The 72,089-nt window shown below is 37.2% G+C and overlaps 2 protein-coding genes across 2 annotated transcripts; both read left to right on the forward strand.

The window, feature by feature from the left end:
* The first annotated feature begins 7,578 nt into the window (after nucleotides 1-7,578).
* On the forward strand, nucleotides 7,579-12,883 carry LOC102223110 (protocadherin-8-like). Its single transcript, XM_005799385.2, has 4 exons — nucleotides 7,579-9,990; nucleotides 10,113-10,183; nucleotides 10,420-10,553; nucleotides 11,936-12,883. Exons 1-4 carry the CDS (start codon nucleotides 7,621-7,623, stop codon nucleotides 12,265-12,267), a joined length of 2,907 nt encoding a protein of 968 aa, XP_005799442.1. The 5' UTR covers nucleotides 7,579-7,620; the 3' UTR covers nucleotides 12,268-12,883.
* A 29,915-nt stretch (nucleotides 12,884-42,798) lies between these two features.
* LOC102230003 (protocadherin-17-like) lies at nucleotides 42,799-61,143 on the forward strand. The gene is made up of 4 exons (XM_005799329.2): nucleotides 42,799-46,476; nucleotides 48,004-48,062; nucleotides 48,502-48,671; nucleotides 59,829-61,143. The coding sequence occupies exons 1-4, from the start codon at nucleotides 44,008-44,010 to the stop codon at nucleotides 60,404-60,406; spliced, it is 3,276 nt and encodes a 1,091-aa protein (XP_005799386.1). The 5' UTR covers nucleotides 42,799-44,007; the 3' UTR covers nucleotides 60,407-61,143.
* Nucleotides 61,144-72,089: the final 10,946 nt, after the last annotated feature.

A 72,089-nucleotide genomic window follows, 5' to 3' on the forward strand; every position in this document is an offset into this window, starting at 1 on the left:
ATTGCTGTCTGCCTACCTGTTGAGGAGAGGAGACATAGTTTCCAAATGGCTTTGGAGCTGACGTTAAAGGCCTGGACAAAACCTGGCTGATTTCTGAACACCGTATTGATTACTGTGATGCTGACGGCTGAGGCAAGATTAACAATATTCTTAACATTAATTAAAATCCCCACTGTGAGAGAACAGATGGCCAAGCCCATTAATCTGCTGTAAGGCTCTTACTGCCACCACACACGTCTTAATCAGGCCGTGATCTGCATTAATCACCTGACTTAAGTGGCAAACAAGTATCACTCGTGTGTTAGCCTTGCTTTTGTTTGTGGCTCGGCCTCTGCTGACCTTGTAGTGATGTATTGATTGGGAAAACATTTTAGACAAGACTGGATGCAGTTTATTATTAAAGCATATAACTCAGTTGCACATGCAAACCATTAATGAACACATCCACCTGTGTCCCTGCTCCTTTAACTGGCTGTGTCTGCTCCAGACAAATGTGTTTTACCACCAGCTGTTACTTTAAAACCTTTTTGCAACTCAAAGTGGGAAGTGTGAGACAGTTGATAAGATTTGAGTATAATCCTCTTACTGGCAAACAACTAATTTGGCTGATAATTCTGCATCACCTTCTGACTCCACATTGCAATACAATCTTGGATTTCAACTCACAGCCAGCATGGGACTATTGAGGGAAGGCTTTGTGTGTCTGCGAATAGTAAAAATGTGTCTGATGTTTGGTCCCCTGCTGGTCCCTGTTCAGCATGAGCCTGATTATAAAAAAATAAAAAAAAACATATGAAAAATGGAACAGAGGACAAATAAACATTTCCAAGAAAAACAGCAAAGTTGAGTTTCACCATTAATTTTAACCCCAAAAGATAAAGGCGACACTGTTAAATGGCACAAGAGGACGTCATCCAGCTGAGATTAAGGACTTAGCTTGGCTTTTGTCCCATATGCTGTTTGATGTGATATTTTTTGATATACAGAATCTTATAAAGTTATTTATTCCTAAAAAACAATGTCACATTTTGTCACATTACATTACCATTAGGTGTAATAGTAATTATTATAATTTTATGTGCACATCTATAATTGTGAAGTGGGGGAGAAATAGTACATGTTTTCTTATTTATTTTCCTGTTTTTGCAAAAGAATGTCCCTTTTACTCTGATATCTCTGAATAAGGCCCATGTCAAACAGATGCCTTCAGAAGTTGCATTATTAGAAAATAGAGTCAGCCAGAGTATAATATAATCTAATTGTAAACAAAGCTGCTCTGTTAAGTATTTTCTACACTGCAAATCACCTTGAACACATCATACTCTTTGTGAAACACAGTGATGGCAGCATCAGTCTCTGGTGCTCTACTTCTTCATAGGTAACGAGTTCAGAATTGATTAGAAGATGGATGAGCTAAATGCAGAAGAATTGTGGAAGAAATTCTTCCACAATTGCTGTTGTGATGCTGTTAGATGCTGCAAAAGACTCGAGACTGGGCCAAAAGTTCACTTTCCAGTAGGACAACAACCCTGAAGATACAGCCAGAAAGCAGATTGATGTGTTAGATTAGCCCAGTCAAAGTCCAGATATAAATCTTATTGAGAATCAATGAAAAGACAGTTGGAAAGGAATATTGGGAAACATTTCAGTCTCTTTGTGCAAATTATTAAAGTCATAAGCTTAAACAATTCAAGCAGAAATTGCAGGAAATGATGGTTCTACAAATAATTTTTAGGGGACTGGATACAAATGCACTTTTTGTTTATTGTATTTATCAGAATGTTTTAATTCTATGCATCATTTCCTTTTCATTTCAAAACTATGCACTTTGTTTTGATATGTCACAAAACAAATCCTAGTACAATATATTGATGTTTGACAATATATGAAAAAGCTCAAGGGTGTTGCAAGGCACTGTAATATGAGAAAATCACTTTTTTAATTGGTGCTCATAGACTTGAGAGCAAACTAAGTATCCACTTCTGCTGTTATGCCATCCCACTGAAGCTTGTTCCAAATTCAATATGGAAATGCCTTAGCTTTAAGCTCCAAATTGGCTTGCTCTGCTACATTGTTTGAGCATTTTGTTATTGTTTTTTTTTCTGTAATTCTGCCTCGTAGTCCTGCCAGTAACAACAGACGCTGGTATTTGAAATAGAAAATCAATTTTTTTGCATTTAGCACACAAGAAAATTTAGCTTTTCTAACATTTAAACATGACACTGAAGAGCTCCTTACCACCCCCAACGCTTAAGGGTGACTTTGGTTGCTTGGAGGTCTTCATTGTGTGCATTTTTACACCTTTCTGTATGCACCCACATGGGGGCTCAGACAGACTTAACCTAAACTTTTGTGAGGTGTCAAGAGCTTCTTTGAAGAGCCATAAAGGGCTTTTAATCAGCACAAGCTAATCAGCCATATGGTTGACAAAAGTCTGGTTGACTCGTGCTCTTTTGTTATCTCCAGGAAAGCTCTTTCTGATGTGTGTGTGTTTGTGAGAATGCAATCTACGTGGGAATCATTTAAGTCTTCGTTCTTTTAACTTCCAAGGCTGCTGTTACAAAACTATGCAGAAAGGAGTAAATTAAGTGCAACTGGGTTTTTATTACAACACAGATGATCTTGATTAGGCTGGCAGGTTTTCCAGCTAACTAAGAGCTACAATCATATCTTGTGTGCAATTAACATTGTGGGTGTCCGAAACACAACACTAATCAAATCACTTTTGTCTGCCTTCATGAATTTTTCTCACCTACACTGCACTGAAAATTCCTCCTCCACTGTTTGCTGAGATGAGACAGTGTCTGCAGCTGCTCATTAGGAAAAGAGACTCATGCTTATAATTTATGCATAATATAATTCATCCTTATGCATGGAATTTACAGGGGATGCTTAGACGAAATGAACATGATGTTGAGAAAAAAAAATACTGATTGGAAATAAATATTTATGTTGTTTATGGTAAATTTGTAATCCTCAAAACGAAAAATAGAAAGAGCTGGGATGATGTGCAAATGAACAACTTGTTTGGAAATATGTACAGAAACAGTTATGATAATATTTATCATTGTTAAAATGCAGTCTAAAAAAAGCAGTACAAAATAGTAGAAAACTCAAACCTTTGATTACAAATATCTAACAATCCTTTTAAAAATCCAAATTAGTAATGCAGGATTTTCTGTCTTCTGTGCTATGAATATGGCATGACATAAAGACCCATTTCTTTTAGGGCTATGTACTGGACATAGATCTCTTTACAGTTAATTAGAAGTTAAGAAGGGTACAAAAAAATCTCCAAAGCTCAATTGAAGAAAACTGTAGCAATGAGTGGCTTATTGTGGTCACTATGTCTCCATGACAACCAATATATGATATTTGAATATGACACTGTTGTTTGGGAGTCATGTTAGGCAAAAGATTTTTTACTGTACAACCATCAAAAACATGAACTCTTACAGTTTAATAGACTCTACTGGGATTTTAACTGGAACTGTGTGCTTTGTCCAGTTGAGTGTTTGGTAAAAAACTCAGTTGTGTCTGGCATGAAGCCAAGGATGAATATGTGGAAAAGAACCTCGTGTCCACTCAGCAAAAAAAAAAAAAAAATTGGAATGAAAATATATTTTTTAAAAATGTTTTTAAGTATTTTTGGTGCTTAAATTCTTTTTATTAGAAGTCAAAATGTGTATCATTTCCTATTGATCTATGTTTATGAAAAGAGAGTTTATGAAAATAGAGTGTCTTGAACTCGGGACATCTCTTGTTACCGTGACACTGCATCTCCTATTTGAATATTTTAAATTAATTTGTGTGTGTTTTTTCATTTTGCAATTATTACAAATATGTAAATATCTAGTCTTTCTTATTCTTTTCAACTGAATTTCTGGCTCTAAAATAAAGAACAATACTGTCTTTTTTTCCACACAGAAATATGAAAACTGAAAAAAAAGATGTAGAATTCATTCATATTGAATCAAATAAAACTGTCTTGGAGTTTTAGTTTATTCTTCTGGGCATTTGTGCATGATTCACAACTTTCTTGTCGTCCTTCTGAATGTTTAACTCTACCTCTTTCATAAACCAAGTTTAGATAAAGCAATATAGCTGTCTCTAAACTTAAAATAAATATATTATGTCCAAGTCAGGTCTATATCTAGACCTAACATTGCCACACTTGTGAATGAGATGTGCAGCCTCAATGTTGAATTCTGGTACGTTGCCCTGTAGGCTAAGTAAACGTGATGCTTCTGGGTCTGTTTCTCTTACAAATGCCTCGGGAACCTTGAAGGTCATTGAAAAACATTTTTACATAAATATATGGTGGAGCAGAAAATCCAAAGTTAGTCATCATTGAGTCTTTCAACAAGATAAAGCTTACAAAACACATCACTATAGAAATATAGAAAAAGTTAACCAACCACATTTTTTCCCATGGCCATCTTAGTCCCCAGATCAAAGTCTTATTGAAAATCTAATGAAAACATCTCTCTCTCTCTCTCTTTCTGTTTGCCCCAACCTCATGAGAGGCTATAGGAAAAGTGTTGTTGTCTTGGCACAATGAGCTGTGCGGTTCATTGACAGAAAGGGTAATAACATATTTTAGTGTGAGTTTATGCTACTGCAATTACAGATTAATTTACTTAAAAGCCTTTCACACATCTTCCCCATGGGTGCCATCAAATTTGTTGCTTCCTCTGTACATAAAATAGAGCTACTTCTAGCAGCAGGATTTGGTAAAGAGACAGACTCACAACTGAGCTCTATCACAGCACTTTCCTCAGTTTTATGTGGGTGCTCTTTTGTAGCATATCTAAATTTCATAACACACCATAGCCACTCTTTTGTGCATACTGCTTTACCACACAGTTATGCTCCTTAATACTGAATATGTTCTTCTAGGATCAAGTCAAAAACTTCGAATGTTGGGAATTACTGACACATTTTGGATGAAATGGTTAACTTTATAAGGAACATTAATTGGTGAAACTGCTCTTCTTTCTTTCATTTTCAGTACCACGTTATAGAAATAGGTTTTGAAATACCATCAGCCTTCAGACACTTAACTCACTTCACTCTATTCATACTTTTTAAGGGCCTTGTAAGAACTGCTCTTTTGGAAACTTCCACTGTTTTTTACAGTCAGTGGAATGTCTTTGCTTTAGATGGTGTGATTCTGCAAGTTCTTTCCCATATTTTAACATCTGTTTCATTCCATATTGTAATTTTACTCAAAATGTGCTCTTTCTTAATGCCTTTGAATTGAATCTTTTTATATAAGCCTGCTTTCCGTCTCTCTAGCATGATTCTCTGAAACGTTTATATGCTAGTTTGTCAAACTTCACTCACTGAAAAAAGAATTAAACAATAAAGATAATGCAGCCTAATATTAGCATTTCATGTGTTGGTTTTTGTGTTTCATGTCGATAACAAACCAACCATTCCCTGTTCGATTGAGGGCTCAAGAGATTATTTGAACTATATCCAAAAACGTTTATTTGTCCAGCATCCACATTTTTTATCCACTTCACATTGGAACATTTTTTAAATGATTCAGTCCTGAAAAAAGGGAGATATATTTTAGGATATTACACATGATATCTTTTTGACAACCAGAAGTGTTTCTGTGCAGAAACATGCCTGTTTGTGATGTTGTTCAGCCCGAGGGCCTGAGGATCACTGCCGTTCTGTATTGGTTTTCAGCCTTGTTCGCATTGTGGAGAGGATTCTCTAAATCTCTTAACAATATTATGTGCCACAGATCATAAAATCCCCTGATACTCTTGTCTTCGCTTTTTTTTTTCCTAAGCCTGTTATTGGTGTATAATAAAAACAATTCTTAGAGTAAACACCTGATATATTGTTGTAGTGTCAAATAAATAGGGCCAATTAAATTCACATACAATTCTAGTCTGTGTTAACTTACATTTTCTATAGCATATCTTTATGTTGTTAAATTAGAGAGAACCTCTAATTTATGAATACTGTCATATCGATATCTACAGCAACAATATGCTGTGCCATATTACAAAATGTAGATTACTAACATAGATTACTTAGAGTTTACAACATTCAGTTTATACATATGTCATTTTCTTGTTTACTATTTTAAGCTTCTTTTTAATGTTCCTCATTTTTAAGTTTCAAACTCAAAACTTTTAAAATAACAATGACAACTGGATTCTCCTTCATATTTGAGGCGCTGGTATTTAAAGTTTAATTCGGGGAAACAGAAACATTTTTGTAGATGATCCAATAATGTTAGACTTTTTTCTTTTTCTTTTTTTTAAATAATTTTCCTTCATCACTTTGAGTGTAGAATTTTGCTTCTGCAACAAACGTCTTGTACCACTGAAAATACTACTGTACAGTAACACCTTCCTGATGGCGCTGAAGTTGGTGTCTAACTTGGGTCTTATGGCTTTTTGTCGAATCAAAGATTTATTTTGATGTCTGTGAAGGAGTCTGGATTGCATTTAAATAGTTCAAAATCCCAATTATTAAAAATGGTCAGGAAATAACTGGATTGACTCTCTCTCTCTCTCTCTCTCTCTCTCTCTTTCTATCTATCTTTCAGACATTATTTTTGCTGGTGGAGTTGCTATTCCTTTGCTTGTGCATGGAGAGGCAGTAGAAACAACATGCCTGGAGTACTATATGATATATGCTTGAATTGCCAATGGTGACATATTTAAATTTTATGTCGCATTACACTTAGATTTCATGAAATTGTCTGTTTTATATTTATTGTCCCTATCGCACTGCTGTTGTCTGACAGTTTTGCACTTAAAATTGATATTTTACAAGCCATAAGTTTTCACAAGCCATTTTTCACCCACTCAAGAGCTACAAAAGTGCTGAAAAATTACCTAACAGTGCTGCTTATGAATACAAACTAAAAAAAAAAAAAAAGATTTCAGGAATGCAGTACTCAAAGGAAAATGATTCAGATGTATTCTTCCCAATCAAAACCTTACCTTTAGTTTAATTTTAACATTCTATCTGCATTCCATTGGTGGTACATGCATAGCATGACTTTCTTTGAATATCTCATTTTTTACTTTTTTCTTCTTCTTCTTTTTGCCTTCAGGACTTTTGAACTTCTGCGCACAGCGCCAATCATTCTCCTGATGCTTTCCACAGCCGTGTGCCCTTCTTAACTTTTGGAGCACTTCTAATAACGCTGCCATGTGTCTGCTTGCTTCTCTCTCTGGGTGAAACTCACCCAGTAAATCCTTTCTAAAGCTATTAACAGGTAGACCTGTACCCTCCTCCGGAGGCGTGTGTTCCTATTATCCTGTCCCCTCCAAGTAATTTAGTTAGTTAATTAATTGTCACGTGCAGATTAATTTAAGAAAGCTGGTGTCTGCCCGATTAAAAGCTCTACAATCAGTTTATCTAATGAGCCGTTTGCACCCAAAACAATAAGCTACAAATTGGTGCAGCGCCAAACCTTTCCTTTTGGTGCCCCACTGGAAGCTGGAAGGCCATTGGTCGACTGGGCGGGCAATTTGCATACAGTGGGGCTTAAAGTCGGTCTGGTAACTCGGAGTTGGACTCAGGCAGGAGAAGTAGCTCCCGACTTGCATCATCTGAATACTTTTTTTGGGGGGGACACTCAGCATGGCGTTTTGCAAAGCTGCATCTGTGGGGCTTGCCTTGACACTTTTCTCTGTGTATCTGTGCACTGTGCACTGCACAACTACTAGGTACTTTACCTATGAAGAGGACGCACCCGGGACGGAAATAGGGAATTTATCCCAAGATTTAAAGATTGATCCGTCTGATGCCCATGACACATCTTTCCGCTTCATGCAGGAGAGCAACACCTCAGTTATTCACATGCGGGAAAGTGACGGACTCCTGACGGTCGCAGATGTGATCGATCGGGAGCAGCTCTGCCCCAGATCCCCTCGCTGCTTCATCACCTTCAACATCGTGGCCCACTCCAGGGAGAAGTTTCAGCTCATCCACGTGGAGATCGAGGTGAAGGACATCAACGACCACTCTCCGTACTTCCCACTCAACGAAACGAAACTAGAGATAGTTGAAAACGTCCCCCTGGACTCCAGGTTCCCGCTCCAGATCGCTCTCGACGAGGATGTGGGTGATAACTACATCCAGAGCTACAACATCTCCCCCTGCAGACACTTTGCTGTGGAAGTGCGCGAATTGGAGGACGGAGTGAAGTTTGCCGAGCTGGTTCTGGTGAGTGAGCTGGACAGAGAAGTGGAGGACTCTTACACTGTACAGGTGACTGCGTCTGATGGAGGAGCGCCTCCAAAGTCGGGATCTATGACTGTGAACATCAAAGTGTTGGACTTTAATGACAACAGCCCGGCTTTTGCGCACAGCTCCCTGAAAGTTGAGTTGGAGGAAGACTCCCCGGTAGGTCACCGAGTACTGAAAGTGCACGCCTTCGATCCGGACCAGGGCATCAACGGGGAAGTCGTGTATGCGTTCCCGGATGAGCTGTCATCCGAAGCGGCTCAAACTTTCCACATCGACCCTTACTCCGGGGATGTGACCCTGAAGGCGCTGGTTGATTTCGAGAAAAGGAAGTCATACGAGCTGATCATCAGAGCCTCGGATCAGGGCGAGAACTCCGTCCCGTCCACCTGCACGGTCGTAATCGAGATAGTGGACGTGAACGATAACGCCCCGGAGATCATCATCAAGCCGATGACCTCCAGTAGCGACTCGGTGGCCTACATCACCGAGGCTGCGGCAGCGGAGAGCTTCGTTGCGCTGATCAGCACCTCGGACAGAGACTCGGGCTCCAACGGATACGTGCGCGTCAACCTGCTCGGGCACGAGCATTTCACCCTGCAGCAGGCTTACGGGGAGACGTTCATGATCGTTACCACCGGTACTCTGGACAGAGAGAAGATCCAAGAATACAACTTGACTGTAGTGGCAGAGGACCTGGGGACTGCCCCGTTTAAGACGGCCAGGCAGTACACAATCAGTGTAACAGATGAGAATGACAACCCCCCTCTTTTCAGTAAGTCTGTGTATGAAGTTTCAGTTTTGGAGAACAACATTCCTGGCTCATACATTACTACCGTTGTTGCTCGAGATCCTGACATGGGAAAGAACGCAAAAGTTTCCTACAAACTCTTAGATTCAGAAATACCGGGAGGATCTCCAGTGTCCACCTATGTTTCTGTAGACTCAATCTCAGGGTCCTTGTACACTTTGAGGTCTTTTGATTATGAGACGCTCCAACAGATTGAGGTGGTCATCCAAGCAGAGGACAGAGGCTCCCCCTCTCTGTCCAGCACCTCAATGATCCGGATCAGAGTCGTGGATCAGAATGACAACTATCCATATTTCACCTTCCCTGTCCTGCTGAATAACTCTGCTGATATCCCTCTTCCCTACAATGCCCCCGCAGGCTATCTTGCCCTTCAGGTAGTAGCAGAAGATGCGGATGAGGGGGTGAATGGCGAGCTCTCCCACCAAATTCTGGAAGGTGATCCAAAGCTGTTTACCATGAACAAAAACACTGGAGAGATTGCTTTGAAGCAGTGGCTCACAGCCGAAATAGGGGACGTGTTGGAAATTAAAATCACAGTCAGTGACAATGGAAGGGCCCCTCTGTCTAGCAGTGCCACTATTAGGTTTGTGGTTTCAGATACAGAACCCCCTGAAGACCAGGTTGTCATTGTCCTACAGTCAAGTGAGGAAGAAGGCTCCTCGTTCGATGGCTCACTAATCATCATCATTGTGCTCAGTGGGGGTTGTGCCTTCCTGCTAATTGCAATTGTGGCCGTCGCCCTCACGTGCAAACTGAGCCGTGGGGGAAGAAGAAGCCGTGGCAGAAAGAGAGAGGTGTGCCAGGGCCTGTTTGACGGCAGGCCCCATTCCATGCTCAGCTCTGCAGAACCAAACATTTACACGGGCCAGCAGGGGTTCTTCCATGAGAGGACGTCTTTGTCTCTGGATGATTCCTGCCTCTACGAGGAGAGGAGCAGAGACTCAGAATCGAAGGTGAGTCATCCAGTGTTTTATTTTTCAGCATTTTTCATCTTTTTAGCTTCGTGATGTTGCCTTGATCTATGTGCCAGAAATGGAAACTAAGCGCTCTACTGTCACTCTGTTTGCTCTCTTAGATCTTCCTGCCCTCCAAGCATTTTCAGCCAACGTCTGTGTGGCAAGGTGACAGATACTGCTTGCAAGTGAGGTAAGTTAACTGAAAAAATGAGAAATTTCCTTTCTCGTTTATTGCATAGCAGTAAAACTTGAATGAAAAGAAAGCATGCTTTGCCTTTCACCCATGCATGCACTTTATTGATTGTGGCATGTGTGCAGATTGAGGTTAGATGGGCAGCAAAGATCTAGTTTTTGCATATGAAAACACATCAATAGTCAAGCTAATGTGGTGTGGTTGTGGCTCATACTGTATTTTGTTGACTGCAGCGGCCTCAGCAACAATGACCAGCTGAGCGTGAAGGACAGCGGTAAAGGGGACAGTGACTTCAATGACAGCGACTCAGACGTCAGTGGAGATGGCGGCAAGAAGAACTTCAGCACCTTCCAACCCAGACTGAAAAGTAAGTTTTAAACATTCCAGGGAGCCTAATTATTCATAATCATTTCATTTCAAAATTTTTACACATCAAATTTAAAAATGTTTCAAAAGTTTCTTTGAAGTGTACCTTTCTAGTTCATGTAATAACAACTAAAATGATGATACATAATAATTATTTTTGTATTACATGCGTGGTTTACACAATGGCATCACAGATCAGACTTTCTACTATTATTTTGTCTTTTGCATGTTAAGTTTAAGAACCACAGGTTCTGCTTATTGCCTTGATTTAAAATGGCATTAACAGTCATTTACAGGCCTTGGGAAAATGTTCATATCTGTCGTACCTCTATTAGAATTTCCAACAATATTCAAGATTTTTATTGAGATTTTGTGTGAAACCAAGGCACAGTTGTGTGCATTAGTGCGAGACAAATGACACATGCTAAGAGTTTGATTTGCAAATCTTCAAAGAGTAGTGCGGATATTTGTTTAGTCTTTAATCTAATATCATCCATCCATCTAATGGCTATATCCTTGCAATGGGTGGCCGGTGCCTAACTCTAGCGATTCATGGGCGAAAGGCAGGGTACACTTAGAACAGGTTACCTGTCCATCGTAGGGCAACATAGAGAAATGCAGGACAATCAACCACTTACATATTTACAACTAATTAACATTTTCTGAGACCATTTAGCTTGATAGTCATGTTTTTCCACTGTGAGAGGAAGCAAGAGTACCTGGCAAGAACACCCTTGTGCACAGGGAGAACATGCAAACTCAATGCAGAAAGAACCCAAGACCTTCTTGCTGCAAGAAGGTCTTGCGGAATTCCAAAGCTAACTTTTCAGATATTTATTTACAAATTCTTTTTACAAACTTGAAAAATGAAATCATTATCTTCCACTTCCCAGTTACATGACAGTTTGCATTAACTTGTCACATAAAACCACAGTAAAATACATTAAGGTTTGTGATTGTAACCTTGATGTGTTTGAGGTTTTAAGAAAAGACTCAGAAGTATTGTTACCTGCATAATTGAAGTGTCTTGTACTTAAAAGCAAAATATTGAAGTCTACATTTTTGATGTAAAAAAACCAAGGTAAGAAGTATAATTTAAATATAAATCAATGAAATAACCTTATTTTTTGAACCAAAGGTTTATAACTTTTTGAAAATATGAATAGTTATTAATGGCAATAATTGTTAACATTCTGTCCACACTCAGTTTTCGTTTTACTTATTCAGACCTGGATAGTAACAAAAGCAGCTTTAAATATTTCCCAAACTTTGCAAGACTGCATTTAAATAAAAAATTTTAACAGATTAACATTAAAACTGGTTATATAACATCAACACTTACTGTATCTAATCTGCAGTTTTGTTTGTCTTACTTTGCTTCAGGTACTAGTAGCAGCTTATCTAGAGACTGCCAAAGTGCCTACTGTGTGATACCACAGAGGAGCTACAGGAACTCTAGAGAAAATGCCTACGCAATAGGCTTCTCCCCCATGCCTGTTTTCAGCAATCCTCACAGCATTAGGAAGGACTGTGGATACAACACAAACCAGCCAAAACCAAGAAGCAACATGCAGACATTTTCCAGATCTGGGACTCTTCCTTCCTACTTCCCCCAGCAGCTTCATGAAACTGATGCAGGACAGGCCACGGTCCACCAGGAGACTCCCAACATTGTAACAGTGGCTACAGAATCTGAAGTTGCAACTATCTTTTAATAAAATGTGCAGGTAATATTATTTAGCCGCACATTGTGGATGTACATGTGTAGAAGTTTGTATCATATTCTTAATTAACAAGTGTACATATTTGTTCATGAGGAAAATGTGGGAGAATGTTTATTGGATATGGACGAATCAAGCTTTTCCTGGCTGATACTTATTATTGCGTGTCTGTGAATTGCCTGTTTTAACTTTGACAGGTCATTTTTTTCCCTAATAATTATTACATATAGAAGAAAAAATGTGCTGCACATTTTTGTTTGTTTATAAATCACACAGGAAGTTAAGGCTTTACTAGCTTACCACAATTTATGTATCAATGCATACGTACCTAAACTTTACCTAATTTCTCCGAGCAAATGCTGATTTGAGGGTTATAGACCAAAAATGGTCAGACCTCATTGTATTGATTTATTTAATGAAGAGGGAAAAACAAATATTTTTTCAGTATTTAACTTGCTAATCACTGGTCATAGCCAATCAAGGAAAAATTGTCCACTTCCGCTCTTTGGAAGATTGGTTGGTGCACCTTGGTGTATTTGTCTTTCATTATTTGAGTTTCAGTATATTGTTTCCTGTGGTGTCTACTGCTGTGTTTCTGTTCTTTTTTGTCAAATAAAATTTCTGAATTAATACAAAATGCCAAACAGCAATTTTTTTTTTTTTTTTTTTTTAATACAACAATGTGATTGAAATTAATGAAGCGTAACAAAGAATCATTTAATTAAGGAACATTAGAATAAAAGATGAGAATCCCTCCCCTGCTTTTAATTTTGTGTAAACATGCAAAACTCCTCCTCCAGTTTTAGATCTACATGATGAAAACTCCAGTCAGAGCTGATCAGATGTGCAATCCTATGCTCCCCTCCATTACCTGGGAGACCTGCTTTGAAGACTCCAAGGTTGCTTCGTTTGGTTTCTGGCATGCAAATGAGCAAAAAAAAAGGATCTGGTGCTCCTGAGGAAAAGTAAGGTATAAAGCATTATACCGACAAAAAAAAAAAAAATCTTACTGGGGTGCTGTCAATTCAACGCCTGTTCTTTAAAAATAATTTCCATCACTATACACAACACAGCACCATGTATTAGGCTGTCTGACAAATTCCTGCCTGTCAGATGTTGCTATGAGGGGTGAGCCTTTTAATGAATTCCTCTGCCTTTGCTGTGAAAATGAAAAAAAAAAAAAACTACCAATGTACAAAGTGAAATGTAATTTTTTATGCAACTCTTTGAATCCTCTGACACTTACAAGACACCTGCTTGCTGTGCTTTTACTATAAGCTTTTCCAGAGTTGGTTACTGTTTGCTGGTTTAATTCAAACTGTGAACATGCAGGGCAAGTGAAAACTATTCCTGGTCCTAAATGATTTATCGACGAGACGCAGATGAGTTTGAAAATCTATATTCAACCCTGCTGGCAAGTAACACCCTGGATTCTGGACACTGGTTGTTTGTAGAGGTACAGATTTAAAGAACATTGCTGTTATTTTTTTAGTTGAAAAGCTGGTGTTGTTTTTGTTTTCCCTTTCAAACACAGAATAAAGGGTTCTGGGGCATTTCTCATGTCAAAACACTATACTTAGTCCTACACAAATGTCTAGAGTTTAAAATACTTTTAAAATACATGTATGAGTGTAAATACAGAACCTGCAAAAAAACAACAACAAAAAAAACAGAGGCTGGCTGGCTAGAAGGACGGATCTAACCAGATCAGAGAAACACCTAAATTGAATTCCATACTTTTCTATATTGCATATGAACAGTGCCAGCATATAGCTGCAAATTTAGGACACTCAGTTTGGAAAAAAAACCCTGAAGGTTTAGAAAATAAATTAAGCAAGAAAAAGATCAATTAAACATACAGTATCTCTCAATCAAAGGACCATGCCCATGGGGAAGCTTGTGTTTCTTCACCAACAACTTCAAACAGACAAGCTTGCTTTAATATTGCTTTTATCAACATTTTCAAAATTTGAGATATGCATTTCAAACACTGTTAAATACCTGAAGAAAATCATCTGTTCGTAAACAACCTTGTCATTGCATTGTTCTGTCCTCATTATTTTCAAAGTCATTTTAAATGAGTGCTTGATTCATGAGAAGAAAAAGGACAAGAGAAGAAAGCTGTTACAAATTACTAAACAGTCAGGTAAAGAAGAGTCTTCATGGGGAAATTAATAGATTCTAAATCTTTGGAAAAAGGGGGATATTAGTGGATTCAGATAGAAAGCAGAACCATTTTTATTTTTTTCAGGGTTTTTTGTTCCCCTGAACAAAACGTGGGCTGAGAGCTGCCCTCATTTGCATGATCATAAATACTTGCTTTTTTTAAGCTTTTTGATAGCTGTGATAAAAGCTGGAATGGAGTGGATTAGACACCTTTTACATAACCGTGCAGCACCAAACAGAGTTCTCACATATTACAATGTTCCTCATGAATAAAACTAATTCCATATCTAAGCTGTCCTGACCACTCTTTCAGTATTCAGAGCTTCCATTCGTCAGAGTCGCCACAGTTTTGAAAATTGCTAAGATATTAACTTGAGGATTCAAGGCCATGAAGTACAAAAAGACAAGCAATAAGGAAGAAGGTCATATTTGTGCTCCTGGTGATGTTCACGGCCCTGACAGATAGCCAATTGTACACAGAGGGAAAATGCATTTATCAATCAATACAATATGGCTCCCTCTGTCATTGCTTTATATTCTTCTTGTAGGTCAAACAAGTTGTGCACTGACCTGACAATTTATGCCACGAGGTATATTCATTTGCACAGTTTGGGGTGAAATGTGTGTCTGCTTTATTTTTAAATTGACTTTCTATCAGTGTCCAGAAGCAGATATCACAAAACATTTCAAACCTCCTCGGCTTACAGTGTATAGTAAAATTGTTAAAGCCCTATGAACTTTTTCAGAGTTGATCATGTTACAACCACAAACTTCAATGTATTTTAACAGGCTGTATTACGTGAAGTTGACTTTTTTTTTAAGCTTTATGTCATGTTATAGTGTTATTCCCTCATCAAAAACACGCATGGAGTGTTGCTCTAATTTTTTCATGCATGTTTGAGGAATCCTTGAATCTCCCCTGGCAGCAATGTTGGGGTGCCTAAACACTTGCTCTCACAAAGTGCCACTTTTTTCCCCAAAGCTTCTCCTTGGAGTTACGGTCTCCTCACAGAGCACCCCTCCTTGACGCCTTCCGCACTCTGCTCCACCAGACTAGCGGCAGCAGCAGCAGTCGATAAATACCTGTTGGAACTGAGCATCTTCTGAGCTTATAATACAAACAATTTCTCAGTTCAACACTTCTATGGGTTGCAAATGACATAATGGAGGAACATTGTTGTGGTGACATGCTAAATGAGAAAAGTAGGAGCTTCTTACAGAGACTGAGGCATATTTCAAGGCATCATATCACCAAGTCAAATGCCATGTTTTATACGTATAGAATTTTTATAACAACGGAGGGTAACATAGATGTTTGAGTGTGCCTGGAAAGTATACGGATTTTAAAATTGTGAGTCGGAAAGAAATGGGTGCATGAATTCATGATACAAATCTTAAAAAGTGAAGCATTTTGTGGATATTTGTCTCCTTTACTTTTATACCTGTACGTAAGCAAAGCTGGTAGCATAATGGTTAGGGGATGTTTTTCTTTGGAAGAGACTGGAAAGCTGGTTAGAGTGAAAGGGAACGTGGTTCGGGCCATATACAGGGCATGTGTAGACTTGATTAAAAGCAATCTTCACGTGTGGAGTTGCCAGAGTTACACTGATTAAGATCAAAGCATATTTAGATGTTTCAATGGCTCAGTCAAGTGTAGACACAAACAAACTGAGAAGCTGTGATAAAACTTACAAACTAATTTTAATGGAAGCGCTCCATACAGTTTGAATTATCTATTCTATATTGAAAAGAAGAATAGTCAAAACATTAAGTTTCTAGATGTGCAGTGCTGCGAGGACATGCCACAAAAGTCGGCCAGTTAGGTAATTGGACCTAAGGGTTGCATTACAACTCATATTTTTATTTTGAAAAGAAAAAAAAGTTTTAAAAAAGTTATTGTTTTTTAAAATAAATGCTGACAAATAACTGTATTAATCTATCGCAAAACATTTCCACAAAATATGTAGCTAAATATACACATATTAACATTTGTAGAAGTACATACTGTACATAACATATTAAAACATCCAAGGTGTATAATTGCTTTTCCATGTCTCCATAGAACTGCTTCTCATCTTCATAGCTACTCCATTAATGAATGAGTCAGATCTGCCTTCTGCGTCTCTTCTGCACCTGTGTTGTTAAGTTGATTTTTGAAAAATAGCAAAATATACGACTGCGATTACGTTGTTATGGCCTTTTAGCATATCAGCTTTGGAACAAACTCTCCCGCATGTAAAAGACGGAGCCTCTCTGAATCGATGGCATGTGGCGCTTCAGGCCCGCTCCAGACTGCACCATGTTTTGTACTTCTCGCACCTCATCTTCATCTTTGTCTGAGCTGCCAAGTGTGAATATTGACTTTTGGATGCGTTGGATTGTGGGACTTGCGCTGAAGAATAGCAGCATTTGTTTTTTACTTGACAGTTTGTCTTGAAGCCGAGGCTTTGTTTATGCTCATTTACCATTAAGATGTCAGCTGTGTCATTATTCCTAGGTTTGAAGAGAACGAGTTTGCTCGTGCCGGTGGTGTCTGCTGGTTTAAACTTGAGAGACACAGTGTGGGTTTTTACACGGGCAAAAGCAACAATTTTCACTTAATCATAGGATGTTATCAGAAGGTTTCTGTCATCCCACTGTAATTTTCTTCTGTGAATACAGTATGCCACAGAGGGAACATGTCCCACATCTGGTGTTTTATTTCAGTCTTCTGTTGTTTTATCATATTCTTAAGGATGTGGGAATTCAAAGGAGCTTATAGACATCACTTTGGATTTGAAGCCTAATCCTTTACCAGCACCAACCTAAAGGAAGTCCACCACAGACATTAAAGAGTAAAAAGACTGTGTCATCTTTTGAAACATGCATGTTTGTTATTTTGTGAATTATTCTGCCTGCATTTGTGTAGTCTGAACATGGATCAAGCCAATCTGTAGAGTTTTTCTGAGGCTGTTCCTCACTTCCAAACAAATTTACTTTACCTAAGAAAACTGCCTGCTGGCTAGAGTGCTACATTAAACAGGCAAACACGAGAGTGGTGTCAATCATTCCTCATCTACCTTTCAACAGCAGAGCAAAGGGAAGCATATTTCCTCAACCTTGGATGATGTGCAATTTTCAAAACATCACAAATCAACAGAAATCTCCATTGTTTTGAGATCTCTTGAATCATTCAAGAAAAATAATTCAATATTTATATTCTAATCTGAGAATCTTACTTTCACTCTATGAATAGAAGTTGTTTTAAAAGAACATTGTTTTTAGTGATGGATCAGAACCACAGTCCAAATGGGACATGATAGAGATAACCCTCTCCTCTAACTGAAGGCCTTACTACTTTAATAGAAAAAACACTTTTTGCTCTAAAAGTGTAAAAAACTATAGTAAAAACTTAAACTTAAGATGGTTAGATAATCAAAGAGTGAAGAAAGTTATGATGACCAGCAAATGCTGGCTGTTCCTATTCCAAACGTGAAGCAGTGTAAGGAGACACTTCATTCCAATCTTTATTGTCAACATACTCACGTTTCTGCAAAACCTACATAATCTCAACACAAAACACTCTACAACAGTATTAGAGCTTCCCAATATTTTGAACCACAATCATCAGCACAATACCAATACCGGCTTGGTTGCAATATATGACAGACTAACCAATGTTAAAGATCATTGATCCATGTTTTACATCTTCAAATGTATCTGTTCAATTGGATAGACTTTCACTTCCCTTGATCTATCCACCTGAAGGAGATGCTTCACTAATACTAAGGCTGGTGTAGAGGGATGCAACACCGCCTTGATGAGGACAAAAGAGAAAAGTGCAGAAAAACAGTCCTGAAACAGCAATGTTTTACAATGAATAATTGAACATTTTCCTAATTTACTGAATGGACTAGGTCCGATTCAGTATAGTAGAAATATTGCCAGGGCATTTATTGATATTCCAAATAGTAAGCATGACTTTAGGTCTTTTAGGGCTGTAACAATTCAATTAATGATTTGAGTACCTCAGTTATTCAAATTTCTTGTGGCAATTTATCTGCCTTGAAGCTTTGTTAAAAGATGTTTTACTGTTTAGCACCTTATGTGTGTAATTATTTGTGTTGCACAACACTCTCCATTCCTTCAGCGAGTCAGTGACTACTGCTATATATTATTAGCATAAAGTCCTGCATAAGGCCAAAACCCTTTTCCTGGAAAAGTACAATCCCATCACGCCTGGATGATCTTGTCTCCTGTGTTTTGACTTGATGTCCCCTATCACTGGCTGCATATCCTAGGCAATGAGATTTTCTGAAGCAACTATATACTCCCTGTCCTCTGGATTAGACATGACAGGTACTCAGATTGTGATCACAGGAGGCTGCTTTTATTTTACTGCAGCCTCCGTAGGTTTTGGGCAAGCTGTTTTACAGTTAAAATATGGAACAGAGACTTAAAAGAATAGATGAAAATATAAATTTTCATCTGTTTGCTTGTAAACTACAGCTTGAAATTAACCCCTTTGGCTAAATCCTCTTGTAGTTATGGCTCAGCAGTGGAAGCATATATCACACCCCATTTTTGGATGGTTATGATAAAGTTGATCTATGACTGAAGTTCCATAATTTCTAAGGGAATTGTGATGCAGTTCAGCTTTAATTCCCCAACCCACCATTTTTGTCACCATTTCCCTCTGTCTCCAAAACAAGCGTACACAATATGCATGGGTCAGAGTTGGTGTGAGGGATAAAGCTGGTTTATTATAGATCACAACCTTTGTGAGGGAAGGGAAGTATGTTTTTACATACCTGTTTTTAGGACTTGTTTTGTACCAGCTTCATAAATAAGACCCCTGGGCTTTGTGACCAGTGCACATGTTGCACTTCATTGTTTTTTTAAGGAATCTGCACAGCATTTTGCTATCTATCTATCTATCTATCTATCTATCTATCTATCTATCTATCTATCTATCTATCTATCTATCTATCTATCTATCTATCTATCTATCTATCTATCTATCTATCTATCTATCTATCTATCTATCTATCTATCTATCTATCTATCTATCTATCTATCTATCTATCTATCTATCTATCTATCTATCTATCTATCTATCTATCTATCTATCTATCTATCTATCTATCTATCTATCTATCTATCTATCTATCTATCTATCTATCTATCTATCTATCTATCTATCTATCTATCTATCTATCTATCTATCTGGGTGTTGATCTATTGTCTATTGATCTGTCCTGTAGTTCTTATGGTTTCTGATGATTTACAAAATAAGTTTTGGGTTTGTTTGCTGTTGCTGCTGCTGTTTTCTTGTCGAATAGGGTTTGTCATGGGAGTAAGTCTGTGTTTGGTTGTGTGTGGGGTAACAGAAGGAGGCTAGGGCTTGCCTAGGGGGCTGTTTGTGCAAGAACTGATGCTAAAACATTTGTAACATTTGAAGAGCTGCAGTTGGCCTCTGCTTGTGGGGAAGCCCACGTGTTTGTCAAAACTAAAAATATAGAAGAAAGTGATTTCATGTAGACCTATGTATTGAACTGATTGATTTTATTTAGTTTCTGTTTTGCTTTGCTCTCATTGTCATGGGACAGAGATAAAAGAAATAATAACTATTGTCAGATATTATGGAAGGATTGTTTAAACGTTCATACTTTTATATCACTACTTTATTTTTTGTGACTTTTTCAGAATTTATACATATTTGAAACATGGAGAATACAAAGCTCCTCTAGAATCAATACTTTATTAATTATTTACAGTTTTCTCAATTGTCTAATTTGCATTGTGAAAAAGCAAAGTACATATATATTTATAATAAACAAGAGACATCCTGAGTAAAGCTGTAAAAACTGTCCATTTTTCACTATGAACTGAGGTTCAAGTGAGAGGTAAGTGTTCAATTTGAGAGACATTTTCAGAAACTTTTCAAAAAATTTGATGGACACATTTTGACAACTATTTTAGCACTTTTGTTTGCAACACTTCAAGTAATTAATAAAGATTTTAATTTTACATAACGTTGCGTTGTGTTCTGGCTATATATACTTTATACTTGCAAAATGATATTATGTAAAATGCATCTTTGAGGTATTTCAGAAAACTGGGTAATCACTTGTTCAATGCTTCATCTTTGTTGGAGAAACGTAGGATTCACTTGGGAGCAATATAACAATTTACAACAGATTTAGAAAAAAAGTGGAAATGTAACGAAAAGATAAAGAAATATGTTTGACATATGACAACTTGTTCCAGCATCTTGCATGCTAAGACGTATACAGCATGAGGTTAAGATTATTCAGCAGAGACCCATGCAGTATGCTCTGACAAACATGACAGAAGCAATTGAAAATGTAGGAATAAGCAGAGAATTTTACATACTCACTTGGATGGATGTACAAAAGCATCAGAAATGTGAATTAGAAACTGCTTTTTTGATGTGCAGTTGACACAACGATCTGAAGACTGAACAAGTAATTTTCAGAATTTCAGTTCTGACCTGAAAAATGCACCAAAGTGACAGAAAAAAAAGTAACCTGCAGTCACTGCAGTATTCTCAGCGATGTAATGCTCATGTTGAAGGTTTTGCACCACTAGGGGGAAACAACAAGCTGTGGAATTATTAAATATTACAGACCAGTTCAAACATCATTTGCACTTGTATGCCACCGTTTTTAAATACAGCAATCTGACTGAGATGAAAGCTATCATATAATAAAATAAATAGATTTTTTTATTTACTGCGTGCTGTTGTGACTGATTCACAGGAACCCACAGATCTTTCTCTGCAAAAAGGAGGGCAGCTTTATTCATGAGCTCTTGCTGTGCTTTTACAAAACCTCACTTTTTAATGGACTTTCAGTGAAGTCTCACAGGAAGCTCGTGTTCAACAGCAACATCATGCAGAGTGGAAATAATATGTCAGTAGTCTCAATTTTTGTTGCCATTTGAGATGTGGGCTGTCTTTGTTCGGCTCAGGCTTTTAGTGACAAGTTCGCCCAAAACCGCTGCTGTCCTCCTGTTTATGTGACTTTTTTCGTAATTTCATTGTTATTTTTTAGGGGATTTTTAAATGTCTTAAATCTCTCTGATGTGGCATCATCTGCAGTGCTAAGGATGTGCGACATTCAAGGCTGATGAACAAACAAAAGACGAGTATGTGCTGAAGAGGTTTCAGCAATCAGATCGTTCGAGTGTTCATTTTCAGCTGAAGCACATCTGCGAGTAATCCACAACGTCATGAACTCCACATACAGCTGTTTCATCTTTACCTCAAATAGACCCAAGAATAAGACCCACAGACACACACACACACACACACACACATTGAATGGAAATAAGCTGAGATTCTCGCCTTAACTTCAATGGAAATGAAGGGGGACCTAATTAGCACTCCTAGAAGAGTATTTTCATGATAAAATAGAACATGAGCTCAAATCTCCACTGGGCTTGTTTTCAAAATGAGCTATTATTATTCAACTTTTAACAAGCAAATATCATAGCATGACCACGTAGGAAACACACCATGTTACTTCTGTGATAAAAGCAATAACAATAAATAAATAAAGCTCTTAGGGCTTTGACACACACAATAGAATATTTAATCTGTTGCAGGCTTCAAGACTTTGTAAATTAGTTTATGGCAATGTACCAAGGTAATTATTGTTATGTAATCATACAAGAATTCCTATGCAGTCTGAAAAATTACAGGATTTGATTTCACTATTTACCAGGTCTTGATAAGTATGGAGAGAAAAAAATAGTGTGGGAAATATTTATATTTCCAGACTTCATTCAATGTCTCTGTCTTGCCTTCCTTCTTCTGTTCCTATGTCCTTCAATCTATTCTTCATTTCTTTCTTACTTGCTTCTTTCCTTCTTTTCCTTCACAATGCCGTCCACACTGTCTCATGTCTTTCTTTTCTTCTGTCCCTCATTTCCAGTGTCCTACTTTTCTTTCTTGTGTCATTTCTACTTTCTTTTCTTCTGTTGTTCATTACAGAAGGAAAATGTCCTTCATTGTTTCTTTCTTTGCTTCCTACCTCTTCTGAATCCATGTACTTCCGTCTTTGTTTTCTTCACTCCTTTCCTTTTTTCTCATGTCCTTTCTGACATCTCTTCTCCATCTTTCTCGCAGTTCTTTCATTTCCTCTTTTCTTCCTTGTCTACTTCCTTCTCCCCTGTTCTTTTGTCCTTGGGTTTGTCCTTGTGCCCTACCTCCATTACTTTGTTTCTTGATTACATTCTTTGCTGCCTGCCTTTTAGTCTTGTGTTTTTAAAGAAGCCCATATACAAAATCAAGCTTAACTTGAGTACTTTATATTTTGGAGAAATACGAACCGGCTAGTTGAGTCAGGAAAAGTATTTTCTTCAAAATCTACTTACTGCTGATATTTAACAAACAATGTACACTGGAATTGAAGTCCCTTATCAAAGTCTGCTTAGAACCTAATACAAACTTGGCGCAGCTCTACTGACGGCTGCTACTCCACGTCAGCGCCAGAGAGGTTGACCTCTGTCTCGCACAGTAATGGCACTCGGTGCCTGCAGTTCTGTCTCTATCTGCAGAGTGTGCCAGCTCACACGTTAGGAGAGCTCGAGTTCTGCAGCTGATGATGATAAATCTTTGCCAGTCGCTCACCAGTTGATTGTGGTTTACAGCTGAGCAAGGGGAGCGTCTTATTGTGTCAGCGCACGGCCGCCATGGAGATGGGGCTGCCAATAGGAGGCACAGCTCTGGTATATGAAAGAGCAAATTAGGAGGAGAGAGATATAGAAAGAGAATGAGGGAAAAGGGAGGGCAAGCTAATATGTTGCATCAATCAGTCTAAATGACTTGCTTATGTTATTAGCTAACAGTGTTTTGTTTCTTCAGCTCCCTGAAGTTATTAGTGTTTCATAGTTAACCTTGAAGTAATTGGAATGGCTGCGTTGATGTTCTCCTATCTCTGCAAGACTGACAGTTTATTTTTCTTCCGTGGAAGGCTTCCCTCCTCTTTCATGTCACTACAGTATTTATGAATTAGTTTCCTGTCACTTTACAGTACAGCCTAATACTAATTGGTGGCGAGATATATGGGTTATTCACATCCCGCTAGGTGGCATAGAGTCTTCCTTCCTGCCTTCCTTCCTTCCTTTATGGCATTAACACGACTGAAAATTGTTGAAACTAATAACATGGTGTTGCTCCGGTAATGCCGCTGCACAAATTGCACCTTCCTTGAAAATGGTATAATCTCAGACATAAATTTAAACACTAAGACTCCACTGCTACGGCTCCTCCAACCAGCCTCCTGACATTTTAATTTGATGCTTCATCTGCAAATTAGGCATGCACTGCACAGATATTAGCTTATTTTTGTTTTTTGACGACCCAACGTTGGCATGGGACTCCTGCGGATTAAAATAAATAAATTAGAAAAAAAAACATAACCCCTGGTAATTTCTGCACTGGTCCTCTACATGGTCTGAGCAGATTTTTCACGCAAAAGACCAAGGCATTTCCATACTTAGACTGTTTAAACGCACAATATGAAAGTATGAAGAAGAAATGATATAAAAGATGGTGAGGAAAAAGGGACATACAGAAAGATAGAAAGAATCAAGGGCATGAAAAAACAGAAGAAAGAAAAGACCGGAAATAAAATTAGGAAACAGGCCAAAGGAGGGATGCATAAAAAAGGACGCAGAAGGGCAAACATGAAGAAGACGGAATGGAAGACAGAAAAGAAGAAGGCAAGGAATGGATGAGGGCAGACACAAAAACAAATATTTGAAAGCAAAGATAGACAAAAGACAAAGGGAAGGAAAGACAATTAAGAAACAGACAAGATAAGAACCTAAAGTCAGACACAAGGAAAAACTCAAGGAAAACAGAAGAAGAAAAATACGAAGGTAGGGCAGAAGGAAGGACTTAAAGAGGCAGTGTCATGTAAAATCTAACTTTTTGAGCTTTATTTCATGTTCTGATGTTATTCCAATATCAAAAACGTACCTGCAGTTTTGTCTTGATTCTGTCATACAGGTTTGAGAAATCCTTTCATCTCCCATGGCAATTAGTCAGCTGTCCAAAACACCTGGTTGGACCAAGCTCCGCCTTCAAGGCACAGCTCCTCCTCAGAGTTGCAGTTTCCAGGCTTCCAACTCACAGAGCAGCCTTCCCCCGCAGCTTTAGAAGTTGTTAAAAAGTTAATAGAGGAGAAATGTTGTGATGATTTCCTGAAGAGACAGAGGCCCAATTTCAAGGTGTTAAATCAGGAAGTAAAATTTCATATTTGATCTATGCAGCATTTTTATAACTCAATGGAACATAGTTACTTGATTATGCTATGAAATCACACTATGTGCCTTGAAAAGAACATAATACTGCACCTTTACAGGAGAAAGGTAAGGATTTAAGTCAGAAAGAGTGGATGGAAAGAAAGACACAAAAAAGGAAGGAAGGAAAGAAAAAAAGGAAAGTAACAAGAAAGGAATGATGTAAAGAAGGAAGGAAGAATGGAAGGAAACAAAAAAGTAGAAGAGAAGAAAATAAAAATGGCAGGAGAGAAAGAAGCAGGAAATAAGGAAAGTTAATTTAAAGAAGGGGAGGAAAAATATAACAAAGAGAAGAGAGGAAAAAAGAAAGAAAGTGACAGAAGAGAAATAAAGGAACGTGAGGAAATGTAGAAAGAGAAAGATGTTTACACAGAAAGAAGGGCACAAAGCAGTACAAAGGAAAACAAATAATAGAAAAATCTTTAAATATTTCTTTTCCCTTTTTAAAAGAACTTAAATCTAATTCTATGATTTTCAGGTTTATCGTAAGCTGCATAGGGATCCTGCTTTTGACCTCGGTTCTTATTAAGTATTGATAATTCAGACAGTGCTTCACTAAAAAATGAATTTATCTGTCATGTTTTTTGATGACTGCCATATGAGTGGCATGCTATGCTGCAAAATACTGTGGCTTGTGCTGTGTTGTCAGAGACAGAGGATGCAAAGAGGGTGGGCACACCATATTGTTTGAATTTATTTGAAGAAAAATAATCTAAGTAAAAATAAACAGTCTGTCAGAAGCATCTTTGCATGTTTATGAGGCTTTGCCTTGCTCAATTTTGTTTCATTTCAGTTTCATAGAAAAAATTGGCCTTTTTAATTTTCTGATAGTCTCTTGCCTCTGTGGACTACTTCGCTGGATAGATATCTGTCCAAGAAGTTAATTTAAATGACTTTTTGAGGAAGATGATTGATCCATTGCATACTAAACAACTTTGCCATGACATCAAATGCTACCGCAGAAATAATCTGGAAATATTTTTCGGATTACGCTGAACGCCATTTTATAGGAATGCTATTCTTTAGATGGCCTTCACCTTTTCATTAAACCAGCAGGATCGTAGTGACTTTCAACATCATAAATTTGGAAATAAATATATTATTGGTTTAGGAGCTCAAGGGATTTTAAGGGCTTTTGGCTCACATTTAAAGGGCCTTGAAAGCATATTCATACCTCTTGAGCTTTACTACACAACAACCATGGTGTACTTTTTTAAAATTTTGAAAAACATTTCTTATAAAAAAATGTTTCGTTTATTATACAAATTAAAATCTGAACAGTGCGCCATCCATTCCCCCCCTTTTCTCTTACATTGAACTGAATAGTAAACACAATCCATCTGTGTGTAATTTGAGCTCATTATTACCACATGCGGTTTGAGAAGGCCTTAGAGGTTTGGTAGATAACATTAGTGAACAAACTTTGCATTGTCAAGTCCAAGGAACACAGCAAAGTGGTCTGATTAAGGTAAGGAGAATCTAAAAGCAAGGTTATGTTGTAAAACAATATCCCAAGTATTAGGCTTCTTGTGAAGCACTATTCAATTTAATTTGACACATAAATTGGTCAATTTATGCCAAAAAAGGTAAAACTAACACAGCTGAAAATGTACCAAGACTCCACAATCCACCTACACCTCTGAAAAAAAATTAGGAGACCACTGCACTTAACCCCATTGAAAACCTCCTGGTTATTCCACCAAATATTGATTGATTCCTGAGTTCAAAACACTTACATTGTTCTTTTTAAATGAATATTAACTTGTTTTGTTGCCTTATTTGAGGTCTGCAAACACTGCATCTTTTTTGTTATATTGACCATTTTTCATTTTCTGCAAATAAATGCAAAAGATTTTGATAGGATTTTGGAGACATGTTGTCAGAAGTTCATAGAATAATAGAACAATGGTTGTTTTACTCAAATGTATATCTATAAAAAGTCAAATCAGAGTAACTGATCTTTTTAAGAGGTCGTTTAATTTTTTTGAGAGTTATATACTAACAGTGCTGGCAAATGAAGGCAGCCAAGAGGCTCATGATAGCACCACAGGAGCTAAAGAAAGCCACAGCTCAGGTGGGCTATGTTAGCATCATGCTAAGGGGATGTGATTCTTTAGCAGAGACAGGGGTGTTAGGTGGCATCTAGGAATAAAACATGTTAGAGTCTGAAAAATAATGGGGCAGAGAGTCCCTTTCTTTCATGAAGTCAACTATAAAGAGTCATGTATGCTCAATTCACACGCAGACATCAACAGGCATGTTCACTTTAATTGTTGTCAAGCATCACTGCTTTAAACATTTTTATTAAGTTGGCACGGCTATTAGGCAATATATCCACCAGAGCGCAGTTCTGAGTTAGCTTCTGAATTCAGAGGTAAAAATGTTTCTGAACTTACGAAACATGGTGATGCTAGGGAAAATCAGGATATTTTACATTACAAGATGCACCACAATACATCTTCATGGTCTGTGCTGCCATTCAATATATCACAACACTTAGTTTGGAAAGTTTTCTCCCTGATCACACTGATGCACAAAACTGATGATGAATGACAGTTTCAATATTTCTGAGTGCCTGCTAGGGCATATTTGATCAGATTTGTCCTCTTTGTTCCTTTTGTAGATTGTATGTGAGGCACACTGCCCCCACAATTACCAGTGATATTGCTTCATTTGTCCATTTTGATATACAATACAAGCTCCATGATGACAAACTAAAATATGTGAAAGACATACAGAAGGCTTTGTCTGCATCTGCATAAGCAGGCATAAATTGCTACTAAATACAAGCAGCCAGAAATGCAATGAAGACCAAAAGGAGATTTGTGGCAAGACTTGATAACAGATGTTCACATAACTCTCCATCCAATGTAATTGAAATATAGCTATTTTGCAAAGAAGGAAGGGCAAACATTTTGGTCTAAAGATGTGCAAAGTTGGTACTTTGACAAAATCGGAAATAGTTCAAGGGGTATGAATAGTTTTGCAAGGCAGTGTGCATTGTCAAAAGAAGAAAAAAAGTGTTTGTTTTTTTATTTGTTTTTGTTTTCATTGGATTTCTCAAAGATCATGCAGGTTGGAGCAGGTTTACTTTAGAGTACAGGAACACCACCGTCTGGGTCATATTAGAGATGTTTACTCCTCCTGTCAAAGCATGAGTTGTAAATTTCTGGCTTGCAGGAAATGAAAGATGCTGTGGCATGTTGAGTGCAGACACCAAAGCAGTGTCACCTTCAGTGAGCGTTTCTCTTGTCTGGACTGGCAGGTGATATCAGAGGATAAACTCCGTTTTGACCTTGCACTCACTTGTCACAACAAAAACACAAGAAAAAGAACAGCAGAGGGAGAAAAAAAAACAGCCGCCACCCATCACATTTCAAATAATATTCCTCGATTCAGCCGGTATCACACTGTGCTGCTGCTGAAAACTCTCACTTGAGCCTGCGAGGAGCTAGGGATGGCAAGGCTCCATGATAACACTGTTTACTAAAAATGCTAAGAAGAAAAAAAAAATAAAAAGAACAACAGCTAACATGTCCTCATTAATATTCACTGCCACAAAGGTGTGATTGATTCCATCATCAGCCGAGTTATTTTTGTGACCAGTACAGGAACATCAAAACACCATGACCTCCATTTATTTCCCCTTTGAAATTGCGTTCACTTTATTCGCCTCTCTGGCTGTCCAATAGCTTGAATCATTTCTCCCGGGAGGTGTTTTTTTCTAACCTGCTGCTTCTCTGCCGGTCCTAAGAGCACTGTAACCAGCAATTCTCTCACACCGTATGTGGGACACTTGAGCAAAGAGGGAAACGAGGCAGCTGGCACGGCCTTGGTGAGACTGTGGGCTATATTCAACTCGCTGAGAATTTAGCCAGGAGAGCTAAAAAACAAAGTGGCACACGTGGTCTGTCTTAATAATGAGTGGATCCTTTGAAAAGGGAATCAAAGTAACTTATTTGCTGAGCTCAGAGTTCAAGAAGGGAGTAATAAATTAGCATTTGTGTGTCATTTAAGTATTATTTAGAGTATCACTCTCCTCAAAGTAGAGCTAACCATCAATTAAAATGTTTGCTACAAAGTGGAATTATTGGTTGCTCTTTTTCCAAGAATTAAATCAAAAGACGAACCGGACTCAGAAAATCCATGAACTTTGGATTTTTAAAGGGAACGTTTAAGGTTTTTATTAATATATTATTGCAAGCTCAATAACACACATACTGTGGATGTTCTGAAATAAAGAAAGTAAACTTTAAGAAAATTCATAAGACCTTGTCTGTTTTTTTAGCCTTACTAACATTTTATTTCTCTTTTTTTGTTCTTCTGTTCTCCACTGAGGTTAGGAAATGTATTCCCATCAGTTTTCACAAGACATTTTATGTTGGAAAAGAAAGACACATTCATCTTCAGTTATTTATTATGACATTTTCACATAGTACTGTCTAATTATGTTTTCTTTATTTGTGGAAAATTAAATTGTGCTTAAAGAACAGAAATCAACGTTGTTTTTCTCAAAAAGAAAACAAAACGAAAAAGTCTTCAACAGAATGGACACTGTGCCACTTAGTCCTACGACTTTTGTTTGTAATAAGTTTTGTGGAATACTCAGTGCAAACATGCAGCAAGAATAGAACCAGCAATATGAATCTTTGCGTCTACTAATCTCTGACATTGTTCGGAGAAAAGTTTGTCTCAAGCACAAAGCAATACACAGTAGAAGTCATGTGTATTGTAACGTTTCTATGATGAATGCGGTCCTGCTGCTGTGAAGCATCCAAAACCTTCAGACATCATCTTTTACAATCAACATGACACTTTATATTTCTATATTTAGTTTATGTGAAATATTTCATTTCTGTATGTTGTGTCTGAATTATTTCCTTGTTAGAAAAATTTTAACCTTTTCATAATAACAGCTTTGAATCTAAACAGATTTTTTACTGAGCTAACATTTTGTTATTGGTGTTTGGTAATGGTCTGTTGTGATATTCTAATTCTAAATGTTGTGTTTTTGTTACCTCTCAGCAGAAAATCATTGCAATCAACAGCAATAAATACATGAAAACATCAGATTCTGTGTAATAAATAAACTATTACTTCTTTTTATTTGGACTGAATTTAGATCTGTTCTAAAACAATTGTTACATTCAGATCTGTTTTTCTGTGTAATGAACTGAAAATAACAAATATTATGCATATGTTAGAATACAGTATAAGCAGCAGGAAAAATATGGGACTTCAATATTTTGAATGAAAAAAAACTGTTGTGTTTTTAATTAAGAATCTCATGTTGACATCTCCCAAAAAGAGATTACAGCTTCCAGCAAGTCACTAGTGATTAAGTGAAATGGGACACAATCAAAACAGTAATATAGAATATGTAATACTAATGATTTGCAGTGTCCTATTTTGCTGCAATTTAAAGAAATTTATAAGGATACACTGCACTGATTTTAATTCACTTGGGACATTGCATTGGCCTTTTTTTATTTCTACATTTTCATAACATGTGACAAAAATACTCAATGGAGCATCCTTTGTCTTTTCAATTTAAACATTTGAATCAATCAATCAATCAATCTTTATTTCAGACACAAAAGAGGTCCATAGTAAAACAAAAAGAAATTTTTAATGATTAAAATTTCGAATGCGTTTCTTCCTGGACATGAAAAACATTTCTCTCTTTTAGTTACGGACCCATATAAGCTCTCCATAATCGTCCACAACAATGCTTCGAAACCTCCCTTTTCAAATGGGAAAGAAAAGGCAGAAAATAAATTCCTTGGGGATATACGTACATTTGGTAGTTCAGCTGAACATCAAACAAAAAATATACAGTTCAAGATAATCTTCACAAATATTGCAATGTTTGTTCTGTGTCTCTTTTATGTTTTGGACTAGGCTATGAATTTGAAACAGGAAATTATTTTCTGGTGAATAAAGCCTAATTATATCTATAACTATTCCACATGTTTTACATAAACATTTCTTGTCTCTCTATGACACTGTTCTAGATTACCATTTGAAGAAGCTTTTGGATTTGTAAAATTTCAACTGTATTAAAATCTCTTTTTATGTTCAGAACCTTTTAGAAATAGAAATGACAGGAGTTTGTGTTTTCATGGTGTTAAAATCATCATTGGCGCACCACATAAAGATTAAAATTGTATTGCTTCAAGGTTGTTGCGTTTTTCCTTCAAGGATATGATGTGCCTTCTGCAGATTATGGCTAATTGTGAGTTTAAATCTAAATTACCTTCAGGTGAGTCACCCCAAAGTAAACAAAATCAAAACATTCAATTGGACCATTTACTAAATGCTTAAACAAATACCAATGGATAATTTATTTCTAATGTTGACCTCACTCTGTGTAGTAATACAAAGTAACACAAGGTTATTTGGAGTCGCTGTGTTTAAAAATGCCAGATACCATTGTCTCTGTGGTGGATAACTCTCAAAATCCTCATTTAGTGCAACTTCAGAGTAAGTTTTCATAACCTGGAAACTAAACTCACTTAGTCAGTCAGTTAGAGAGGGTCCAACCAAAGTGGACTTTATCTGAAAAATGGCTGCACTTTATGCAAATATTACCATGTTTTACAAATCTTTAAACCATTATCAGTCTTGGATTGGGTTGTTGATCTTACTCTGTAGCTATTGATTGTTTATAGAAAATGTGGACGTAACAGGCGATGCTCCGCCAACCATCCTCCTTTGTGAAGGAGTACTTGGAATGAAACATGTAAGTGTTTCTTGCCCCTAATGGATTTAGGTGCTACATTCTCTGCACAGGATTCACAAAGGAAGATTCCTTGTTCATCGATAGAATCTATGGATGGTTTATGTATTTGAAAATTGCTGACTGGGATAAATATGTATGTTTTCCAACATGTAGTGATATGCATATTACTAGGCAATAATCCTACAATACTACCACTACAAAATCCTGAAATATCCCTTTAAGAAACCTGCTTACAGAAAGACCCTTGCACAGTCAAACCATCCGGGCCAAATTATAGGCTAATGTGTATAAATTAGAATGCACAGTGGCTCCTGTGACTGGCTCTCTGTTTGGGCTTTTGATCAGTCAAATGCATATGAATAAAAAGTAAGGACATGTTTATTTGGCCATTTCAAGGCCTATCTATCTCCCCATCAATGGTATATAGACATACAACATACATTATAGTTTCTAGCCATGAAATACTTGTGAGCTCTGGAAGGCAAGTAGCCTGTTGGAGGAATTTGGCTCAAGCTAGAGAAACTTAAGAATGAAGAAAATGCTGAAAGTAACTATTACTGCAGGTAGTAACAGTGATGTCAGCCATAATGTTTTTGATTTGTCTTATAATCTCATGTTTTTACTGTTTAAGATGCTTTTAAAGATTGTTTTACACCCCAGGAAATTCCAACGCAAAGAGCAATAAACTACTTTTAAACTATCATTACAATCTAATAATTGCCCATTGTGCCCATCCTCCACAGGCCATTTCTGCTTTGCTATCTGTTCAGATTTTTCTCAATCTTGTTGTTATTGATAAGATTGAAAATATGCACACACAATGCAGCTGTACGGCTGACAGTGCCTGCATTATTTATTCATTTTTGTTTTATGCAACTCTGTCACCAAAAGCAACACTAAATGTTATTAGCCGCAGCCGCTTTGATCAGAATTCAAAACAACTGCACTAGACCATTTCTACTAACCATTCTGCCACCGTGAAGCCCAGATTGGATTGGATTGTTCCACATGTAGTAAATGGGACTACCAGAAACAACATAATGGATCATTTTTAAATACAGTTCTTTATTCTGACGTTTTTTTCCTTTTAAAGTAAGTAAACTTTTGAAGTTGTTCAAAGAAGTCAACGAGCAGTGTTGTTAAAGTGGTTATTTTTCTAAGAAATAGAATGCATGTACTTACAATAAATTATCATATAGACAAATGAGAAAAAAAATTTCTGTGATGTAGGTAAAAAATGTTTATGCAAGATGCTGTAGCCAGTAAACATTAGAAATTGTTACTGCCTTTAAAATAATCTGGTGCTATAAATAGTGGTTCAGATTCTATGATGTGATTAAATCATGTCAGACAAGGCATCACATGCAGATGTGCTCATTTATCTTTTTCTAGCTATCCACTGACTCCTTGGTGATGACCTTTATCTCATTTAGATGTTATGTAGTGCTGGCAGTGCGTGTTTTTCAGTCAGTGTTTTGATCAAAGTCTTTAATTTCACCAATGTTCCCCAGAGCTGCCATGTATGCTATAAACCATTTTAAAATATACTGCGTGAAAAATAAGCAGTGAGCACATCAGTGTTTTTCTATAAAAACATGTTTCTTATAATGCCTGGTACCTGCATTTGGCTGGCTCATTGAAATGTTCTTATTGAAATGCAGAAAACTGAACAAGCTAATACATGCTTTTTCAGTTCAGTTTGATTTATTTCGGTCATGAGATTCAAATACACATTCAGTATCATTCTGCCAGTGTTTACTTAAACTGTAAATGTGTAGTTTGAAGTTTTGACTCATTCTGCCCATATTTCATTCATGTCTAAAACAAGTGAAAATTCATCGAATTAAAACTTAACTATACAAAGTGATGAAAAAATATCAACTATTTGTTAATTGAAGTGTTTCTGACACTATTTAACCAAAATAATATTTATATTTTTTCTTACACACAGAATAGACAACATTTGCTCATAGCATTACTTCTCTTCCTTGACAGATTTACGTCTCTGCTCATGTGGTTTATTTCAGCATGAGCAGAAAAAAAATTGCTTTCTAATATCAGGTCTTCCTTGGCTCTTGGACGACTCTCCTGTTTATTTTCAGGACTCTCCATCAGAAATCCTGCAAGGAGCAGTTGTTGGTGGCTGGTTAATGGTAAATTATGTTCTTTGCCCTTCTGATTTATGGCCTCAGCAGCACTCTGTTCAACATTGATAAGCTTAAAATTGTGTCTGTAACCAGTGCCATCAATGTGTTTTGAAAAAAAAAAAAAGATTGTGCAGCTCTTGAGAGAGCACTTCATAAAACTTGCATCTTCTTTTAATAACTTGGTTATTAGAAATCTATTTTTGGCCATTAATTAGAAAATAAATTTGCACAAATAGAGGGGAGAGTTCCTTTCTAAATGCAATCAGATTTAAGTTCTTTCATTTTGCTTTCTATGCCTCTTTGCACCGCTTTGTTTTAGTCTCTGTACCAACATAGAGCATTATTTATGGACAATGTTTTGAGTTTTTGGACTATGTTTTGATTTTATTTCTATATTTCACCATTTGGGTTGTAACCGACATCTAGTATAAATTTAATGCCAAGAGCTCTATTAGAAACATAGGTAAGGAGAAAAAAGCATTGATCTGTTAACTCCTAGGTTATCCCCTTTTTTCAATTGTGCACACAGCAGTCTTAAATGTAGACCTTGTATTTAGCCCAAAACGTTGAGCATGTTTTGGCATTACGACAACTTGTCAGTAAGAAACCAGCCTCTCAGTGGAGCTGCCAAGTTTTGCTGGAAGCCTGACTCAAAACTCCACATACACAATAAAACGGAAAAATCAATACTTTTTTGTTTGATCATCTAAGACTACAAGCATGTGCTGTGAGCTTGTTCTGAGAATTTAAGCAGTAAATTGTTCCTGGAGTCTCTTAAGTTACATGGTAGACTTTAGAATGCTGAGTTCTAACAACTTAAGACGTGAGGTCGTTACTGGGATGAATAATCAATGCATCTTTAGTAGAGGAGTAATTCTTCCTTATGCCTGCAATACTGTAGACTTTGTAGCTTGGGCTTTTTACAATTAAAGGTCTAATTTGTTATACAGTACCAGATTCCTTAACAAAATGTTTTTGATTAAATGGTAAACAGTATAGATTTGATGATAATGTATGAGTGTTTAGTTACTCCTAAATTATACGTTCTATTACTGCCTGGGCTTTAAGTTTCTTTTTTTTTTTTTTTTTAAACTGAAAAAAATGATTGAGTTTATTATAATACACTGTTAAGGTAATATGCAGCTTGATAAGATCTAAGCGGCATGAAGGGAAAAAAAAGCCTACCCAGGTTCACACTAATAATACCCATTCAATATGTCTGACTGACTGACATTTTGGCTCTTTCTGCAGTCTGCATGAACGTTTCTGAAATGTCTATGTGACACAGACCTGTTAAAATTAAATGTTCAGACTTCAGCTTACTTATTGCAGCTGCAGAAACTCGCGAGCTGTCAGTCAACCCACTTAAGGTCATGTAGTTGTTTTCTTCGTTCTCATAATGATATTCATGACTCAGCCTAAATGTTTGATGTGAACTGTTCAGAAATGTTCATTAGTTTCACATTGCTTCTGTGCTGAAATCCATGCACTGCTTGTTTTCCAGACTGATTGATGAGCAGGTAATTCGTGAGGTGTATATTTGCATAAATCCTTTAGAAAGAACCTTTCTGCACACACAAACACTTTTTTTAGCTACCTTACTTCCATATATAACCGACCACCAAGAAAACCTGAACTGACTTCTATGAGAAATCAAATAAACTTTCAAACAAAAGTGCAAATTTTTATAATTTTGCAGAGGTTTGTCTGAACTTTTAAACCTCCTAAGCATTTACTAAAAAAATGCAATGCAAAAACATCTGCCCTTTAACCCCTACACTCTGGAGAGTGATGCTCGAATCCGGAGTTCTGACTCAGAACTGAAATATTGGAGAGCTGGAACATTGACCCTTGAGGATTTGCATTTATATGCAAATCCACATCTGGTCTGTAACAAAAACAATTTATTCGACATGTATCATGATAACAAGGCTTGTGAGCTGTGTTAGGCTGCTTTTGTTGCACACAGAGGCTGCGAAGCAGGTCTGCTATTTAGGTTCATTTGACAGAGCGCCATAGCAATTGTCAGCCCACAGAAATGGACGGCTAATGGACAGTAGTGTGAAAGGTTAAGATCTGCCTGTTTCAGTCTAATTTAGATTATTTACGTAATTTTAGAAATGAACAAAACTAAAAACATTTATGTTAATTTTGCAAGTGACAGACTCCTTAACATTCAAACAGAATAAGTGATTGGGTTTTAAAATGAATTAAAAACATATTTTTAAATAAGATTTCATGTTCTGCATTTTGTTCATTAAAGACAAATTGTATGTTTAGGTGATGTTTAGGTGATGGAATGCAGCTTATTCAATTTAGATTATTTTTTGTTTTTACCAGTTGTTTACATCAGATTATGCTGATTCAACAAAAAAATGGTGTTAAATGTGGGGACCAAGTTATAATATACTTTCATGTCAAATACATTCTAAAGTAAATAAAATAGTCATTTTAGTACTTTGCCATAAACCTGTGTAACATTTTTGAGACAGGAGTTGTTTGCTGTTGCAGAAGTCTATTATGCTCTTTGTCATGCTCTGATCCAGCCAATAGCGTAAATGCTAATTGTTGTTTAAAAAATAAAACAAAGTTTTGATTAAGATATTTATTGCTCATAAACTCCTAACACAACCGCAACATAGAAATAATCAGTTATTCCTTTAACCTTGTGAAGTCAAACATATGCATTTTGATGCAAGCATTTCTGAGACCTCTACTTCCTCAACAATGTTAATACTTTGCAAAAAAGCCTTCTGTGTCAAGTAAATGTATCAGATGTGAAACAAAAAATAAACTACAATTAAAAACTACTTGATGTTAATTACTTTTAAATGTTTTGTTTAATGTATAAAAAACCCTTAACAAATAAAAAAAAGAAGAAAAACTGCAACCATTGCACAGTTCTTAAATAACCAAATGCCACCATGTTTATTGGCTTCATGTGTTAAACAACTGATATTATTTTATTAGTGTGATCAGGAAGTTGTTACAAACAACCTATTTGATGCCTAGGTTGGAGGACTTGTTGGTACGTAAATAGGGCATTTCTTGGGCTCTATTTTCAGCTACAGATTAATGCACATTTGGTATGCTCGCGAATTATAACAGCAGGGTGTTGTGTGTGGGATCGACTAAAAATAAACAACAGCTCCCATGTTCATCTTATGAAGCAACATGCCACCCAGTGCAGCAGTGTTAGAACCATGTCTCCTTTGAAACTGCATTATAGAAGATTAATTTGGAACAGCAAAGATAGTCTGACAGAAATCTGGAGCTTCCTGAATTACATGTTCTGTTACAATAATAAGAAAATCCTTTAAGAGGGTATTGGTACATAAATGTTAAAAACGAGCATATATATATAAATATGTGCTGAGTTTGCTTAATTTTTATGCAACAGTCCCTTCACATTTTCATGTAAAGTTTCATACTTTTAAATAGTGCCAGTAATAGAGTTCCCAGTGTTTTTTGCCAAATAAAAAACAAAAAAATCTAGATTTGAATTTAATACATGGTACATACTGTGCCCAGAGTTTACATAAAGAACCTGTGAAACAATAGATTGGCATGTAGTAATATTTATATTCTATAAAGATACAGAATAAGAACAAAATACATGAGAAAGGAAAGACGCAAAGAGAAAAAGTTAGATCAAATGAAGGAAAGAATACATGAAAGATAGTGAGGAAGGAAAGGAGGATGTGATAGGAATGGTGGTAATTGGGAAGGGTGGATTGAAGAAAGGATGTATGTTTTGAAAAACGCTAAAAACTTTTTCCAAACCAGCTGCATTCATTTGGCATAAATGGATGCCAGAAGGACATTAAATGAGACCAACAAAGTCTCTGAACTTCTAAGAAAGGGTGTTTTTCTGCTTCACTCCTACCACAGATTGAACTCAGGATTCAAACCTCACTGGAGTCAGCCATTTGATTTAAATGACCGCCATCCACCACAGCAATATGTGCTGCTCCGAGGTGGTGAACAAATGAAACAATTCACTTACTGAGATAAACAATAGGCTGCTACATTTCAGGCAAAGGCACTTGTTAGTAGGAGCTGTACATTCTTCATTTTGTTCTTTTCTGTGGATTTGTTGCCAGAGAAGAGAACAAAGTGTTCACCACAGACATCAAACAGAAATATCTTTTCAACAGCCTCTTTCAAATATATTCTAGCCTTAACCTGGGATAGTTCAGATCACAGTGGCCACTCTGACACAATGAAAGCTTTCAAAGCATTATGTTACAAACCATGACAAACTATATTCTAAGTCACTTTGAAAGTATTCCTAAATTCGTGTTTCTATAACTGTGTTGCATTGTGCCAGCTGATGAGGGGCAAAAGTTTCAGAGGTTCACTTCTCAAAACCTTGACACATTAAATTAAAATTTTCTGCATGGCTTCTTGCAAGTATAGAAGAAGTGGGTTTGAATTAAATCAGCTGTCCCTTTAAGACTCATACCTTTCTGAGGAGTAAAGACACAGGGATTATAGAGAAATATGGATTATTATTGCATCACGAAAATCTACATTATTACAATATAGAACTTACATTTGAGTGATTTAGACAAAATATAACAGTACGGTGTTGCAGTGCTTTGCAATAATATACAGCAATTTTATTTGCTGCAGCATTACAATCACGAACCTCTCTGTGTTTTATGGGAATCTTACAAAAAAAATCGTTAAACTATCACCGCTATTCAAGATAAAATAAGTGGAAAACACAATAAGTGTGAGAAACCTGGCAAATGGTTTTTACAAAGAAAAACAATCATAAGTAATCTGAAAAATGTGGAGTCCATACATATTCATTTCTGTTAACTTTAACACTATGTAATAAAATCCAATGAACCTAAATAGCATTAAAATTTACCTTTAGTCAATAAATAGCCTGCAAAAAGTGTTGGATGTATTTTTATCCTCTGCCTGTCCGCTCCATTCTCCCTCTCCACTCCCCCCCTCACCAATATTGCAGATGATGCTACAGATTCAAGTCTGTGGTCTGTTTCTAATAGTTATCACATCCAGAGACTGAAGCTTCTGACCGTTTTTCTTTGAAAACTCGTAAACTTCAGAGTTCACTAGTTGGAAGGTAAACCTCTGCCCACTGCAGTGTCTCGTTTTGTGAAGTCTTTCACATGTATTTTAGATTAGTGAATCATTTGCTTCCTCTTACTCCTTTCTAAACTGTAAATGGATCATTTTGTAGTTCTCTGCTTTTTTATATTGTGTTATCTCAGGTCTGGAACATAAGAGATGGTTGTTTTTTTTACTAATTAAATGACATCATGATGCTTGTTTCTTCTGATTGTAAAAATTAGTTGCCTTTAAATTTGAAATAAATATTTAATTCATGCGTTTAGATTGTCACACCTGAGCTGTGGCTCTCTGTAGCTCCTCCAGAGTCACAAACCACCTACTAATTCACAAATCAGTTGCATTTATAAAACACAGGTGTACTCTATGATTTCTAAAGGTAATTGGTTGCACTGATTTTTTAGGGCTGTCTAAATAAGATTACTCAATAAAAATATGCTTCTCAGTTCTTAGATTTTGAAAAATAATTTGAAAACCCTCATTTTAAAACAATTTTACTAATTATTGTGGCTCTGGTATTTAAAATGTTATAAAAGAAATAAATGATGGTTTGCTGTCTTAAACGAAAAAAATGCGGACATACAGTATAAACAGCTTTAAAAGGTTTTGTAAGAAACTCTACATATGCAACTTGAAGATTTTAAACATATATAATAAGGTTGGGTTTTTCTTCATAATCACTCTTATTTTAGGGAGTAACTGATTGTTTTGCCAAATGCTTCATTAAAACTTGTTTCTCGTGCTCATTTACTCTGCAGCAAGATTCAGTGGCTTGTCCTAATCATTATTCCCGCTCCCCCACCATCAGTATTCCTGTGTGCTGCTCAAAGTGTGGCGCAACTAGAGATGGGAGCAGAAAAAAAAAAAAAAATAGGGAATGATAAACAATTTAATCTCACCTTTAATCATGCTTGCGCCGAGTGGTAAGTGAATCACATGAGAGAGATGGCAAAATATTACAAGTGTGCTTAAACAGAGCATAGCCACTGTTTGTTATTTCCACCCGGAATTACAACAGGTATGGTTTTTTACGCCTTTGGAATAATGTGCTTTCACATAAAAATCAATTTGCCATGGAACACCTGATGCACACTGTTGTTCTTGCAGATAAAAAAGAGGAGAAAAAGCAACAGAAATTGCATTTCATACCAGGTCGAGTACTGTGGTCTCATTAGAGAAAGTTGTCCAAGACAAAGTCAGCGGGATTTTGGATGAACAAGGCATCCAAAGCCTCACATCAGGATGTGGCCTATTTATTATGGATATAAACCACCCTCTCATTTAGAGTTCAGATCATATTAAATAGTATGACTGTGACAATGCAGACACAATCGTCAATAGCAGCTATTTCCTGAGGTTTTAACATAGACTGAATGATAATTAGTTTCCCTTTGTTGTCCTTATCTCATACCTGCAGAATGGCCAATTTATGCAAGCTGCACTGGGGCCAGCCAAAGTTGATGCTCCCCACAGGAGAAAAGCAGCCATGTTTCCTACATCAAAAATGAACTGAGGAGCAACTCAAGGTTGATTTAGATCCCAAGCAACATGAAATTAAATGAGGAAGCGGGCTACGGTAATCTTGCCCCTATGTTGACACAGCTTCCTCCCAGAATTGCTCTCATATGGTACCTGAATGCAACGCCATGGAGCCCCCTCCCGCCCCCAAGCACACATCGGCATCACCGAGATTTGGTCAAGTGAGAATAAAAATGCAAATGTCATATTGTTGAAATGCTGAGTGAACTAAATGTCAGTCCATCTTTTTTTTTGGTGCGAGATATGAGATTGATGTGGATAAGCAATGTGATAGCCGCATAAGGCAGGTTATACCAACAGCTGTGATATTTGAGCTGTGAAATAAGCCTTGTTTCTTTCAGAGGAATAAGCAGTTGTCTTATGTCCTTTACAGAGATTATCCTGAAAACATCCACAGTCTGTCTCCTTCTCTTTCTCTTTTTATCTTCTGATTAAATTTTCTCAAAAGCAATGATGAAAATGAGGAACAAACAGAAGAGACAGGTGTAAGCCTGTTGTTTTTAATAATTAATAAGGATCTTAAGTTATGAATACCTAAGGAGCTTCAATGACACTGAGAAGACGGCACTCTCTGTTACTCTCCAAACATTTTGAAAGCTTTAATTTTACATTTCTAACACCATGTTGGCCATATGTCACCCCCTCCCTAAAAACACAAATAAATAAAAATAAATAAATAAATAAATTACACTCAAAGCCAGCCCAAAGTATGAATAAATTAAGCTGCAGCATTGTTTCACAAGCATTGGATTTGAGTACATTTGAAGCCATGTTTACCATAGTGTGATCCAACTATGAAATTTATCCTTTTACACATTGGAAATTTTAAAGAAGTGGCAAATAAGATAGAGACACAATGGGAAAACCTAATAGTTATCAGTGTCAACAGTCATGATTTAAGGCTCTTAATTTAATAAACTCATATTGTTCCTTTGACATATTTAGTGCACATAGCATCTATTTGCAAATTCCTTTAGACACATACTGTATATTCTAGTTTTCTCTTTTTTATTTTGAGCCCAACAAAATATACCTGGTTTCTGCTTCTCAATTCAACAGTTTGTATTTAAGTATTGTATATTACACAACAAATGACTTCAGAGAAAGAAATGATTTAACCTTTTTTTTTTTGCTGTCAACTCCTAGCACTCTTTATTGCAAGTGCTGTGAAAATGAGAATGGTATGGAAAAACTGCAAACCTAACAAGAACCAGCTGTTTTCCTAAATTGACAGGAAAGCATTGATCAGAGGAGCACTCAAAAGGCCAACGGTAACTCAGAAACCTGCTGTTAAGGTGAGGCAATCTGCTGACAGTATAAGTATTAGTTGTGCACTGCACAAATAGCGTTTATGCTAAAATAGCAAAAATACATCCATGAAAAAAACTATTTGTGGGGGACTAACTATTAGTGCACTTCAGTCTGAACAAAACCATCATCATTCTGTGGGGAGCAGAGATAGGAAAGCTGCTCAGAGATAATAGGCAGATGAATTGTGCTAAAACAGGACAGTGCAGAACAAAAATTGTTAGAAGCACCAAAAAACAGAAATTCATATTCTCTCAGGAAAATAACTCTAAGCTTACACCAAGAACTACAATGGAATAATTTAGGTAAAAGCATATTCATGAGTCAAATGACTTAGTAAAATCCAAATAAAAATCTTAAAACCTAATGTCTGCACATGCTCTTTATCCAATTTGACTAAGCCTAAGTTATATTGCCAAGCTTAGTCAAAATGATTTTTCTAGATGTGATAATAATAATAATAATAATAATAATAATAATAATAATAATAATAATAATAATAATAATAATAATAATAATAATAATAATAATAATAATAATAATAATAATGTGGTCTGAGAGAGAAATTCAAATGATTGATTGATTTTTGGGGGGGCATGTATAAAAACATGTCCCACTGTATCAACTTGCAACGGTGATTGTTTCCACAAAGTACTGATTTGTTCTGAAAACATGCATGCCGCACTTTTCAGAGATTGATTTGTAAAAAAAAAATTGAAAGCCATGTATCATTTTCATTCCACTGATCAACTACTTTATTTTTGTTTATGAAACATAACTTATATTTTAGTTTGTGGTTGTTAACGTGACAATATACGAAAAGTTTAAAGTATATGCTGTAGGGTATGCTGCTGTATATATTTAATAAATAATATGAATTGACTTCTGCATACTTTGGAAAGGATGAAGAAGGGGCCACTTAAAAGAAGATGATAGTGATACTGTGGTGACCGGTGGCAACAAGTGACCCCCCCCCCCCCCAACCTCCCCCCTCCCTGCCCTACCGAACAAAATTTCTGACCTGGGGCCACATATAGCAACGGACCGTCTCTGTCCCCACTTGTCAAGTTCTTTCTACTCCTGCTACGGCACATTTCAAGAAACCTTTCTCCAATCCCCTCTGGTTCACATCGACACGTATTAGGAGCAACATCCTCCAGCACGTTTCCTCCCTGTGATGCTGCTGTTCGCTGCGCGCACATCAGTAAATGAATCACGTAGCACTAGAACAGCCCTTCTTCATGCGATCTTGCCAGACCCTATCGGAGAAACCCCCCTCAAGGCAAAGATCTGTCACTGCTCACTCATTCGCTGGAAGACGATCAGAAAGTATGTTAAATGCGCCCAGAAACACACGGGAGTGCGTTGCGAGGGCTTCGAGAGGCTTCCGGTCAGATCGGCTCAACACAGTGAGGGGAGCGGGTTTCAACAGTTGACGCGGAGAGGAGAGAAACCTGTGAGCGCAGGAGAAGCGATTAATTTTGATTATCTGAAATCTTCCAGCACCTCTGTGTGGCTCATTTTTTCCTCCCTCTCGTTTTACGGGTCAGTGCTGAAGGGAATTGTCTGGAATGAAGGATGGAAGAGCACCGGGTCCAATTGGACTGGATTATGGGATTACTGGACTGATTATAGGACAATCATCGGGCAAAAGTCGCAGACGCTCTTGAGCACAAAAGGTTGGAACTGGAGTATTTCTCCGCTCTGCATCCTGCTTGTTTTATTTTATTCCACTTTGTGAGCAGACTGTGTATGGGCGACGCGGACCGAACGCGTATGTGCAACAGTGTGCCGCACAGGAGAAAGGGGGAAAGTAACATGCGATGTGAATGGCAAATGCTGCATTTTGAATGGCCATGTCAGTGTTTCGCAGTAGCCTAGGTGTAGATGTCGCATGAGGGCAATGCGCTTTTGCGAGCCGCGCTCTAACCTTCAACCACGAGATTTAAACGCTTTAACCTTGGATGCGGTTGGGAATATGAATACTTTATAGTCATCGATTATTCATCAAGTCCCCCTACACACACATACACACACACGCGCACGCACGCACACACACTCACACACATTACGTTTCGGGGGGGAAAAAACAAAGAGAAACAAAGCATCTCTCTTGTAGTGGTGCCGAATTTGATATTTAATTCATACATCAGGTGTCGTCGAGCGGTCATCTTTGTTTACAGAAAGAGTTCATCCCAGCTACACCGCATCCAAAAAAAGGTCAAGATCCAAATTAAAAAAAGGGAGAGCACGGTTCAGAGATCGGTTTAATACCTAATTAGTGTGAGATCAGCGTGAAACCCGTGCCCGGTGCGGGTTAGAGCACTAGGTTTTTTCTCTTTTTTTCTCCTAATCAACAGGTTGAAAGTCAACCAGTTTTTTTTCAGTCTACCACTGCTGCATATCCACTTAGAAGGGATGCGTCTCTCTGCACCCGTTTTCCTTTTGCTGTGGGTGAAAGCACTCACGTTAAAAAACCTCAATTATTCCGTCCCGGAGGAGCAGGGACCTGGAACTGTTATAGGCAATATAGCAAAAGACGGCGGATATGGGACTGTAGAGAGAGGGAAGAAATCCAACTTCAGGGTGCTGGAGAATTCAGCCCCGCATCTGGCGGATGTTGACCCCGAGAGTGGACTAATCTTCACCAAACAAAGGATTGACAGAGAGACGCTATGTAGGCGCAACCCCAAGTGCCAGCTCTCTATGGAGGTGTTCGCCAATGACAAGGAAATTTGCATGATCAAGATTGATATACAGGACATCAATGACAACTCCCCCAGTTTCCCTTCAGATCATGTGAATATTGATATCTCTGAGAATGCAGCTGCTGGGACACGCTTCCCCCTCACTATTGCACATGACTCAGATTCTGGGGAAAATGGGATAAAGACCTATCAGGTTACAAGAGATGACTACAATACCTTTTCTTTGGATTTAAAAGTGAGGGGTGATGGGACTATATACCCAGAACTGGTGGTTCAGAGACCCCTCGATAGGGAGGATCAGAGTCATCACACTCTTCTTCTTACTGCAATCGATGGTGGGGAGTATCCGAGATCGGGCTCCATGCAAATCAACGTCAGAGTGACTGATTCAAATGACAATAGCCCTGTTTTTGAAAAATCTTCCTATGTGCTAGAGATTCCTGAGAATTCTCCCCCTGGAAAAATACTTATAGATCTGAACGCCACTGACCAGGATGAGGGAAGCAACGGGCAGGTGGTCTATTCCTTCACTGGATATGCATCTGAGCGAATACAAGATTTGTTCTCAATAGACCCAAACACTGGCGTCATTAAGGTCCAGGGAGAGATTGACTTTGAGGAGAATCCAATCATAGAGTTTGATGTGCAGGCAAAGGATCTGGGGCCCAATCCGATACCAGGACATTGTAAAATTACTGTGAAAGTACTTGACAAAAATGATAACCTGCCAATAATAAGTTTTGTCTCTGTTCGGCAGGGAGCAATCAGTGAAGCAGCTCCTCCAGAGTCTGTCATAGCACTGGTCAGAGTGACTGATAAAGACTCAGGGCGTAATGGCCAGCTCCAGTGCCGGGTTCTGGGAAATGTCCCCTTCAGACTTCAGGAAAACAATGATAATTTCTACACTCTCCTTACAGACAGACCTCTGGACAGAGAAACGAAAGATGAATATAATGTCACAATTGTTGCAAGAGACAACGGGAACCCATCTTTGAACAACACCAGGTCATTCACTGTGAAAATCTTAGATGAGAACGACAATGCGCCACGCTTCACAAAGACACTCTACTTGCTGCAGGTGCCTGAGAACAACATCCCGGGAGAGTACTTGGGCTCTGTCGTGGCACATGATCCAGATGTAGGTCGTAATGGAACTGTTTCATACTCCATACTGCCATCCCACATTGGAGATGTATCAGTCTACACATACGTGTCTGTTAATCCCACAAACGGAGCAATCTATGCCTCTCGCTCCTTCAACTATGAGCAGACAAAATCCTTTGAGTTCAAGGTTCAAGCAAAAGACAGCGGCTCTCCTCACATGGAGAGCACTTCTACAGTCAGGGTCAATGTCCTTGATGTGAATGACAATCTTCCAGTTATTATTTTACCCCTGCTGCAGAATGATACGGCTGAGATTCCAGTACCTAGAAACGTGGGAATTGGGTACATTATTGCTACAGTAAAAGCAGTGGACCATGACCATGGAGAAAGTGGGCACTTAACCTATGAGATCACAGAGGGAAACGATGACCACCTGTTTGAGATAGACCCAGTGGGAGGAGAGGTCAGAACTGCCCATGCTCTCTGGGAGGAGATTGCCCCAGTGGTTGAGCTGGTGGTGAGAGTAACTGACCATGGCAAACCTCCCTTATCTGCTGTGGCTAAGCTGATCATTAAGGCAAATACGGAAACTACGACAGGAGGGGGTTCCAGCGCGAGTGGGGAACAGCAGCACTGGGACGTGTCCCTGCCCCTCATAGTTACCCTCTGCATTATCTCTGTCATGCTCCTGGCCGTCATGACTGCCATCGCTGTCAAGTCCAAGCATCAAGATAAGGATGCTGGGAATTATAACTGCCGCATGGCTGAATACTCCAATCCTCCGGTGGGGAAGGGAAAAAAGAAAAGGATCAACAAGAGTGACATCATGTTGGTGCAGAGTGAGATGGAGGAGAGGGATTCTGCGAGCCGGATGAATGTTGTCAGCAGCCCATCCTTGATCACTTCACCCATATGCTTCGACTACCAGAGCCCGCTGCCGCTCACACTACCCAGGTCAGAGGTCATGTACCTGAAAACCACCCCAAACAGCCTCACTGTGCCCAGGTCGGGGTGCCACTCCAGTTTTGCTGGGCTAAACACAGAAACTCAAGCGAATAGGATGTCAGTGATACAGGTAAGAAGGATTCTTAATTTTATTCATTTACTATTACTCTCTTATCTGCACCTACTGCTTTGCCTTACAAACTGGACAAAAGTGTATGAAAAGGAGAAAACTGGCACACAGAGCAGATATCATTACATTGATTTTCCTTCTTTTCTCTGTTTTGAGACTTAACTTATACTCTCCGCATGCAAAGCATGATATGGCAACCTCCTGTTGAACCGTAATCATGCATTTTAAAAGGCTTTGTACAAAAGGAAGGTTTTTCTTTTTCTCTTTCTCTTTCTGTATTTGAAAATCATTTTCAAATTGCTCCATTTTAAGTCTTTTCCTGCAGAATGGCACAGTTGGTCTCCGTAATTTGAGAGTCCTCGCGGTTAGACATGCAAACAGTGTGAGTCTTGAGCAAGGCCGCTGCAACCCTGCCAGAATCGCTGCTGTAGAGAGCGAAAACAAAAACTAGCCTGAAATGTGGGATTGGACAGGTGTTTGAGCAGCTTGTCCGATCACATTACCAAACCGATGTGTAGCAGACAGAGAGAGATGCACACAGCATAACCTTACAATCACATTTTTTGCCCCCCTTGGAAATGTGGGCCAGATCCACCCATCCACATCCAGGATTGGCACAGTGGTGCCATTAATAGGTTCCAGCCTTGCCTTGTAGAGATGGCAGGGTTTGAACACCCGAGCCAGCTAACATGCTAATTTGACAGCATGGGCTTGTAGGGCTTTTTAGCACTGCAGAATTATCTGATGTAAACGATGTAAATATTCAGGACAGTCTCATTCGGAGATTATAACACAGATGACAAGGCTTGGCACTGTCACCAGTCACTAGGGTATGTGGGTGTGATCAACACAAACACACTACTTTGAGAAGAGAGGGGGAAGGCTCCTGATGACAGTGGCAAATGCTGAACTCTTTGCCTTGTCAAGGAAAATACATGGTCACAATGGAAATTTGCTATTCCTCAGCAATTCTCCCTGGCTTGTTTTTGAGTTTGTTTAGTGATATCATCATGGATTTCTTGAAAAATTATAGAAAAATGTTAAATTGTATTTTTAGTGACAGCAACAAGGGAGGCCTAGAGGACAAAATTATAAATCTGCTGCCACCCCCAGTGAAGTAATCTTATTTTACATTAATTTTTTGGAGTATTTCAACAGAGCATGCATCTTGCAGTTCACTGACAAAATTCAGTAATTTGGAGTATTTATTTATTTACTAAACTTTGTCATTTGTTTTTGGTTTGTTATATCATTCCTGTCATCCTTGCCCTCTGTGGCATGTATAGCAAAATTATTGTAAAACTCTTGATTTTATGTGCCCCAGCCAAGGATTGTCAAAAATGAATAGGCAAATAAGTACAAAGATATAATAAAAATAATATATTTGCAATGGCCACCACATGGACACTCTTTTCAAACTTATGCCCCTGGTTGATTTATGCTACGGTATTTTGTGTGTGTGTGCTTATTGTTAAAAAAAATCCTAAATGTTGAATGCACATTAACATTTTCCCTGTTCCCTTCCAGACTGAAAATTTCTCATCAGAGCCCAATTATTCTGGCAGCAGGCAGCCATTTGTTCAAAGGTAAGAAAAATATTCACAGGGGTTCCACAAGTGTGGAATTTAAGTATGTTTCAGATCTGTCTAAGTTCAAAAAATGTTTGAAAAAAAATTGATGTTTCCGTATGTATCGTATTTCCAACTTTATGCTCTTTCACGTTTTCTAAAAGTTGTGTCCATCCATCCATCCACCCATCCATCCATATTCCTTACAGGTTTCATATGTAAAGCCAGAAATGTCCATTGCGAATTTTACATTTATGCTTTAAAAATAGATGAGTAAAAAAACATAGAACTCTGTCAATTTCAGTCCAGAAAAGCATAACATTTCCACATGAAAATATGTGGAAACGGTGTACTGCTATGCTCCCAGACTCTACCTATCAGAGTGTGTTGATACTCACTTACAAGTTATGACAACTTATGCTTAATTTTGCTCCTCTCTGTCTGTTCCATTCTGCAGCTCAACATTTAAGGATGCAGAACGAGCAAGTCTCAGAGACAGTGGCCATGGTGATAGTGACCAGGCTGATAGTGACCAGGATACTAATAAAGGCTCACACTGCGACACATCTGCCAGGGAGGCCCTCAAGATGAAAGCGGCAGCAGTTAATGGCCAGCCTTTTGAGAAGGGTGAGTGGACATCATCAAGATGCCTAACTGACTCTTGTAGCAGACATTGTTTGTACTTAATGCAACAAGAACCTTCAGTTTTGCTGGTGTTTAACTAGAGCTCTACAACTGCTTCAGGGTGTAGAAGCCAGTGCAAAAAGACATCCTCCCTCAACATTATTGGAAGCTGTAGGTGCAGCAGGATACTTTGTTCCAGTTTACATTGCAGACAGCCTGAGATATGTCTCAAAAATGACACGAAGGCACCGGAGTGAAAGGTAGATAGAGAGTTTAAAGGGATGAAAGAGTCTTGAACGTAGAATTTTTCATACGTCTTCAGTCTGATTTAACCATCAAAGTACTTGCACAGAAAACTGTACCTCTGTCTGTGTCTCTTTTCTTTTATATCATGTCATTTTTGTGAAAGTAGATTTGTTGCATGCATGTCTCAGAAAGCATGACAGACACTTGCAAAGCAAAATGACAGATACATCGAGTGCAACTTGACAGATTGTTTGCACCTTTTGCTTGGATAGATTTCCTCAGTTATTAGTTTTGCTGTGGTTTTGAGAGAGGGCGCTCGCTTTATGACTGAAAATAGAATTGTTAAATTTTATTTTGCAAATCCAAAATGATCCAGACTGCCAGGAGGATAATCTCAGATGACTGTCAGGCTCATGGCAACCTGGCTGACCTGGAAGAGACTGATATATTTAGCTTTTGCGGATATAAACTCGAAAACATGAAAGCAAACGCTCGCTGGTGAGATAAAAGATAATGGGTGGGGGACTTGAAGTGAAGTGGCGATGTTTTTCATTTCCTCGTCCGCTCCTCGGAGGAGGAACGGCTGTGGTCATCATGTCCCTATGCAGCACTTTCCACACCATTTACATTGCTATGAACTGTTTGTTTGCAGCATGCTCAGGAGGGCAGAGATGGAGGCGCTCTAGTGGCTGGCAGAGGAGATGTGTGAATCTCTCCCTGTCTGTCTCACTTTTATGTATGTGTGATCTGGTGGTTGCGTGTGTTCTGAGAGGAATTATGGCAGACCAAACTTAACTCCGTGGGAGGTGTAAATTCAATCACTTCACTTTCCACCCCCCAACCCCCCAATTTGATTCAGCCGAAGTTCTGATGCCAGTCATATGGAGATATATCAAAAGAGACGTTTCGTACATATGAAACTAGTGCAGCGCTGATGCTGCTTGACTGCAGTGGCAGTTCATTTATAGACCTGGGTTTGTAAGATAAGAGAAATCCAATCAAGTAGGGAAATGCTTTTAATATCAGTATGTTTGCTAATGTCTTTCCCGTTCCTAAGTGAGAGATGTAGTTAGAAAGAAAACCAATGATTAGATTAAATTAGGTTTTTCTTTGATAGGGCTGGTCAGCTGAGCATTAAACAGATAGTTGGACATTTTTGAAGTGAAGCATTATGCAGTTGAAATGCACCAAAAAAAGGGACTGATGACCAGAATTGGCCGATTTTCTTCTTATGAGGAGATCATTGCCTCATTACTTCAACTTTCCAACCCATCAGTTTTGAGATGGAAATATTGTTGCAGCAATTATTATTGTTACTGTAATTATTATTGTAATAACATTACTTGTAATATCATAATTGCAAATTATTTGGCAGTATATGCAATCTTAGGTGTAATGGACTGCATTGTATTTTTTTAATGCATTTGATCAGCTGTATGGAATTTGACTGATCCTAATTCAAACAACTCATATATATTTTTAGCAGCTGTTATGCTAACGGTCGCTAAGCTGATGCAAACATAATAGAAAAGTCATATAAATGTTGATTAATTGTCTTGAAAATACCATCATTGCAGTTTTCAGCCATAGCATATTGTTCGATTTTAGAATGCACCATAAATGCTACCCGGTTTTATTGATTACACCCTTCAGTGTAGAAGTTGTTACTGTAGAAAGATAACTTTTTTTTTCTATCAAGGCATGTTGGTGGTTCAATCTGCCACAACAGAGAGATGAACTTCCTGCATTGCTCTGTTTTATCCTTTCTCTCTCAAAAATGGATTGGAAAATGCTGTCAGCCCTATTTGTTTTCTTCTAGTGTTGTAAAAATAAAAAAGCAAAAATAAAAAACAAAGTACTGCATTGCTACAGTTTTTGACCATACATTCAACTGTATTAATTTACAAGATGAATAATTAGATAAATAATTGAATATTTGTATTGGTCTCAATGTTTAAAAAAAGTTCTAGATTCGGTATCGGTCACTATGTGTACGGTACTATCCATAACAGTAGCTCTACTCAGTCAAATTCTATGCTTTTTTAAAATTTATTTTACATTATATTTAGAATTTCTAATTGCACTTTCTTAACCATTTGAAAGGCTTGTTGCAGTTTATTTTGTACATGTTTGAGCAAGGTAGTCAACCTATTGTTTTTGTCAGTTTCAGTTTCTTTATTATTTATTTTACATTGGCTGTTTTACCCACAATTGCACTGACTATTGAACAGATTTAGTGTGATGTAAGTAGGTAAAATGGCTTGTCTTAACTTTACAAACAAGACATTGTTAATACAAACTTTTCTGTCATTAATTATTTATGATTGTAATTTTACAGATTGTACATGAAATGTTGAGAGAAGTTGCACCAAACCACTCCTATTTTAGTCAAAGCCAAAATGATATGGTTGTAATTTTCTTTTTCAATAGCAGAGGTTAAAAGTAAAATCTAAAAATAAACATAGATAATGAAGTAACTGTAGTTCAATCTGAAGAGACTCAGACGGAGAAAAGAAGACAATTAGAAGAGTTTATTGACATACAGAAATTAAAGTCTTTGGCGCTCGTGCCCCGGCTGGAGATGTCGATTATCGCAACGTTTGCGATAAGCTTCAGATGAGCATTCCCGATGCTGATAGGAACGTTACCCCCCCCCCCCCCCCCCCCCCCCCCCCCCCCCCCGGTGCCCGGCACTGGTGGGGGAGATTTAAAAAGGGTACTGGCCTCAGGACCGGGCGAGTGGAGGAGAAGGGATGGTGGTGGGTTGAGCTCAGCAGAGAGCGAAGGACACCATGAATGAAGGTCCTTATCAGCTGGGATTTGGTAGGTGATTGGACGTGATGTGGCTTGGTCCAGCGTTGATAGGTCGTTGACGGTAAGCGGGACGCTCCAATTAGAAGGTCCCGGTGGGGATAGAAAGAGTCTTCCAGTTTGAATTTGCGCCTAGGCTTCATTTTAATTAGCATTTCCACTGCTGCTGTACAGTGTTTCTTTCTCTTCAAAAGTCCACAGATTTCTGCTCCGTTTTTATTATTGTAATGATTTGAAATAAGTTCAACTGCTTTAAATATCTGGACAAAACATAAAGTAAACATTCCTCTTCAATTTGGGGTTTGTAGGACAGTAGAGTCGCACATATTGTAAATTATGGCTGTCAGGAATGACTCTCTTCAACTGGCGAAGTAATCGGCGCAGCTGAGCAGAGCAGAGACACATATAGGGTAAATCTGGGGTAGGATGCTCACTCTGCAGAAACAGCTCAGTTCACTAATAGTTGTCTTCTGTACGACACATGTATTAATATTTATATATTTGAAACATTTGTTTATGTATTATTTAAAACAGGAGAATTTATACAGTGTTTTATTTAAATGTGCTACTATTTTTTAGAAATGTTAAGTTTCTATGTAAAATCAATCAAAAAGCTTCAGCCTAATAAGCCAATAATGACATCAGTATCAACTCCAATAATGATACTAAACTGGATCACTGCTACCTGTAACTTTAACCATGTTGTCTTTGTTGTAAAATAGGGTTAAATCAGGTCTAACTTTAGTTGGTTTAGTTGTGTAAAAGCAAGAGCTTTCTCTCTCAGTCAAACATATTGTAATATAGTTTATCTTTCTAGTGTGAAAAGTTAATGACTATTCACCATAGAAATGTTACTTAAGACTTATGTTTATGTGAACTTAGTAAATGAGTTATTGAACAATTTAACACATCAGAGTGAATTACAGATCACAGAATTAAAAAAGGCTTTAGTGTAATCTGTCTTTCAAAGGAGCCAAGTAGATGTGCTGCATCTTTTTATTTGCCTTTTATTTTATTTGTAGAAATACTTCTTTCTTATAACTTTACCCTCCCATAATCTCATTATATTTTTCAATGATTTAGAGAGAAAGAAACCGCTCAGTGACATGTTTTCTTTTACAATAATTTTTTTTTTTAAGTTTATCTATAAGTTTTTGTTTATGATGGAGAAATTAGTATTGGCTAAATTCAGTATCAGCAAGTCAGAAACAAAATTGAGTGATGGAAATTGGCCTAAAAATGTCTGATCGGTGCATCTCTAGAAGTAGTTTCCTTACTTGTTGTCAAACCATGTCATATCACACAAATCACAGAAAAGTAAATAAATCTTCAAAATCAGTGGACAACTAATATGTAAGTATAACTGATAACTTCAAAGACATCACTTTGAAATTTCAAACTATCCCTTTAAATGGTGTCAGTGTCTGCAAGACAGCAAGATGGAAGATCCACATTATGCATTTTTCCCACAGAATTGATCATACAAAACATCACCTACCTACACACTGGCTCACTATCTTACCCACAAATACAGGTGCATTTATTGAACAACAAAGCTACTATTTTTGCAGATTTAGACAAGATAACGCTATTATCCAAAATGGAGATTTTTTTTGTTCCAAATGCACCAACACAAAAGCTGGTAGGTTAAGTAGCGTTGCTTTTATGTCTTTACCTTTTACCATCCCTCTAGTCTCCTGGCTGCTTTGATACAGGTAATATATGCACCTGTGCAGCTTCCACTATCATGCACTCTGAATATTTATTCACTCTCGCAGACACCAGATGCACAGTGGGTATGTTGCTAGGCTTTCTCTGATTCTATTTATAATAGGCAAGCAAGTTTCTTTTGTTTTTGTGAACCTGTCTTTTTGTTTTGTTTACAGTTATGTGTAATATCACAGCTATTTGTCATTTATTTTTGTAGTGATATGGCTAGATGAGATCACAGACCCATTGTAATGCTATGGCTTCCTTAGAGGCGTTGTGACTTAACATGAAAGAGAAATATGAAGCTAATTATGGGCTAAACAAATGAAAGGATTCCAATTTTACTTTTGAATAGTTTAGCATCATTATCATAGTTTATTTTTGACAGTGCTTTACAAAGTGCAAGTATGTTATCCGTTTTAAATAATAGTTAATAAAGAATGTTATGTGAACTGCTACTAATATTGAGTACGTTTTAGGTAAAAATGCCGCACTGTGAATACTTCTGCTTATGCAGCGAGGCATATGACTACAAAAATTGAATGCTCTTCACTCTGTTGTTGCTTTACCTTCAGAGCTTATGCATCCCTTTGCATCAGCATCATCTGCAGGCTCCTCTGCAGATAGGTAGCATAGAAATTAATTCAGTATCTGCCTACTTCTCTCTGCTCCTTTCTTATTAGGTTTGCTTCGTATAGCATTGCTTAAGGAATAGCAGTCTTCACTTTGCAAATAAGAAAAGGATTGAAAACCCAAATGAACACAGAGTAATGCATTGGATCTGTTCTGTGTTTCTTGTCAAATAATTTCAGTTAGCTCTCCTAGTAAAAGTAAATGTATAATGAAATTAAGGTTTTAATTAATAGCAATATTGTTGGCATAGCTTATTTTAAATCAGAATAAAATATGAGCACAAATAATTTGCAACATCAAAGAAAAAGTTTTCTCTACACAGAGAAAAATTAGATTTGTTTAGCAGATCTAAGAGTAAAGATGACTTGAAAGATTTAAGTTTAGCTTAATTATAAATAGCTCCCCTCGGTAAACAGCCAACAGTGCTAATAGGAGAGTACAAGCTTTGTGGTTTTGGGGTTTATCTCTTCTGAAAGATAGCATACATTTTTAGTATTTGAACTATGGTTCTTAAGCCTCAAGATTTATATATTAACTTTACTTTTTAGATTTAACTGCTAACTGCCTACAACTTTTCAATTACTAAGTTTTCCCATCTGTTATACATACTCCAACTAAATATCTGTTTCCTTTAACTGAAAAGATGCTTATCAAAAGTAAATCATAGTATTACAAATAACTTGAAATTAGCATTGGAAAACTCAAGAAAACGTTTGTTGTTGGGTTTATACTTCTTGTTGGTGAATGAATGTAATTTTATAATATTTAATAAATGATATCCCTACATATAGAACCAGTGAAGCAGATTTTCTAATCATGTTTCTTTTTATATACCTATGTTGATTTAAAAAAAAATCACCCTGGTTTTGATCCAAGTCATTAAATATTAGGGATTTTTAGATAGAGCCCAACTCAATAAAGTTACTACATTAATGAAGTCAGTGCATAAATTGAAGTATGTGTTTAAATTTTGTTCCAACTAAAGGTACTGCTGGTCAGCAAACATAAAACTTCTTAGAAAACTAATTTCTAAGCACTTAGAAATATATATATTTTTTGGTTTTTTAGGAAAAGGACAGTCTGAGGAAAAGTTGTCTAAATTTCTTCCAAACAAAAAACCTTGATATAGTTGTATCTAACTCAAAATATATTACTATAGTCATACTTTAAAAACCATCCAAATAAAAAACATGTAGAACGAACAAAATGTAATCATCTTTTCCACCAACATTTAAAATCATTAAGAGCTCAGATGCTAAATTAACAACACAATTTAGCTTTGTCCGGTGTAGCATAATTAACAGTTTCATCGCACCCTGTGGCTATGTGTGGGTGCGCTTGTGTAGGTGTTAATACACTTGAGCCACAGAATGTGATAGTTGTGGCATGTACTTTGGAAAAGAGCTTGTTTGATACAATGGTGCTCATTTCCACAACTCTCAGGACTTCTGGCATACATGTTCTCTTGGTTTTGTTTGTCCTTCAGCAAAACTTGTGGAGGCTGTTGTATGATAAAAGCTATACTATCGCCTTCAAAAGGAGGATCATCCCACATTTCCCCCCCCATCATGTGAAGCTTTCTCTTGTTCAAGGCTCATCCTCATCAGAGCCAGGTTTCAAAATGAAATCAAGTGCCTCATTTAGTCAGCCACTTGCTTGAGGGACTTTGATAATACAAAATGGTATGTGAGCAAGACAAAAAAGGAGCTGATCAAAGTGACATTAAACCATGAATAAAATATTGTAGTTATTTATATTAAATGTATTTGAAGAAAGAAGATTAATGGATAGCAAAGTGTAACAAATGTTACAATTTATTCCACAGTTTGTCAATAATTGATTCTTGTATGGCAATCTATCAACATTAAAAATAAGCTAAGCACTAATTTTGTGTTTTCTTTCATTTTGGAAAGAAAATCCCATGCTTGACCAAAGTCTAACAAATTTGTTGATTTCTGCTTAAAATTATGTTTGTGGTTCCTGCAGTGTTGCAGAAACCACAGCCAAGAAAACACATTTATTAGAGTAAACTTAGACCAGTCGACAGAACAAGAGGAGGATGAAATTGCTGTTTCATTTTCATGTATAACAAATGAAGGAAAACTATTATTTTCCACCGACTTACAAGACATTTTTGACATTTTGCTTCATGCCCTTACATGCAAAACACCTCAGTGCATTATTGTCAAATTAATTTTGATAGCTGAACAAAATGGTCACAGAAAAGGGGAAGAAAAATGACAACACTCTCTACACCATAACACCATGGAAATTGGCTTTTTTGTATGTGTTGCTCTCTGTCTGCTTATTTAATGCCTCTAGGATTAGGTGACGTGTGAAACTTACAAAAGGGAGTTATGGTACAAGCATATAATCTCAACATTTTCTCAGTTTTTTTTACAGTGAATAATACAGTATATCTATATGTTATTGGGATTGGCAGCATTTGGTAATCAAGTAAGCACTTCTACAGTCATAGGTTAACTGTGCATTATTTGAATCACAAATATGTTGATGCTGTAAAAAGTTTATTTATTTATTAGTTTATCTGAACAAATGAAATCCTGTAATTTAAGAATGCTTTGCATATATCACCTTTCATATTTATTGGCAGATAGTAAGGATCTGTAAATTAAAATAAATTTATCTTTTATACTAGTTGCATAATTTGACATTTAAAAAATCAGACCCTATTGAGTTTATTAAATGAAAGAACAACAAAAACACACTCTGCCACTAACAGGTGGTTGAGCATTTTGTATTTTTAAAAAACTCTTTTTTCACAAATAAGTATATGTTTTATGTATATTATATATGCATATAAAATAGTTTAGTTTTTAAACTTACGGTATTTTAAGTTTAGCAATTATTTTCTGAAATTGGGTAGATAGAAATTCATTAATTAAACTTCATAAAACCCTGCACTAAAAGGTAAAATAAAAGAATTCTGCACAATTCTTTGATTTCAAAACAATTTGGAAATGGTGAAGGCACAAACTAATGACTGTGTGTGGCATTAAATTATTTTCAAAATCATATTTTGATGCGATACCTTTTCATTGTGGCAACATGCCCAGGGTGTGGGCTACTCTTTCTCTTGCCAAATGTCAGCTGGGATTGGCTCCAATGCCGCCCCGCAGCAACTGCATCCCCAGAAAGAGGGTACAACAGATGAATGGAAAATTATTTTCCTTCTTCTAAATTTGATGTTTTATTTTACTTAAGATAGCTCTCAAACTACTTGACAGCAGGATGTACAAAAAATAACCAGCAATTAGAAATAAAAGCTGTTGGACAAAAGAATAATCTGACTGGTAAACAAAAGACAAGGAATTAAGTTCCTGCAAATATTCTGGATCCACCAAGGCTGCAGACAGAAAAGGCTGATATTTAGAGACCATAAAAATACAATTGAGACCATCTGGTGTATAAAAGAACGAGTGACAGGATTGATTCTGTGTGCCTGATTGGGTTTTCTCTGCCTTTGTACTGACATGTATGTACTGACCTGTGAGTGTCTGTGTGGTCATTCATAACCGCTCATAGTTGAGTGGAAAAAGCTGTTCACTCTTCATCCTCAATGAACATCCTCTTGACTGCACAACAGAGGACTCATGAGCAACCCTCTTCGTTCCAGCCAATAGGACATGATGCTGCTGGATAACAGATCTTTATATAAAATTTTTGTTTCATGTTTGTTGTTTTTGTGTGGGTGTGTGTGTTTGTTGAAATGACGTTAAAAGAATCACTTTTGAATGTGTTCCAGAATTCATTTTGCTAATAGTTACACAGTATGCACATACTGCAGATGTTGCGATCTGTTTTGTTGTCCCTGATGTGATCAGAGTGAGTTACGAATAGGCATTTGCTGAGTCCCAGTTCAAAACTTCATTAAAAACTCTTAAAACTCAGCAGCTTTAGTGAGCAATAGTATATTTCATCGTTATCACATTAGTATTGTGATTGCATTTAACTTAATCCACTCACTCACTGCAGTCTCTTTTATTCGTTTTTCTGAACAGTGACAAGTATTTTGTCTCAACTAAAGATTCTGCAGGACAGTCTTATGTTTCTAAAGATGTATTAGACTTCACACATGCAACACCAGTTCTAAATGTACTCCCATCTTACTCATGCCAATGAGGTTTTCATGCAGTGTAGATTAACAGCATCATGCTTATTCTGTTTTGATATGACTCATTGATATTTCAGTTTGTAACAGATTTCACGGTAGCTACAAATAATCTCGTTCACACAAAAATGGCGAAAAAGTTGTACTTCTGCTATGATAGTTCAGAACTGAAGAAGTAAACAGACATTTATGTAAAATTAATCCGTCACGTCGGCCTTCGTTATTTTGGCTCTGAATCCTGTCATCTGGTCTGTCGGTGTCAGTGCTCATAAGCAACATGTTCTGCATTGATGCAAAATTGTTCAAAGTGCTGCAGTGCACGCAACCAAGGTCTCATTCAGGCTGCTATTTGCAAGATTTACAAAATAAGCCAGGGATGTGGTCTCTTCCATTACTGTTCAAAAATGTTTCTTCTACACTTAAATTACTCATCATATACATTTTAGTTGTGGCTGGCAAATGACCTTTAGGTTCAGTGTGTGCTGGAGTGTGTGCATTAATTTCACCAGTCAAAATGGTAAATGGACTGAACTCGTATAGCAATAATTTTATTGATTAAACACCAAAGAAAATGAATCTTCAAAGTGATAACTCCAAAAGCAATATAAGTGGTTCTGTTGGAGTTTGTAAACAAAAATGAAATACCTTCATTTTTGGAGACAAATCCTGTGGTCTGATGAGACTAAAACTGAAATCTTTGGTCATAATGACCAGTAACACACTCAGAGGAAAAAGGGATGAAGCCTGATCATATGTAGGAGCTAAATTAATTTTAAAATGGCTTAAGGACAACAAAGTCAGTGCTTTGTTGTCACAAAATCTTGACAAAGTTGTGAAGAAAGTGCCAAGGGTTGCAGCCTGCAAACCTCTGTTACACCAGTTCTGTCAGTAATGAGCCAAACTTTCACCAAATGATTGTGAGAAACTTGTGGAAGATTTCTGTCAAGTGGTGAAGTAATGTATGACAACTTCTGATTTAAAAAAAATACATGTGAAATAGAACCTTGGCAAGAACAAGCAAGTTACTGCTTTATGCTGCAAGTGATGAAAAACTCAAAAACTGTTACAAAAAAATTACCATGAGAGACTGGTGGGTGAAACTTGGACGACTGTATGAACATCATGACAAACATATAGCATCCTAACTACTGAGACTGACACTTACTTCCAGTCAGGACCTGCAGGTTAAATTGAAATTACTCTTTCTTTTTAAATCAGTTTTGATGGAAATGTAAATTGAAAACATCTTCTGCACCAGATGATATTTTCCATAAAAACACCTACACAGATTGTTGATAATACCAGGGGGGGAAATGTGTCGTAAGTTGTTCAAATCAGTATTTTCTCTAATTTATCAAAAACAAAAAAATTAAAATATCTTAGAATAGTCTAGCTGTTGCTTTAGACTGCATAATGGGATTTTATTCTGGAAATCACTGTGACACATGCAATATTACATGTCAGCAGCGATGCTGTTAGTTGGAGTTAAGAATAATGTTAGAAATTGTGTTTGTTTGCTGTGTTTTAGCATTGCTGCTCATCCTTCAAAATGTCATCTACATTTTCCTGTGGGTTGTTTATTCATACCGCAGCAGGCTCCAATAACAAATGTTTAACTGTTTTTGCAGAGCAAGACAAATCAGTCCACTGCACCGATGAATGTCGTGCACTGGGACACTCTGACAGATGCTGGATGCCAAAGTTACGGGTAGGAAGCCAAGCAGACAGCGCAGATAATCGCACCAACCTTTTCATCCCTGTGGGAATGGATGCCATGGTAGAGACAGAGATTTATGGCACCATCAGCTGCAGCAGCAGAAAAACCCTCACCACGTTTGGAAAAGAACAGCGGGACAGTACAATCCTCGTGGCCAATGTTAAACCTTACTTAAAATCGCAGCGTGCGCTAAGCCCACCACTCCAAGAGAGTCCATCTGCGTCCAGCAGCCCCACCAAGAGCGGCGCGCCCCCGGACTTGGCCAGCCGAGAGCCCAACGAAGAGAGGGACGGGGGATCAGACATCAGTGCCTATGGCCCTCCAGATGGCCAGTGCTCCCCGCTGCACACTGAGCTGGAGGAGCCCTCCTACCTGACCTGTGAGCTCAGGCCTAAGTCTCTGTCAAGCTGTCTCATTCACAGCTCTGTCATCAGTCAAGAGTATGGGGGGTCGGATTGTGCTCCCGACCAGAGGGACTCTGGCAACTGACAGGTGAGGTGACGGCACTCTCCAGCTCCCTCTCACCTGCCAGGGGTGTGATGATGATGATGATGATGATGATGGTACCCCGAATCGATGACCAGGAGTTGATTTATTTTGACCCACAGAGATGTTCAAACGCATTGTATAACCAAAAACCATCTGCTTTCTATGTTTTATGTTCTGTTTGTTTATTTCTTTTTTACTTTTTTAGTTTGTGACTTGTGTTTAGGTGAAATATGTGTCCTTGACTGGTGTGAAAGTTTTGGGTGGGATATCGGGGTGGTGGGGATCAGTGCTTACCTAACTTCAAACGTTTTCATGGTGTACTGTACATGTCAATTTAGATGTCTGTATTTTACACATTTCCAGCTCCGATTTTGTGAGGCTATTGAACAAACTGCTACTGTTACGCTACGAGTCCTGTCTGCTTTTGTACAGTGAAGCTTTCTGTCTCCATTTAGTGTATAAGGACCATTACTTTGAAAATCACAAAGGAGCCGAAATACATATCAAGTGACGTTACATTCAAAAAAAGTGAAGTGTCTTATGAACTGTTAATGGTGGTGCAACAGGGAATGTCCCTTTTCATAAAAACCATTTAAAGTTCCTATAAAAAACAAACATTTTTTTAAGAATGTATTTGTAATTTTATTGTCGTCCTCTGCAGTTTATGTGGAAATAAGCTGTGCTTTATGTGGGCTACTGTACTCGTTGTGTACTTTATTAAATTTGTATACACTGTGCGAATGAAGGGCAGTTTTTTTTTTTTCACTGGCACAACTTCTGAAGCTGATGCGGTTTATGTGGAAGAACTGGAGTTTTGTCTTTTAAATGTTCTTTTGTGTGTTCATGACAGATAGCACTAGTGACACTGCAATAGGCATGGGCCAGTTACCCAGAAGAAAAAAGAACGCCACCTACAATTCTTACGGTGTAAAAGTACCTTAACTAAGAGACCGTGAAAAGAGAGTGCCACATAGAGCAAAATGACAACTTTGTGTTTCTCCATTACCTGCTGTTGCACTGATGGTCAGCTGGCTAAGTGAGGATTGCTGTTCTTTTTTTTCCCCTTCAAACAAAATAAAAGAATTTGTATGTTTAAAACAATTAGTTTTTACTTTTGAACGCTACTGCTACATTTAGCAGGTGTTTCTTTTATAGTTTTGCTATAATTTTGCTTAAGTCTATGTATCAAAGTAGAAAAAAAAACTAATAAATGGATTTGATATCATCGTTATACCTGTAAAAATCAATCATTAACCTTACCTATATATTGTGTACTTGTGTAATTCAGAGCAACTTCTGGAGAAAGCAACATCATTTTACACGGCTATTTATATATTTAAGAAGGTCGAATAAAACCAGGCACTGTGGGTTAGTTCACCACACAGAATATTAGTTGACACCCTCTGCTAAGAGCTTTTTCTTAAAAGTATGCATCACATCAATGGACGTGTTTGTGCTATTTTCAAAATCACTGTCGTCACGGCTGCAGTCAGTAAATGCCCACAAAGTTTGCTGAAATATAAATGTGTCTGACAAACGGTGACACGCGGCTCCAGCTTTAGCTCCGACGACAAGTTACAAGCGAGGACTGTTTCAGTGAATTCTTTGATTAAAGTAAATTAAACTTTAATGATTCCCATGGGGGAAAATAGGTCACCTTGGCAGCAAAAAGGACTGAACAAACAGAGGATTAAAGGTTATGACAAGCATGTGCAAAAAAAAGAAAAGAAAAGGGAAAAGAATGATATAGTAAATAAAAAGGAAGCTTCCTCAGAAGGCTTTGAAATGCTGCATCTTTACTGAGTTGATGAAATGTCTATCATTTGCCGTCTACCTCATTAGATTTGCGAGAGTGCAAATTTGCTGTTTGTATGCATTGTGCACTATTTACCATTCAATCAAATGCAGATAAGGGTAGGTCTGACAGGCAGGCTAGGAAAGCAGGCATATTAGAGCAGCCCAAACTGCTCATTTTTATCCAAACACAACCTGCTTTTCAAACATGGCTTCCCACTTATTCATGCAGGGACATAAACACGGCTGCGGCCATGGTAATATTATTTACAAAAACCCAAGAAGATATGCACTGCATCTGCTTGTATTTGTGCCGTGTTTAAGAATACACATGGATGTCTGTTTGGACAGCTGGATCACTAAACTAAATAATCCCGGGAATGTTGGAATGTTTTCCATTTTGCATCTGTAAAACAATCTCACAGAAGCCTCCTGCTTCTCCTCACTTAGTTTAGTTTAGTTCCTCCATCTGGAGACACCGACTTTTGTCACCCTGGCAGAGTGAGAACGGTTGGGGGATTTTTTTTTTTTTTCTCTGGATAACAGAATCCTGTCATCTACTGAGAGTTGACTATAAGTACGACTCCGTTTCTCCTCGGGGAAAACACATTAATTTGGATTTTGATTTGCATTTGTTTTGGTGCTAGTATTGACACAATTCCAGACCTAGATGTCTCATCTCAGCAGGCAGCTCTGATGAGCTCATCTGCATAAGTTGAAATACTCTTTGAGAGGGAGATTGCGTGGGTCACAGCATCTCATCCCATTGAAATACAGACAGAAACATCACATCATTTTATCTGTATCAGTCCCAGGGTTTCAGAACATGGGGGAAGGAGACAGGTGAGCAGAATGTCAAGTAGAAAGGAGGCTGAACCATTTGCTGCAACACTTACTCCTCCAAGTACATGTTTACCGGTGGATCACTTAGGGATGTAAAACAGGTTAAACTTCTTCCTTAATTATGCATAATGTTCTTTGAAGCGAACCCTCTTTTTTTTTTCAAATTAATGCAGCTCTGAACACCACAGCTGCTTGACAAAAAAGTGCAATGTTGTTGAGAGAATCTGAATGCAGATTAAGGACTAGCATGAGCTGCAGGATGAATATGACTTGTCTCAGAATGATTACAGTCACAGTAAAAATGAATTACAGACAATGAAACTGATCTGTGTAATACCTCCATTCTTCTACATTTTACATACACAAATGATCTATTCAGATGAAAATGGAATGAGCACTGTACCATTCACTTGTGAAAAATTGACATGCTCACCCGGAGTACTTAAGCTTTTAATTCAATAATTCAATAACACAGGCGATTAAGAGCTTGTCTTCCACCTTCACTAAATTCTAAGGGAGACGGTTCCACTTGGTTGGAAACTGTTGGTGGGGAAACAGCGAGCGAGCAAGAAACATAAACAATATTGAGAGTGTAGTTTTCATTTTAACTGGGAGATGTCATTGAACACAGCGTGCATTCCCCTTAGGGCGACTTCTAAAAAGCTGATTTTAGCTCCATTAGCATGGGGAAAACATAATTGAAATAGCAAAACCTGCAGCCATTAGGCAACTTAAATTTAATTCTTCTGTAGTTGTTTCTGGAGCATGAATTTCACAACTACTTTATATAAGACACAGTACATTGCTGAAGTATTTTCAGATGTTTCTATGTTATAGCCATAGACTGCAGTGTATTATATTGGGATTTTAAGTGATGTATCGGGTATCTGCAACCTGCATGTGATGTGTTAACCTGGAGAGAGCAGTTCTGAAGATAAAGAATAGGAATAAAGAAATGAGTCATGGCTTTATATATAAACCAAAGGAAAGATAGTTTTGAGAGTGTTTTTCAGTCCTTAAATATCATAAGCCTGATAATGATGCATTTTTAAGTGAACAAGTAAGGAAAGGGCTCAACTAGTGCATAGTCATTTTATCCAAAATTAAATAAGTAAATAAATGCTGTTGCTAGTAAATAATGAATAAATACTTTATCAAAAAAAAAGATGTCCCCATAATAATATACATATATATAAATAAAAAATTGGGAGAGGCTAAGTTTGTCAATCACAGTTTTACTTATACATTTCAAGATTTATTTATTTCAGGATTCATTTATTTTATTATTTAATTTCATAATGGTGTTTTATTTTGTAAATCTACTTTTCAGATTTTATCCACTATTATTATTTAACTAAGTTTTTCTTTAGTTAAATAGGATCTTTTTTTAGTTAAGGTTTTTATATTCAAATGAGGGCGCGGGGTTTTCTCTGTGGGCCTTGTCTAGTCTGTTTGAAAGGAACCGAATCCTCCGTATTTGTTCACTTCAAAGAGTCATTCAAATCTATTTTTGAAAATATAGATTTTTCTAAGAACAAGACATGTTATTCTATAATTTTGTATTTATTGTTTTTTTGTTTGTTTGTGATGTTCACAAAAAAAATTATCATTAAGTAAAAAAACAACCTAGTATGTTCTTGCAAAAAAATTTAGGTATATGTCTATAAAATATAAAATTTCTAAACATTTAAAATACCCATGTGGGGTTTTTACAAGTGTTGTGTGTATCGATATATTTTGTGCTATTTGTAATATGAAAGCAAAAGAAAAAGAAAAATGTAATGAATAGTTGAAGAAAAAAGTTAACTTGACTTGCTTTGACAGAAACAAAATTGCTCTTCTGCACAATTAAATATAACAATTAAGGCAGCACATTAATGAACATTAATCAAGGAGCAACAAGTACGAAGAAACCAAGAATAATTGAATGCACCGTGGCTGTTCTCTCCTCCTCTGCCGCTGCATGAAGCCTGCAACATTATAGCAACAAGGTAGTGCACAGAGCTACATACGTCTGACACCATGACACGTGACGAAAACAAACAGAGATCAATGAACATGCATTTGTGTGCTCTTACACAAGTTTTTAAAATAAACCATATGTATATATAATATCATGGGGACACACTGTATATTGAAATATTTATTAATGACAGTGTTTTTATTTATTCATAAACCAGACACAATTATGCATACTGTAATTGCAGTTCTGCTTCGCCAGTAATTTTTCCCCCATTCTAAAACCTGAAATCAAAATAAAATGCAGTCACTTATTTATAAATTGTACAAAAGGAACACATCTTGTGACAAGAAGTGCTATTAGTTAGAGTGCTCCAGTTAAGGTCCAGACTTAAATCTGACTGACAATATGTGGTAAGACTTTGGTGCTCACAATTGTTCTACATCCAAATTACAGTGCTTGAATTATTTGAAATGGGGAAAATATTTTAGTTTCTCGCTGTGCAAAACGGGTAAGGAGGTACCTCGACTTTCAACTATTGACAGCAAAAAATAGTTGTACAAATAATTGACTCAATGGATCTCAAGCTGATACACTATTCAGTTTGTTGTAAAACATTCTGAAAACCATATTTTTCCTTCTTATTCACAGTTTATGCTCATCTACATCAAGCTCCAAACTAAACACATTGAAGTTGGTGGTTGTAACATAATTGAATAATTTATAGGGATACAATTATTTTTGCAAGGCAGTGTAGTTACTTCAACCTTGATTTTACTTATGTAAATATGTATTTTAAAAGCAATATTTTTTGCATTAGATAAACTTGATGGTATAAACTTTTCTCCTTTTTCATTAGAAAAAAAGAAATTTTATGATATGATCCAAAGATGACATCAAAACAACTTCTGAAAGCAATCTGCGGTTGTTTTTATGAGCGTAAACATGTATCTGGAGCATACCTTTAGGAAATGATTTTCCCATCAGAAGTGCCTTGTGTTGATAAATATAACACTGCTTATATATATATGCATGTTTAATGTGAGACTTGCCAGAAGCCATTCTTCAGCTTGCAGCAAAGTGACAGTAAGCAGAGAGTTACAACATTTTTGCGCAGTTGCAAAATTTGCAACTAGTAGGAGAATTAGATCTCTGTGTCTTCTTCTTTTGTCTTTTTTAAGTGAAAGATCCCCATTATTCACTATACCTGTGCCAGCATTTGTGAAGTATTCTCTGTGTTAAAAGATAATGTTGCCATCTAATAAAATAAAACATTTGGGAAAACCATTTTCTTTAATACTGGTGAAAGTGAACCATCCTTGCTATGAGGAAAAAAGAAAACACATAATTTAAACATTAGAGTCCTCCAGCCATGTGGATTTTTGTTCATCTCCGTGCACCTTGAAAATGAGTGAAGTTATGCCGGAAACTCAGATGGTATGTCAAGATGCTTTTGGGATTGAATTCTGAACTGAATCCCTCTTCACTGGTTAAGATAAGGGATTTTATAAGGAAAGCTGTAAGTCAGGAATGGGCCAGTCTGAGTTCCCATAGCATGATAACCTTGAGTATAAAACAGGTTTCTGTGTATTTACACAGAAAATGTGTTATATGATCCAATTTCTTATATTGAGAACATACAAACAGTAGTCATCTGTACTGCCCTCAAAAATAAGACAATATGGTGAATATTAAAATAATATTGATGTTCTGAATACACAACCAGAGCACACATAAAATAAACACTCCCTAAATTAAGTGGTAGTGTTAATAAAAAATGAAATCATTATAATTTTTTCTGTTCTAGCCTTTAGCAAGTCATACCATTTAACAAGTTAGCAGATTATTTGGTTTTAGGCAGAGCTTGCTGTCGGCTGCCTGATAGACGTACTTGTAGTTTGTTCATTGTATAAAATCAGCCTTTTCTTAAAGTAAATGGCCAAAGTTTTCTTATCCTTTTCATGCAATTATATATTTTTTAAAAGTCAGTTAAAGAAATAGTCATTGCAAATGCAGGATTTAAAAAATAGAGTAAAATAGAAACAAGCAAAGGAATGACAAAAATGTGAATTGGTCCTTCGGCCAGGTAGCCTGCAGTGCAGAACAACAGGTTTAGAAGTTGCAGCACTGCACTGCTGTGTTCTCTTAAACAGCCAGAGAAAACTGGTCACTCTGGCACTTTCTCTGGCCCCCCATTTGAAGGACTTAAAAGCACAGAAACTGTGTGACAGAAACAGGTCAATGATTCAAGGTTCAAATGACAAACAAAGACCACCAAAATAGACTTAAAATTTTGTTTTGTAAAAATTTTAAAAATAACCTTTTTTTTCTTAGCAAAGCTGTCAGTTTTGTTATAACCTTAATCCCATTGGCAGTCCACTGCCCCAAATTGGGTTTTCAAGTACTAAGACATTAGTCTAAAAAAAACTGAGAAATGCTGAACATCTTGTCTGTGAGCTACATTAAAACATAACTAAGCAGCATCTCCTTGTTAATGCCTCATATCCTTGGCATTTACAAACTTTAAAAGGGATTGTGTTTTTTTTTTTTTTTCTAGAAATCAAATACAGATATTTTTTACTGGCTGAACTAAGACTGGGCAAAGAAGCTGATTATTCCAGCCCAATGAAAACAGACTTTGAAAAAAAGCCAAACAGTGAGCCAAATTGATTAATGTGTTGTTAGATTTCTACCAAGCAAAGTGACATGGAAATAAATGTGCACGCCAAATTTCACCACTGAGTAATGCTTTCCCTAATTCGGAGTCGAAGTACGGCTGGGGTGATACGCATGCGTTCGTGCAAGTGTACTTCTACAATCTGTTTTTTCTTGTAAACAGGCGACAGAATTGACAGGGAAGTCAGAGACTTTACATAAAAATGCCATATGTCTCCCCACATCCGTTCTCATCCCCAACTAGTTCCTAAAAGGTGTCTAATGTTATTTACTGAGTTTAGTTTTCATAGAGGCCGTCAGTAATAAACAACCCTCTCACTGACCCTCTTTTGGCTGAAAATTCCAGACTCCACACACACCTCATTTTAAGTGCTTGTTAAAAAGGCGTTAGCGACAGCAGTCTCCTCTGGGAGGGGTTCAAAAACACACCGATCTGTCAATCGTGATTAATGTTTAACACAAAAAATGCATATAGACTGAGGAAGTCATCTGGCAGGACTTCACACAGGATTCACTACATGTTACTGGGTCACGACACACTTTCCTCACTTTGAATTGGGCAAAAAATAGTCCTCTGCGAGCCTTTTTAGTGATAAAGTGGGCCAATATCTGCATAAAGTGGGGAAGCTAATGTGCTCTGTCATACGCTCAAGAGTCCTGAGTCTAAAAAGCTTCACCCTTTAAGTGCTTTGTCTGCCATCATAAATAGGATAAAAAAAGGGAGAAAATAGGTACTAGACAGAGCGAGACAGAGTATAGAAACAGGCCGAGCCTTTTAGAATCGATAGACAGTTTATTGAATCAATACGCAGTTTAGTGCAGCGCAAAACCTGTCTTTCTGACCAAAGAGGTACATGTTGAATAAGATGGTTGATTAGGAGTCGTGGAGGCATAAGTGCAGCATATTCTGGATCGTCTCAAACACAGGAGCCCAACCCTGCCACTCTTTAGGTCTTTGACATTGTTGGAGAAACTGCAAAGGTGGGGATGTCACAAAGCTTTGATGGAGCACATCAAATGTTAAGCTTCACGGTTTTGCTTTTATAGCTGTTAAAGAGCAAAGCTCTCATTAGCATTCTGTGCAAGTTAGCTCTGCAGTTAATGATGCAGCCACCTTGGCTGGAGGTGGTTTCAGTTTGAGTTAGTTGGGTTTTTCAAGGTTTGCTTGAGTTTGCATTCCATTAGCACATATGTTCACTCTTACTTCCCACAGAACAAAAAGAATCTTCCATGAAAATATTATATTCATATGTTTTATGAGAACAAAGGCACAATGAAACACTTGTCTATTGCAATAATCAAAAAGCACATATTTTAGATTAAAAGCAAAGTGTGTCACATGTGCAGACTCAAAAGGAGACAATTACTTTACATAACAACCAGTACATGAAAACGTTGCTTTTAAAATGCACCTGCTGATTAAATGGTATCCACTTCTGGTTTTATGGTTAGCGTCTCCTTGCACATTTGAGTGTGCATTTATTCTTTCTATAAAGCAAAGAGAAAGACATTTTCACTAAGTACAATGACAGATCTCTCTCTCTCTTTTTCTCTTCCTCTTTCTATCTATTTCTTTCCGCAAAAGGCAAAAATTGCATGTGCTGAAAAATATCCAGATTCATAAAATTATGCCCCCGCACACCGGCAAGAAAGTTTCCTTTACAGATCACAGGTGCACACTGACGTTTGTGCACAAGGTGCAGTGGATCTGCCCTCTCCACACCCACATTCAACCATAAATGGTCAATGCAAAACACCTCATGAATATCGGTGTTTATTTAAATGAGCCAGCTGATCATGTTACTTAATGATTAACAATGGCAGACACTGGGAAAAGACAGGGGAAAAACACGATTTCACAGAGGCAGGTATCTTCCTGGAGGTATCAGCTGAGATAATACTGCCAGTAACTTACTTACACGCTACATCACCCACCCCCCAGCCCCCATTAACGTTTTACCTTCCTTTAGCTTAGAAAGTATTCCCTTATCAGATATTCTGTTTTGCATATTTGCTCTGTCTTCTCAAACCCCCAGTCGGTTATGGCAGATGGACACTCGAACTGAGCCCAGTTTGGCTGGAGGTTTCTTCCTGTTAAAGAGGAGTTTATCCTCCCCACTGTCGGTAAATGCAAGCTCAGTATGAAGGATTGTTGTACAGTAAACAACACAAGTGATTCTTCACTGTCTCTATCCAGAAGGAGTGAATACTACAAAAATACTACAAGTCAAGAGACTCTTTGCAATCTGCTGGGTTTCTTTAGATAGTTAAAATTCTTAAACTAATTTGAATAATAAACTGAACTTAATACACAAATTAAAAACTAATAAATAATTGTGTGTATAAATGATTTGAAATTAATTCTTTTGAGCTTTTGCCTCAAGATGACAAGATGTGAATTGCCGCTATATAAAGAAACTGAATTGAATAGTCAGTGTAGGCACATTTTTATGTGTGTGGGATGCTGTAATAGGCCACAAAGTCCTCAAGCCCTCCCAATCATAACCATCACTAATTTGTTTCACGCTTCTATTAAAACGAAACGTTTTAGTTAAAGGTCATAACATGTTCACTGTCTCCTTTTGGAGTTGCTTCTTTTTTGTGTTCAGCCTACACACATGTGGAAACCATGAGGCTTATGAGGAGGATAGTGCAAAGCTCCAATGAAAAGTTCTCTGTTTTGCATCAGCTGTATTAGTATGAAACCCCTAAATGCCCATGTTAAACCCACACAGGTGTTTTCACTTGTTGTATCTGATTAAATCTCGCCTGAGCACTGTGTGGGTGAAAATAATGTTGACGAGTGCTCAGCTGACAGCTCTCTCACTCTCCGGTTAGGTTTATTGTATCTGTAGAGTCAGTCAATTTACACCTCTATGATTATTAGTACACAGAGTTTGGGGACCTTGTGTAATTACAGACAAAGCTCTGCCCATTAGAGCGCTGGTACAGCACAATAACTAAAAACATCTGTTGGACGACTTCAACAAACCTCGTATATGGAAACGGGCTTCAGAGAAATTAATTACTTGTAATGAGAAATATTTTTAAAGGAACATTTAGTAATCAGTCATTACTTTTCTTTACATAAGAAGGGGTATAAAAAGACTAATAGTTTATAAACAGATTGAAAATTGTTTGCAGAAAACCAAACATAAATTATTCCTGAGTCATCTATTTAACATTCTGCTTTTAGGCTGCAATGCAGGTTTAACATTAATTTGGTAATTTTGTTTATTTTAAGCCTGCTTAAATATGCAGAATGCATTTCTTTCTTTTCTAATTAATGTGATCCAGACTAAGAACCTCACTATTTCCCAAAGAGGAGTGTTTATACTGAAAACAACAGTTCAGGGCTAAATATCTGTTTATTGTATATTGAAACAATACCACTGATAAATATTGAAAGTATAATAAATAAATACCTTTTTCTATTGTTTTTCTAATCAAATCAGTAATTACAAAAAAAGACCTTGCAGTCACGTCTTCTAAAAAATGCAAATGAGTGTCATTTACGGCGTAATGATTCATTTAGATAGGAAAGAGATTGATTCGGCGACAGGAAAAAAATAATAATAGAAAGTACAAGATGTACACAAAAAAAGGGTGTAGCAAGTTCTTTTCTACAAAGATTGTCTATGTAGGATGATAGGCTGAGCTTTGTGGAACCAATGAGGTGAAGAGGAAAGATTTCTCCCCACAACCAAAAAGCTTCATAATTTCAATGCAGCTAAATTTCTCCATTGATAAAACACAGATTGATTATGTGGAAAAAAGTGAGACTTACACAACCAAGCACTGGCATGTCGATACACAGTAGGTTAGTCTACTTTGTATTAAGATGCCAGATGTTGAAGGAACTTGCTGTTGCGAGCCAGAAAAAATTAAAGATGCTGTTTGGAACGAGACCAGAAATTCCAATGTATAGCTGAATTCAACCAAAAATAACAACAGAAAATAAAATGCCACTATAGACAAAAGTAAAACTTAAAAATTTGTGTGTCAGTTTGCTCTGGTAAAACTAAATTCTCCCACTGGGGGACCATTTCTATTCTATTCTATTCTATTTCAGGATTTTGACTCATGGGTCACAAGTTAATACAAGTTAAAAGGAAAACTTGTAAAAATACTGTGTATTATTTTTGAAAATCTTACATTTTAAAGATTTTTAAAATGTAAGATTTTATAAATCTTACATTTTAAAACACAAAACATATCTCAATGTGACAAAAGCAGGGATTTCAGTTTTCTTTTTATTTTTATTTTCTTGGAGCTACTTGTCAAAATAGATAGTAGGCAGTCACCAAATCAGCTTGTTGGTGGATTTTTGTTTTTTTCTAACCAGGAGCATTGATACACATCAAGAGAACTCAAATAACAGACTCCCCAGATTCCTTACTATGATGTTTA

This window comes from Xiphophorus maculatus, chromosome 7, assembly GCF_002775205.1.
Source record: "Xiphophorus maculatus strain JP 163 A chromosome 7, X_maculatus-5.0-male, whole genome shotgun sequence".
Lineage (NCBI taxonomy): Eukaryota > Metazoa > Chordata > Actinopteri > Cyprinodontiformes > Poeciliidae > Xiphophorus > Xiphophorus maculatus.

Excerpts from the sequence above, each read along its gene's own strand:
- LOC102223110 (XM_005799385.2), top strand. The coding sequence starts at position 7,621 with ATGGCGTTTTGCAAAGCTGCATCTGTGGGGCTTGCCTTGACACTTTTC. Across the intron at positions 9,991-10,112 it reads GCAGAGACTCAGAATCGAAG|ATCTTCCTGCCCTCCAAGCA; the intron begins GTGAGTCATCCA and ends TTGCTCTCTTAG. Across the intron at positions 10,554-11,935 it reads CTTCCAACCCAGACTGAAAA|GTACTAGTAGCAGCTTATCT; the intron begins GTAAGTTTTAAA and ends ACTTTGCTTCAG.
- LOC102230003 (XM_005799329.2), top strand. The coding sequence starts at position 44,008 with ATGCGTCTCTCTGCACCCGTTTTCCTTTTGCTGTGGGTGAAAGCACTC. Across the intron at positions 46,477-48,003 it reads ATAGGATGTCAGTGATACAG|ACTGAAAATTTCTCATCAGA; the intron begins GTAAGAAGGATT and ends GTTCCCTTCCAG. Across the intron at positions 48,063-48,501 it reads AGGCAGCCATTTGTTCAAAG|CTCAACATTTAAGGATGCAG; the intron begins GTAAGAAAAATA and ends TCCATTCTGCAG.